Source organism: Arachis hypogaea, chromosome 14, assembly GCF_003086295.3.
Source record: "Arachis hypogaea cultivar Tifrunner chromosome 14, arahy.Tifrunner.gnm2.J5K5, whole genome shotgun sequence".
In the NCBI taxonomy this organism is placed as follows: Eukaryota; Viridiplantae; Streptophyta; class Magnoliopsida; order Fabales; family Fabaceae; genus Arachis; species Arachis hypogaea.
In genome coordinates, this window is record NC_092049.1 from 24,942,702 (window position 1) to 25,014,790 (window position 72,089).

At 36.3% G+C, this 72,089-nt stretch overlaps 3 protein-coding genes and 1 pseudogene across 56 annotated transcripts; 2 read left to right on the forward strand and 2 right to left on the reverse strand.

Moving 5' to 3' along the window:
* Positions 1-14,680: 14,680 nt before the first annotated feature.
* LOC112741845 (protein MID1-COMPLEMENTING ACTIVITY 1) lies at positions 14,681-20,808 on the forward strand. Of its 5 annotated transcripts, none has more exons than XM_025790980.3 (10): positions 14,681-15,023; positions 15,278-15,437; positions 15,891-16,181; positions 16,284-16,724; positions 17,777-18,186; positions 18,413-18,510; positions 18,909-18,980; positions 19,484-19,590; positions 19,779-19,872; positions 20,520-20,808. In XM_025790980.3, exons 4-10 carry the CDS (start codon positions 16,314-16,316, stop codon positions 20,570-20,572), a joined length of 1,245 nt encoding a protein of 414 aa, XP_025646765.1. In that variant the 5' UTR covers positions 14,681-15,023; positions 15,278-15,437; positions 15,891-16,181; positions 16,284-16,313; the 3' UTR covers positions 20,573-20,808. The 5 variants fall into 5 exon arrangements, with proteins under 5 accessions (XP_025646765.1, XP_072070046.1, XP_072070045.1 ...); XM_072213945.1 differs by having other exon boundaries at positions 16,038-16,181; XM_072213944.1 differs by having other exon boundaries at positions 15,278-16,181.
* A 24,427-nt stretch (positions 20,809-45,235) lies between these two features.
* On the reverse strand, positions 45,236-51,237 carry LOC112741847 (probable methyltransferase PMT2). 50 transcript variants are annotated; one of them, XM_072213984.1, is made up of 14 exons: positions 50,909-51,180; positions 50,753-50,795; positions 50,448-50,577; positions 49,872-49,974; positions 49,523-49,681; positions 49,036-49,085; positions 48,484-48,618; positions 48,269-48,335; positions 48,060-48,192; positions 47,256-47,621; positions 46,979-47,178; positions 46,528-46,822; positions 45,750-46,080; positions 45,236-45,546 (listed from the first exon to the last, which is right to left on the reverse strand). In XM_072213984.1, exons 11-13 carry the CDS (start codon positions 47,142-47,144, stop codon positions 45,774-45,776), a joined length of 768 nt encoding a protein of 255 aa, XP_072070085.1. In that variant the 5' UTR covers positions 47,145-47,178; positions 47,256-47,621; positions 48,060-48,192; positions 48,269-48,335; positions 48,484-48,618; positions 49,036-49,085; positions 49,523-49,681; positions 49,872-49,974; positions 50,448-50,577; positions 50,753-50,795; positions 50,909-51,180; the 3' UTR covers positions 45,236-45,546; positions 45,750-45,773. The 50 variants fall into 50 exon arrangements, 48 of the variants coding, with proteins under 48 accessions (XP_072070085.1, XP_072070051.1, XP_072070059.1 ...); XM_072213950.1 differs by lacking the exon at positions 50,753-50,795 and having other exon boundaries at positions 47,256-47,625; positions 50,448-50,574; positions 50,909-51,218; XM_072213958.1 differs by lacking the exon at positions 50,753-50,795 and having other exon boundaries at positions 47,256-47,625; positions 48,537-48,618; positions 50,448-50,574; positions 50,909-51,211.
* A 10,602-nt stretch (positions 51,238-61,839) lies between these two features.
* LOC140178545 (uncharacterized) lies at positions 61,840-62,796 on the reverse strand. The gene is made up of 3 exons (XM_072215722.1): positions 62,788-62,796; positions 62,154-62,643; positions 61,840-61,976 (listed from the first exon to the last, which is right to left on the reverse strand). The coding sequence occupies exons 1-3, from the start codon at positions 62,794-62,796 to the stop codon at positions 61,840-61,842; spliced, it is 636 nt and encodes a 211-aa protein (XP_072071823.1).
* Positions 62,797-64,254: 1,458 nt separating this feature from the next.
* On the forward strand, positions 64,255-70,189 carry LOC112740332 (SKP1-like protein 1B; annotated as a pseudogene).
* Positions 70,190-72,089: the final 1,900 nt, after the last annotated feature.

The window sequence follows — 72,089 nt, forward strand, 5'->3', positions numbered from 1 at the left end:
GAAATTGTTGAGATGAGACTCTGGCCATTCATTTGGAGGTTGGCATGGACTATTTGACTATTCAATCGCCATTGACGAACATGCTTCTACTCTCTCGTCACTCTCCCAACGTGTTCAAGTCACCACTCAGCCAAGAAATGTAATTCAGGTGGCCAAACCTCTCTAAAAACTGTGCCTAATTCGTTGAGAGAAAGAAGAGCAAAGTGGAGACGAGACGAAGAGAGCTTCAAAGAACATCATTGTTCTTTAATTAGTCGTTGCAAATAGGCTAATTCAGAAATTCTAACTACCTAAATGTCACTACTTTCCTTTTTCTATTTTTCTGTTAACAATGAAACAATAAAGTAACTAAATATTGTGGAATCAGGCAAAGTGATGCAGAGTTTGAAAAATCAAGACTAATCAAGGCTATCTTTTGAGAGACAGCTATAACCTATAAATTAATTAAGCATTCAAAGTCATAAGTATGAACCAACATGGTTCTCTTAGTTTTCATATCTTAAGAGATAAAGTAATGACAAACAAGCTATGCTAATAATCTTATATGCATCATCATTCTAAGTACAGTTCTAAAAGAGTTTTTTTAAATCCAGTTCAGAAGACGAAAACCAACCCTTCGTGAATGCTCTCCAATAAACAAAAGAGTACTACAAAATCTAATTCATAGTATCCGAATATAGATGCAGCAACATTCAGTCATCAAACTAAAAGAAATTACACCATTCAACTTTTAGATTTGCACTGCTTGTTTGATAAATGTGCATGCATTTTTTTGAAAGCAAAACTAATTGTGCAACAACTTGGCTTAATCTTTGAACTAAAAGCATTCTAAGTTTGGTACTTTGAGCTTGCATTATATTTTATTAATGTTTCTTACTTCATAACCAAATTCATTCCTATCAATTTTGACAAGATTTCATAGATAAAATTTCAAATCAAACAATAACATTCCTTTCATCAGAATCAGTAGCAGAGACATAAACCTTAGTACATTTTTCACGAAGTCAACATATGCACAAAGGTTATTAAATTAAAAGCACAGCTACAAGTAAATAATCATAGAAAAAATGTGAAGCACTTTGTTAGCTGCATCATGAAAATGAAATTAGAACAACAAAATTTATATTCTATGAAATCATGGGAGAAGAAAATTCTGGAAAAGACAGAACAGGAAAAACGGGAATGTAATGAAGAAATTAGAGAACTTTGTTGAGCGTAACGGGAACAACTTTGGAGCCGTCACGCACGCGATGGTCGACTGTGGAAACCTAGCGGAGCAAGGCTTCGGCGTCGTCTTTGTTGAAGCAGAAGAGCCCGAGGTTCTTGTTGGTGGAGGCTCCAACAACCAGCAAGAACTCCTCCGACGGGTTGTTGAGCGCGTACACAGGGAGGTCGTGGAAGAACAAAAAATCAACAGAAAAATCGTGGAGAAACTCGGTTCTTCTTCTTCTTTGCCAGAGACAAATAAGCACAGAGGGGAGACGAGTCGAACAGAGTTTCGTCTTCTTCTTGGATAGAGACGAGATGAACAGAGTTTGAGAGAAAGAAGAGTGGAGTGGAGACGAGAAGAACATCATAGAAGAGACGAAGAGAGCTTCTTCTTCTTCTTCTTCTTTGTCCAAAGAGAAAGAACAATGAACTCTAAACAAGATGATGAACGACGTTTTTTATTTTTTTTTATATATATGATTTTGTTTTTATTTTTAAATTGTTTTAAATTTAAAATTATAAAACTAAAGTTAATTGATTTGAATTTTGACTAAATTAAAAGGATTAGAGTAGTTTTTGTCCAACATAAAAAAAAATATTTAAGTCTTTTGTAAAATTAAATAAAAAATATTTTTTTATTTTTATTAAAATATAAAAATAATTTATTAAATTTATTAATATGATATATATTTTAAAAAATAATTATTGATGTAAAAGATAAATTCTATATATCTATTATTATTTGTTCACGTTTTTAACATATCAATACGTATGACTTTTATCATTGTACTTCAACAAACACCTTATATTAACTATCGCACATCAAATCCAGGCATTGAAAGAAATATTATAATAGCTTAACTAAATTTTCCCAATATTTTTTTTTCCAAAGCCATACGCTTATACTTTTTGAACTATTACAAATAGCAATAATGTTATATGTAATAAAAAAATAGTTATTAATTAATTATCATATTTAAATATTTAATATTTATAAAAATTTAATAATTTTATTTTAAAGAACTAATTATATTCTATAATATATTTAATTATTTTATTATATCAGATTTTAGAATTCTAACAACTATTTATTTTATTAAAAAATATAAAATAACATATTACTTAACTAATTTATATTCTAAGGACATATTTTAAAATTAAAACTTTTATTTAATATATTTAAAATGTAAAAAATTAATCTTTTAAATACATTTTAATAAAGTATTTTTTATAATACTTTTAAAATACATATTTATAAAATAACAAATACAAAATTTATCCATTTATTAAAAGCTAGCCGTGAGAGAAAAATGTGGTCGTATCCATTTTGATTTGGTTGTAGTCTAACACGTAATTTTGTTTTCACGTGGGTAGCATTATGAAAGCTGCTACTAACGCACACAGCTTGAAGTACCAGCTGGCTTTGCATCTTTTAGTAACAAAACATGACCAACGAGTCAATGAGAACCCCTTCAGCCTTCAGTATAGGGTGAGCACGGGTAATAGGTACTCAATTACCTGTTTGAATTCGAATCGAACTAATTAAATTAGTTTTGAAATTAACGGGTAATCAGGTCCAATCCGAATTAAATCGATTGTCTTTGTTAGTGATTGGTTTGGATATCAATTCTGAGAGTGCGAAACCCGAACCAAACCGTGAACCCGATCATATATTAATTAAATAAAAGAAATAGTGTTTAATTAAAAATTTTGTATTTTTATTAGACAAAGATTATTTACTATTAATATGTTTAGATTTTAATGAGTTTAGTTTTTAATGTATTTGGTGTTTAACATGTTTTGATTATTTCTATTGATGTTATTATTGAATTTTTAAGATAAAAATTTGGTTTTTTTTTTATGAATTTCAAAGTCACCAGGATACCCAATTATCCGAACCGAACCAATCCGTTTTTAATCGGTTTGGTTTGGTTCGGATACATATACAAAAAAAGGTAAATCCAAACCAAACCGAACCAATTACATTTTAATCGATTCAGTTTTAATTTTATCTTGAATCCGAACTAAACCGATCCGTGCTCACCCTACTTCAGTCTCCTCTAAGCTATAAAAACTTTTCTTGAAGGGTCAACCTGTCCGTGTCAGTTACTATCACGCAGTTACATCCTAACACAGCATTACGTATTTTACGGAAAAAAATTCACATACAGTTAATTTTATTTAAAATTAGTAATTAAAAATTATTAAATAATAAATTTAAGTTTAATTTTATAAAATTTTTACTTTTTAAAAATAATTTTTAAAAATTATAATATTTATATTTGATAAATTAAATTAAAAATAATTTTTAATAAACACAAATAAAAATAAATATATTTAATAAAATAATTTTTAAAATTTAAAAATATTATAATAAAAATTAATATAAAAACTAAATTTAGATATTAATTAATATATAAAGTTATATTAAATTTTTTAGTTTTGATAAACGTAAACCAATTTAAAATCTTTTTTCTTAGGTGCTTTTAAAAACACTATAACTTTTAAAAATTACAAACACAAATATATAAATTTTTTAATTTATTAAATTTGAAAAAAATTTATCAAATTATAATTAAATTTATCAAATTATTTTATAATTTTTAATTATTAAATTCACATCACTTAATTATAGGATTTTTTTCTGAAATAAATAAAAAATATTTTCAAAAAGAAATTATTTCAATATTAAATACCAGGGTACATTTTTTTTTGTTAATTTTAGGCTAAGTTTGCCGCATATTCTGACGAACTCCATAATATTAACAGACTTTGCTTCATCTTCGGCGAACTTCACCTTCATGACAACTATTGTCATTGTCTTCAGAGTACAAATGAGTACATAAAAATAAGTCGTATTTTTTTTGAAAAATAATTATTTTTTTAATTTATAATAAAAAAAATTCTTATTAAATATGGTTTATTTTTGTGTACCTATATATTTTTGGAGATGATGATATAATAGTTGTCATTATCGCCGATGCCGTTGAAGAAGACATACTTGTTATCTGTGTATTTTTGTGTATTTCTATGTACTTTTTGAGACAATAATAATGACTTAGAAATTTGAGTTTTATTCTAAGTCATATTTTATGAGTATTAAGATGAAATTCGCTAGGAAATAAGACAAACTCTATAAAATTATAAAAGTTGGACACAACTCATCCTAAATAAAAAACGCATTTCAAAAATTAAAGTTAAAATAACTTATTTTTAGAAATAATATTTTTTTTAATTTATTTCAGAAAAAAATCTCTTAGGTAGCGTTTATTTTTGGAGATAGGATACATAGACATGTACAACGAATGTTTAAAACGTGTTTGGAGGCAGAGATATGGATACGGAACATATTATCTCTAAGACACTATTTTATATTTTTGTGTCCACTCTTTTACGAAGGAAGGACAATGATGGACACAGAATTTAAAAAGGTGGACACATATTTTTTATCAAAATTTTTTTCCTTTCTATTCATAGATATTTTTATTATTCTACTATTATCTCTTCTTATTTTTCCTAATTTTAGTTTATTCTCTACATCGTAGTTCTTTTTTTTTTCTGCGTTCTTTTTTTGGTAAAATTTCTTATTTGACTGGATAATTAATTTATTCTTTTTTATCGTTCATTCTCTTCTTTATGGTATGTTGTATTAATAAAAACTTTATTCACTTTTTTACTTTATGTTACTTTATTTATTTTAATTTTGTTACTTTAATACTATTTTTATCTTATTGGTTCATAGACCAATTCTTCTTATAATTTTTTATACTTCTATCTATTCTTATTTCTTATTAAATTAATTTGTACTGTTACGGCCTGGCCCAAACTCACGCGGGTCAACCCGACCCGAGTTCTCGCCAGCCCAGTAATGCACCCTCCACCCGACCCGGACACGCGTCCCGTACGGCTTGCACACAGCCGTGGGACAACACCTTTGAGGGTATGGGCCTGCCCACTGGAAGGGCCCACTACTGACATATATATAAGGGGGAGACTGGCTCTCCCCCAAGGTACGTCACATTCTCACACCATTTCCTCTCCGCCTGCACATATTCTGACAAGGGCGTCGGAGTGTCTTTGCAGGTGGCACCCCTCCTCCCCATATGAAGTGCTCGGGACCTCGCACGCCCGGGACCAGGAAACCACGACCCAGCGAGCCTCTCCATCATCCCAAGCGTTGACCTCAAGGTCCCAACCCGAACCGTCCGGTACCCGACCTGCCGAACATTGGCGCCGTCTGTGGGGATACGTTCATGGATTTCGTGCTGGTCCAGACTGGGACAGGTTCCGAGGTAACGCCTCCCATACTCGGGGGAGGCGCCGTCGCGACGGAATCCCGGCAACAGCAACGGTCGCCCCCGAGGGATGCGACACAGACTCACGAGAGACGCCCCTTCGGGGGGACGGGTGATAACCACGCCAGGATAATGCAAGAACTACGCCATAGAATGCAGGACTTAGAGCGCCGGCTAGCAGAAAGAGAGCGCGACCAACGCTCCCCAGAACGGAGCCCCACCCGTTCCCGTTCGAGGAGCCGTTCGAGGCGCACACCGAGCCCCCAGTACGAGTCGGAGAGCACTGGGGGGCGAGTACGCCCCAGAAGGAGAAGTCGCGACCCCATCATCTACGCCCGACACGAAAGGCGGCGCGCGTCGAACAGGGGCGACGAGGAAGCCCACCGCGAGAACAATGAGTTGAGAAGAACTACTCGAGGACCCGTCATAATAGGAGCGACCCCTTTCCACCGCTCTGTACTCGAGGTCCAACTACCAAAACACTTCGACAAACCGACAGACATGAAATATGACGGAACGCAAGACCCCCTGGAACACTTGACGGCCTTTGAGGCCAGGATGAACCTAGAAGGGGTGGGAGATGAGGTCAGATGCCGCGCCTTCCCAGTCACCTTAGCGGGCCCAGCAATACGGTGGTTTAACAACCTCCCGCAAGGCTCGGTGACCCAATTTTCCGACATCAGCCACGCCTTCTTGGCTCAGTTCACAACCAGGATTGTCAAAGCCAAACACCCAATTAATCTGCTGGGGGTAACACAGAGACCCGGAGAGCCGACCAGGAAGTACCTGGACCGTTTTAATGACGAGTGCTTGGAAATTGACGGTCTGACGGACTCAGTGGCAAGTTTGTGTCTAACGAACGGACTCTCGAATGAGGACTTCAGGAAACACCTCACCACAAAGCCCGTCTGGACAATGCAAGAGATCCAGTGCGTGGCCAAAGAATACATTAATGACGAGGAAGTCAGCCGGGTTGTGGCTGCCAATAAACGGCAGCCCGCCTACAACCAACCCCGGTACTTCGAAGCCAGAGAAAGACCAAAGGAACACGCCAGGGACGGCGGTCCGAGTAAACCACCCAAACCGTTCTCCCGAGTTGGGAAGTTCACCAACTATACCCCCCTCACGGCATCGATCACTGAAGTTTACCAACAGATAGCAGAAAAGGGGATACTGTCGAAGCCCCGACCACTGAAGGACAGGACGGGAGGAAACAAGAACCTCTACTGCGAATATCACAAGGGTTACGGGCACAAGACCCAAGACTGCTTTGACCTAAAGGATGCCCTCGAGCAAGCTATCAGGGACGGCAAACTCGCCGACTTCTCCCACCTTATAAGGGAACCAAGGAGACGCAACCGGGACAACGACAACGAAGACAGATCCCGACCAACAAGACGGCGACAAGAACCAGAAGGTGACGACCACGGTCTCACGGTGGTAAACGTGGTGACGGCCAGGAATACCGCCCCGAGGTCGAAATCGGCGCAGAAGAAAGATGCCAAGGTCCTAGCGGTCTCCACCTCACCTGTCAGAAGTTTTAAGGGTCTCCCACCTATCTCCTTCGGCCCGGAGGACCAATGGTTTGACGAGGTGCCGAAAAGTCCGCCCATGGTCATCACGGCTAGGGTCGGAACTGGCCTCGTCAAACGAATCCTGGTAGACACGGGGGCAGACTCAAACATCATGTTCCGAAACATTTTCGATGCCCTGGGATTGAGAGATTCCGACCTGACGACCCACCAACACGGTGTGGTAGGGTTAGGAGACCACTTCATCAAGCCAGACGGAATCATCACACTCCCGACCTCTGTGGGACAAGGGCAAAGACGGAGGACAATCATGGCAGACTTTGTAATATTACGAGATTCGACGGCTTATAACATCATCCTGGGGAGAAATACCATTAACGACTTGGGGGCAGCTATCAGTACGAAACTACTGGTGATGAAGTTCATCACCGATGACGGATCCGTGGGATCCCTCCGGGGCGACTTGGAAACGGCGGTCGCTTGCGACCACGCCAGCCTTTCTCTCAGGAAAAAATCCAAGGAAGCGTCAGGGGTTTTCCTGGCCGACCTGGACGCCAGGGTAGACGACAAACCCAGACCAGAGCCAGAAGGAGACTTGGAAAAGTTCAGAGTCGGCGAGGAGGACGATAAATTCACATTCATAAACAGAAACCTCCCACACGAGATAAAGGAGCCTTTGATGGAGATGATCAGGGCTAATGCCGACCTCTTTGCCTGGACACCTGCCGACATGCCAGGGATAGACCCCCAGCTCATGTCGCATCACCTGGCCGTAAAGGCAGGAGCCAAACCAGTGGCCCAGAGAAGGAGGAAAATGTCGCAGGAAAGGGCGGACGAGGTAGCCAAGCAAACGGCCAGCCTCTTAGAAGCGGGATTCATCCGGGAACTGGACTACTCGACTTGGCTGTCGAATGTGGTTCTGGTTAAAAAACACAACGGGAGGTGGAGAATGTGCGTAGACTACTCTGACCTCAACAAGGCTTGTCCCAAGGACTGCTACCCCCTACCTAATATTGATGCACTCGTCGACGCAGCGGCAGGGTACAGATATCTGAGCTTCATGGACGCCTACTCAGGGTACAATCAGATACCGATGCACCGACCCGACGAGGAAAAAACGGCGTTCATAACGCCAGGGGGCATCTATTGTTACAAGGTAATGCCATTTGGTCTAAAAAATGCAGGAGCCACATACCAAAGGTTGATGAATAAGATATTCAGCAAACTCCTGGGCAAAACAGTAGAAGTCTAGGTAGATGACATACTCGCAAAGACCGCACGACCTGACGATCTCCTGAGCGACCTTAACGACGTTTTCTCGTCCCTACGACAACACGACATGAGGCTTAATCCGCTCAAATGCGCGTTCGCCATGGAGGCCGGAAAGTTCCTGGGCTTCATGATCACTCAAAGAGGAGTGGAAGCCAATCCCGAAAAATGCCAAGCGGTCCTTCAAATGAAGAGTCCGGGTTGCATCAAAGACGTCTAGAGACTTGCTGGGAGATTGACAGCTTTGTCCCGTTTCCTCGGAGCATCGGCAGCAAGGGCCCTACCTTTCTTCAATCTAATGAGAAAGGGAATGACGTTCGAATGGACCCCAGCGTGCGAAGAGGCATTCAACCACTTCAAGCGAATCTTGGCGGCACCACCAGTCCTCGAGAAACCCAGAGCCGGAGAACCACTCTACCTCTACCTATCAGTAACCGAGGAAGCGCTTGCCGCGGTCCTCGTTACAGAAGAAGCAAAGACACAACAGCCCGTCTACTTCGTGAGCAGAGCACTCCAGGGACCAGAGCTGAGGTATAGCAAACTGGAAAGACTGGCGCTGGCGCTCCTAGTGTCCTCCCGAAGGTTAAGACAATACTTCCAGAGTCACCGTATAGTTGTGAGGACAGATCAGGCGATTCGGCAAATACTGCAAAAACCTGATTTGGCTGGTAGGATGATGACCTGGGCCATCGAGCTCTCACAATATGACCTACAAGCCTCGACACGCAATCAAGGCCCAGGCAATGGCAGACTTCTTGGTGGAGGTAACGGGCGACCCTCCCGAGGAAACGGGCACACGGTGGAGGCTTCATGTGGACGGAGCCTCCAACCAAACGTCCGGAGGAGCAGGGGTCATCTTGGAAAGCCCAGCAGGGGTCATCTATGAGCAATCGACCAAGTTCGAGTTCCCAGTGTCGAACAACCAAGCAGAATATGAGGCTCTCCTAGGCGGACTAATGCTGGCTTGGGAAGTCGGGGCGACGAGGGTCAAAGTATGCAGCGACTCCCAAGTCGTCACCTCGCAGATAAACGGAAGCTACCAAGCCCGGGACCCCCTCCTCCAAAAGTACCTGGAAAAGGTCAAGCAAATGACAAGCCAGTTCCAGGAGGTCATCATCCAGCACGTTCCAAGAGAAAAGAACACACGAGCAGACCTTTTGTCGAAGCTTGCGAGCACAAAGCCAGGATCGGGTAACCGGTCGCTCATCCAGGACATGGTGAAGGAACCAACGGTCGCCCTCCACCTGACGGAGTCGAGCCCCTCATGGCTGGATCCCATTACCAACTTCCTGGAACTCGGCAAGTTGCCTGAAGATGAGAAAGCAGCCAAAGCTTTAAGAAGGGAGGCGGCCAGATATGCAATCATACAGGGACAACTATTCAAAAAGGGACTCAGCCAGCCCCTATTGAAGTGTTTGCACCCCGACCAAACGGACTACGTGCTTAGAGAAGTCTACGAAGGGTGTTGCGGACATCACATCGGGGGCAAAGCCCTAGCAAGGAAGCTCATCCGAGCAGGATACTACTGGCCAACAATGATGAAGGACTCAAAGGAATTTGTCAGAAAATGCACGAAGTGTCAACAAAACGCCAACTTCCACAAGGCACCGGCCTCCGAGCTAAGCTCGCTAACGACTACACGTCCTTTTGCACAATGGGGAGTCGACCTCTTGGGACCCTTCCCGGTCGGCCCAGGACAAGTCAAATACCTCATTGTAGCCATTGACTACTATACCAAATGGGTAGAGGCTGAACCGCTAGCCACGATATCGTCCTCCAACTGCCGGAAGTTCATGTGGAGGCAGGTGATAACCCGTTTCGGCATCCCGGAGGTCGTTATCTCGGACAATGGGACCCAGTTCACCGACAAGAAGTTCATGGAATTCCTCTCTGGCCTGGGGATAAAGCAAAAGTTCTCCTCAATAGAACACCCCCAAACAAACGGGCAGGTAGAGGCCGCAAACAAAGTCATCCTTCTTGGTCTAAAGAAGCGCCTAGACAGTAAGAAGGGAAACTGGGCTGACGAACTCCCCTCCGTCTTATGGTCCTACCAGACAACCGAGCAAAGCGCCACGGGGGAAACCCCCTTTCGCCTAACATACGGGGTCGACGCGGTGATACCAGTTGAAATCGGCGAACCAAGCCCCCGATTACTACTCGCGGGCATGAGCGAAGTGGTCGAGAAAGACCTGATCGAGGAAACAAGGGAGATAGCTCACCTAACAGAAACGGCGCTGAAACAAAGAATAGCCCTGCGTTACAACGCAAAAGTCCTCAAACGAGACTTCGAAGAAAGGGACCTTGTCCTGCGACGCAACGACATCGGCGTCCCGACCCCAGGGGAAGGCAAGCTGGCGGTAAATTGGGAAGGTCCCTACAGGGTAAGGGAGGTACTCGGCATGACGGCAAGGAAATACCCAGAACATGGAACGCAGGTAACCTAAAGAGGTTCTACTCCTGACCCACCGGCTCACCGACCAGGGAGCCTAGCCAAATAGTTAATATTTGCCCTGTCCACATGATTAATTCATCTTGTTTACTTACTTTGTCAAATGCTTGCCCAACTAACGAGTAATTTTCACTTGTTCAAATTTTTTACTTGTTAAAACTTTCTTACTTCATATCTGTTTCTCATGACCAAAACCTAAAACGGCACCCCGGGATTGATCACCCCGGGATTGATCACCCCGGGAGCCAGACGGCTCATAGGCCTCAACCAATTCGACGATTACGCGACCAAATCGGTCCGAACTGCTACCAAATGCGAAAACGGCGAGACGGGCACAAGAAATAAGCCCGCCCAGAATAAACGGTAACACGATAACGGCAACACGACAAAATAACAAAACAAGCAAAAATCATAGCAATCAAACGACGATAACTTATAAAGCGTCAAAATATGGAACGGACAAGTAAATTGTTCAGGGCAAACAAAACGACAAAATATCAACAGGTTGTTCAGCAAATGCATTACAAAATATCCTAAGTTACAAGACTTCACTTCTTCGGCATATCAACAATTTTCCCGTCCTGGATAGTCTTGAAAACACCAATTGACGACGTCTCGAAATCAGGAGCAGCAATCCTCAGCTGAGCCTTCAGGGCATCTTCGGTCATCAAGATGGCATTCTTCCCTTGCTCCTTGGCCACCTTAAGCTTCTTCTTAAGCTCAGCGGCCTCTGCTTTAGCAGCCTTCGCCTCCGAGACGGCCTGTTCCCGTTCCTTTTCCAAGGCGACAACCCGACCCTGAGCGGCGTTCAGTTGACCCTCCAGTGTCATCTCACGCTCAAGAAGCCGGGCCACGGTCTCATCGGACGCCTTCAACCTCTCCGCAACAAACGACGACTTCTCCTCAGCAGCGCTAAGCTTTCCCCCCATCTCAGACAGCTGACCCTGGAGGAGTTCAACTTGAGCCTTGAAGTCATTGTTAGCTTTAGCAGAGGACTCAAGCTTTCTCCGAAGCGCCTCCATACCGGATAACTCGAATTCGGCCTTCCGAGCTATCACGGCCCCACGAAGCAAGGTGCGATACATCCACCTCGCCTGCCCGGACAGTTCGGTTTCATGAAAATGCTCTTCTGTCCCGGGTATCAGTTGGGAGTCAATGAATTTGGTAGCATTAAAGTTCCTCTCCATTATGGTGAGGGCCCCTTCCGGGCTAGAAGACATCTTTCGCTTCTTAGGAGTGTGGATAAGCTCCACGTCGCTATCCGGATGAGGGGTGAGAGTCGCCTGCCCGTCAGCAGGCCCCTCCTCATGGGTAGGGGAAGCCTGACCCCCTACGCCCTGCTTTCCCGACGTTTCGGTATCCCGGGTAGGGGAAGCCTGGCCCTCCTTCTCCCCTGAAGGACCCTCCGACTTGCCGACGTCCTTCTCTTCGGCATTCTCATCATCACTTACCTCAAAAAAGGTTTTCATCAGATTCTCAAGACCGGTCACGGTGGCAGACATTTCCACTGCGACAAACAACAAGAACGTTAGTCGTCAAACCGGAAGTAAGAAGAACAACGACAAAGAAACATAGGCAAACAAGAAAACAACTCACGAATATAGCTCCTGGCGGCTTCCCGTTCACCCATAAGAAGGTGGGGGTTCACGGGATTCTTTTCAAAGATAGCAAGAAGAACGTTCGCTATCTGCTTATCTACAGCCGACAACCTTTTGTACGACACTTTCACAAAAGGATTCGACCCCGCGCCAAAGCTCCAGTAAGTCTGGATAAGGCGCTCCCCCTCTAACGACAACCAGAAGGGGTGGCGGCCCTTGACGGGACGAACCTTGAAATACTTATCCTTAAAACCATGGTAGGAATCCTCAAAAAGGCTAAAAATCTTCCTACCCTGGGCAGCACGGAAAGAAAGAAACCCTTTTCTCGCCTTCCCCTGTTTGGAAGGGTTGGTAAGGTTGAAATAAAAGAGAAAAACGTCCACCGACGCCGGTAGCTCTAAGTACTCGCAGACCATCTCGAAGCAGCGGATCGAAGCCCAGCTGTTCGGATGAAGTTGAGACGGAGGGACGGATATCCGGTTCAGCAGCGCCATTTGAAACTCGGAGAACGGTATCCGAACACCAACTTGCGTGAACATGGACTTATAAAACCAGATCCAATCGGGGACGCGGGAGGAATGGAAATTGAGCTCGTAAATACGCTCATGAGGAGCAGGGACAATGGCCTCGTAGTTGGCCTCCTCGTCAGTACCCCCACACAAGTAGCCGGCTTGCCGGAACTCCGTCAATTCCCCCAAGTCCATCTGGTTGGGTGAACTCCTTATATCGTCAGTCACCCAAGCATACGGGTCGTAAGCCGCAGCAGATCCGGAAGACCGGGAGACAACGCGAGGCATACCTACAGCGGGGTACCACTCCGTTAGTCTATGAGGTCGGGAGCCCGAAAAAACTCAGAAACTACACCTTTTCAACTCAATCATGACCAGATACGGCTAAAAACCACGCCTACCTCACAAACCACCCAAAAAAGCCTATCCTGGAATGGTACCCCTTCCCTAACTCACCTATCCCAGCACTGAAAAAACCTCTCAACAAAAATAAACCAGCCATGCAACAAATGCAAACAGCAATCACACAACAGCGAAACATAACACAGATACCAGAAGAAAGAAACCAGAAGATTACCTGGAACGATGAAGAAAATCTGGACTGGAAGTTGAAGCAAGAAGAAGTTCGCGCAGGAAGCTTTGGATGTTAGGGAGAGAAGAAGTTGGAAATGATAAGAGTGGGAGGTGGATAGGGAGAAAACTGTTTAAAAACCACCCCCAAAAGCGCGAAAGGAAGCAAGGGCAAAATGGTCTTTGCGCACGGGTTTTTTCAAATCATTATGAGCATTAAATGCCCAGTGCGGAGAACGAAACGGCAAACAGATGCCACAGCAGATCAAGAGACACGCGCACAAGAGACGCGTCCCTCCCACGATCAGCCGACCCAACGACAACGCACGAGTGTAAACATCACGCGCCACCGATGGCCCCTACGGCCACCGCTGACGCGTCGGGGGCACTGTTACGGCCTGGCCCAAACTCACGCGGGTCAACCCGACCCGAGTTCTCGCCAGCCCAGTAATGCACCCTCCACCCGACCCGGACACGCGTCCCGTACGGCTTGCACACAGCCGTGGGACAACACCTTTGAGGGTATGGGCCTGCCCACTGGAAGGGCCCACTACTGACATATATATAAGGGGGAGACTGGCTCTCCCCCCAAGGTACGTCACATTCTCACACCATTTCCTCTCCGCCTGCACATATTCTGACAAGGGCGTCGGAGTGTCTTTGCAGGTGGCACCCCTCCTCCCCATATGAAGTGCTCGGGACCTCGCACGCCCGGGACCAGGAAACCACGACCCAGCGAGTCTCTCCATCATCCCAAGCGTTGACCTCAAGGTCCCAACCCGAACCGTCCGGTACCCGACCTGCCGAACATGTACTTAAAATAAAAAATTTGGAATTACATAGTTGTTTTAATCATTTTGTATAATATCTTAATTTTATCCATATCTATCCAAACATAATACAAGACAATATATTAATGTCTTGTTCATCGTATCTAAACACAATACAAAAAAAATAATTTTTATTATCTCCATTCTATTATCTCTTGTCTCCAAAAACAAACGGAGAACTACACTTATTTGAAAAAGTATACGGAACTAAAAGGTGATCAGCCAAAAAGTAAACAAAATCGTTTAATTATAATCATTTTTTGAATAATATATTTAAAAACTGCTCCTGAGATCACGGAGTACAAACCAAAACCTAATTTTTCATGGAGCCCAAACACATTTTAGCTGATTTTTGGCTGATATTCTTTTGGTTCCTGATTGTTCTCCACTTATTTTCATTTCACCTATTTTTGCCTCTTACATCAGTCCGTGAAGCGTACATGGTGGCACCCTCGTAATTACGCGACTAAACGGAGGGCACCCTGGTACTTTGAGTTCTGCACCAAGCACTCCCCGTCTCCCCCGTGCTCTGCACAAAACAGAAGACAAACGACACCGAACCGAGAGATAAGAGCGAGAAAGAGCGTGTGCGAGAGAAAGAGAGAGAGACAGAGAGACAAACAGTATTTCAGAGGAGCAAGTCCTCCTTCTCGCAAAGCAATGTCTGCCCTTAACTGAATTCAATGTTCTACTTCTTCCGTGTTTATGACGCTCCTTTTCCCATTTCACGTAACGTAACCACTTCTTAGAAGCAAGCAAAAGGTAAACTAAATTAAATAATGGAATGAATAAATAAATATAGTTATAATTTTTGTCTGGAGCTGGTGATTGATTATTTTGCAATGTTTATTCAGGCATGCTAGCTAGTATGTCTTTGAAGTTATGAGTTGCTATTTTTTTCTTCTTCTCATGTAGTTTTATATTAATTATTATTATTATTATTTAAAAAAAAAAAAGAAAAAGAATGTTTGCTATGTTTTGCAGTGCCCTTGTCTCTGATTATTCAAATCTTGTAGGCCAATGCTGTCTCTGAGAAACATTTTCCAGAAGGAGTCTTGATCCGGCACACAAAGTCCTCCACTGTTCAAGCATTTTCTTACTTCTTCACATAATCATTTTCAACCATCAAAGGCTTAGGGAACTCAATGTTATTATATGCTTAACCACTAAACAGAGGTAAAAAAAAAAAAACAAATGCATGAACACTATTCATGTCTTGTAATTTCTAATTAAAAAAAAAAAAGCGATTATGGAAATTAGAGATTTGAGCTGAGGCTTACTGTGAATGTAATATGCAGCTGAATTAGTTAATGAAAAATAAGTTAAAGTGAATAATTAGAGGATGACAAATTGGACAATTCAGTTAGAAAACTAGCTTAGTAGTCTCTGTATATAAGCTTCACAAGGTCCATAAAATTTTAAAGAAGCTTCTAGTTCTTTTACTCAATGCATGAATAAGAAAACTCTCCCTCCTCTGTTTCATATAGTTTTTCTCTGTTAGTTTCAACATGGTACAGTGAGCCATTGCCATTGCAATGCAGCTACACCTTCCTTCTCTTCTTCTCCGATTGGTTCTCCTCTCTCTTTCTTACCTAATCTTTCTTCTCTTCTCTTCAACTCACACGATAGAGCTGATGAGAACGTTACCGTTTGTGCATATTCTCAAAGCATGAAATGGTAAGTTCCGATCACGAGTTCTAGAGAAGAAGACTACTCAGCATTGATTCATCTTCTACAATGAAATAGTAGCTCAAGAATTTGATGGATTCAAATCAGGTGACTCCAAACCCTTCTCTTCATGGCCTAGATCTACAAACATTGGCCAATCTTGTAGTCCAGAATGCAATTCAAGCGGCACGCACTCGAAGCCCCATGAATCCAATTACAGACCCTACCAGTCCCTTCTTTCTCCATCCTGGGGTAGTTCTTGTACTCAATGCATGAATAAGAAAACTCTCCCTCCTCTTTTTCATATCGGTTTCTCTCTATGTTAGTTTCAACACTTACATATCTGTAATTTAGGGTTGATTTGATTTTCGAGGGAGCAAAGCAATGGCGTCTACTTGGGATCATATGGGAGAAATTGCCAATGTGGCTCAGTTAACTGGTCTAGATGCAGTGCGTTTGATTGGGTTGATTGTGAAAGCGGCGAGCACGGCGAGGATGCATAAGAAAAACTGCAGGCAATTTGCACAGCATCTCAAGTTGATTGGGAACTTGTTAGAGCAGCTGAAGATCTCGGAGCTGAAGAGGTACCCTGACACAAGGGAGCCATTGGAGCAGCTTGAGGATGCTCTCAGAAGGTCATATATATTGGTGAATAGTTGTCAGGACAGGAGCTACCTCTACTTGCTGGCTATGGGATGGAACATTGTTTATCAGTTCAGGAAGGCACAGAACGAGATTGACAGATACTTGCGGCTCGTTCCGCTCATCACTCTTGTTGACAATGCTCGAGTCAAGGTAGCTATTTTTGCTTTTCACAATGCTATGTCTTGTTCTGAATTGGAATTTTGTGTTTTGGTCATAAAAAGAAAATAAGAGGAAAGAGTTTTCGGTATTATTTATTCTGTCTGGTTTTCATAAACATATTTGCTTATAAGCTATAACATTCCTGGTTTCTAGTAACAGTAGGGAGGAATTTGAGGGTCACCTAAGCTATTGGTAGTGGGGGTATAATTCAGTTAATCCTTAGGTGAAAAAATAATAGACTGGGAATGCAACTTTTGACTGATTTTCAACATTTGTTATAGTTTTTCTCTCAGCTTCAACATTGAGCAATGTTTTAGTTTGAAGCTGTCAAGTTTTTATATGGAGATTGCTTCATTCAAGTGATGCCTAACTCTTGGTGGTATGGAATAACTTTTTGGCAGGAATTAGATTGTCCTAGACTATTCTGTTTATTGATTGGTTGCCTTTTTTCTTCTTTCTTTTTTTCATTTGGTGTGTGGGTGGGTGCGGGAGGAAACAGTTGCATGTGGTTGAATCTGATACACTAGATAATAGAATTCCGAAAGATGGGCTGTATAGTTAACTAGTTTAAATAGCATTTCGCTTAATGCACCTTTTGAAACTCAAAGCATTTTGATTCATATTTCTTGGCAATCATAAGAAAATTTCCCAATGCTTTGTGCTAAGTATTTTATGCTGAGGATAGGACGACCCAAACATACATTAGTTGAAATGATGTGTTTTAGATTTAGATAGAGTTGGTATTACTTTTACCAAAGATTTCCATTCAACTAGTAGCTGTATGCAAAAGGCAGTAGCCGAAGATGTAACTTTGAGCAATTATTCAAATCTTAGTTGCTTTTCCCCATGTTTTGAGTGTTGATACATGTGAGGGTTTTGCACAATCTGCATCATTTTGCTTTAGATTTTACTTTTTCCCTAACATTTATAAGGACAGTTATGTTTGCTTTATATTGTGACTTATCTTGTCGCATTTTCCTTAAAAATCATTTTGTCAAAAAAAAAAAAGGGTTAAAAATCTATTGATTCTCTGGAATATTCAGGAGAGACTTGAAGTTATTGAAAAGGATCAACGTGAGTACACACTGGATGTTGAGGATGAAAAGGTGCAGACAGTTATTTTAAAACCAGATCCTGACAAAGATGATGCTGCAATGCTGAAGAAAACACTTTCTTGTTCATATCCCAACTGTTCATTCACTGAAGCACTTAAAAAAGAAAATGAAAAGCTTAGACTAGAGCTACAACGTTCACAAGCAAATCTTGATATGAATCAATGTCAAGTCATTCAATGGTTGTTAGATGTCACAGAAATTGCAGCTCATACTCTTCCAGAGAAGACTGACATGGTTCATAAGAAGGAGGAATACAATTATAATGATGTAGATAATGACAACGACCATTCATCTAGTGAGAAATACCAAGTTAAAAGTGACCAACTTTCCACATCAAGGTCATTATTCCTCTTCCTTAACTTTAATATGTATTTCGAGATAATTAGTTGACCAACAATGACAATATTTTGTGAATCTTGAGTGAACTCATGCACTTCTGACATCCAGGAAGACCTAAATTTTTCCCTTAGTTTTACTTTTTTTGACTACTCTAAAGTTCCTGCTTCTTCAATCCTGTTTTTTCATAATTCTTCTAATGATGCTTATGTGCCCAAACTGAAACAGATCAGCAGTTTCCCAAAAGGATCTGCTGTCAAATGGAGGTTCATATCAGCATCACTGGCATATTGATTTACTTGGCTGTTGTTCTGAACCTTCTCTTTGTAAGTTCTCTCCTGCTTGATTTTCATTAGTTTTACTTTTTGATGTTGCCAAACCCTTGATTTGATGAAAAAAAGACAATTAAATCGAATTAGAAAGAAAATTATTTGATAAAGTTGGCTATATACTGTTGCTAAAAGTCTGTTTTTCCCTGAACCTTGAACGAGACTACTACTACAGGAAAGTTTGTTAATTGTGGAAGCTTCCTTTCTCTTTTCTTCTTACTTTGCATGTTGATATGCTTGAATAATTTCCAATAGGTAGTCTCACCAAGTATAACATCTCTTTCTTTCGACAGTGTGCTTTTTAATGAAAAGAACAGGGTTATAGGAGGACTCTCCGATTTTGCTAGACCTTTCTTCTCAAGTAATGAATATTAAATATGGCAGTTGATCTGCAGGTATGAAGACATTTTTCTATCCTTGTGGAACATTTTCAAAGATTGCCACTGTTGCAAAAGGCAGGCCCATATGTAAGTTAGTCATAATCTATTCCAGTATTGCTAGCACTAAATGTGATGAATCTACATCCATGTGCTATTTCTTTTCAAATGGTTCTTGCTGTTTCTTTTTATATGTTTCTTTCCAACAAGTCTAGAGTTTAAGTTTGTCAAGTTTATATCAATCTTAAAGTTATATATTTGGCTTCAATTTTAATTTTGTACCTAGTATCTTTCCCTGGTTATCAATACTTTTGTGAGAAGCAATTGTGATGCAATCTGAATTCATCAATTGAACTGAACATTTAGAGAGAGAAAAGAAGAGGGGGGGGGGGGGGGGGGAATAGCTGCACTTTCTCATACTGTGAAGAATACTCTTATGTCATTCAGACCTTTTCTGTTTGAGATTAATGCTACATTTTTTAATCCAGAATTCAAATACTTCTCACTGTATGCACTTCTTCAATCCAGTTAATTTGAAATACTCAAAAGATTATCGAGGTCCAGCTACTTTAATCTTAGTTGTGTTTTTCCAGCTTCTGGAGATGCATGTAGTGAATTGATGGCATATTCGTTGGTTTTGTCTTGCTGTTGTTATACCTGCTGTGTAAGGAGGAAGCTTCGGAAGATGTTGAACATCACCGTAATGCTTGCTAACTCTCTTCTCTTATTTATGTTTGTATTTAGATGTTGTTAGCTTCATTGAAGATGCATAAAGTGTATTTGCTAAGGTGCTAGCAATACAATGGAATTCAGGAATTAGTATTAACTTGTGTACATTTTTTGGTCTCTATAAAATGTTTAAGTACTAATATTTAAATTTTATTTCAGGGAGGCTTTATTGATGATTTTCTATCTCATTTGATGTGTTGCTGCTGTGCCCTTGTGCAAGAATGGAGAGAAGTGGAGATCCGCGGAGTTAGTGGTATGTCCTACTCATTCTTCTGCTTCTTGTGCATAAGCAATTTTAGTCCTTAATTTCTACAAGTGTTTTGGTCTTGTCTCTTCATTTTCTCAGAAAAACCTCTTGAATTGGAGTGAAGGTTCACTTTAGTCTTCGACTTTGTAGTCCTAAGTAATTTTAGTCCCCTGCAGATCCAAATCAGCATTTTGGTGGGTCATTTTAGTCTAGTCATGAGATGAGATTCGCTAACATGTGAGGTTAAGTTACACATGTCATGACAAACATGTGCTGGTAGTGCCACATAGCCATAACACATTGCATTTACCAGGATCAAGTTCTTCTAAAGTGAAGTTGGTAAAGTAAGAAAGTGAGTTTAATTATCCTTGAATCAAGGTAGTGGAGCTCATGATAAAAGTTATAAATTCAATGGTGATTAATATCACATGACATGTTATCACTTCAATCCTTCACACTTAGATTTTTTTTTCCCATTTACTGTGACACATTAGCATATCCATAATGGTGGACTTAAATGACAAATAGAATATAATCCAAAGTCATAATTGAATTGTATCCAGCTTGGTTTTCTTGGTCTACTTGTTTTCGTTATAAATATGAATTTGCATTCCATCAAAGCCATTTTATGTTTAATGTTGAATCACTTGCAGATCGTGAGAAGACCAAAACAAGCCCTCCACCTTCCCAGTACATGGAATCTTAGAACAAATGAGATTGTCTTTTGGTTATTTAGGGATCCAAGAGTCTTTGAACCACATATTAAATAGAGGCAAATGGCTATTGGGACTCATAGCAAGACAGAAACTATGTATTTCCTTTTTCTTTTTTACTTTTTCCTCAATGCCTCTGGCCTCATTTACCCATGTGTAAAGCTTACAGATTTAGCCACTGATGTATTGGTTTCCTTGTTTAATATAATTTGATTTTAGTTTACTAAAATCATGGTATGTTTGTCGGCTAATTTTTTTGGATATGACACTTAGGTGCGTGTAACTCAGCGTTATGGACGTTAGGGGTGTTATACACTGTTGTGACAGCGGTTAACTGACGGAGAAGAAATTGGACAGTTCGATTTCTTTGAGAGAGAGGAACACATATCGAACCGTCCGAATTGTGATGGGCAAACATTTTTTTCCTAGGAAATTGGACCCACCGATTTCGTGCATGTAGGACGAATTTTTTTTTGTGCAAGGAAATTGGACCCACCGATTTTCTAGCCTGTAGGACAATTTTTTTTTGGACAAGAAAATCGGATTCACCGACTTCATGCATACAAATTTTTTTGGTGCGATGTAACCCTAATCAGATTGTTCGATTTAGGTCCTCCAAAAATTTGAAAAGGTCAAAAAGGCGATCGGATGGTTTGATTTCAATGTTTATATATACCAACTCCCTCACTGAGCTCTTCCTCTTCTTCTTCAGTGTTTCAAAAAATTAATACCAAAGTTGAGAGTGTGCAATGTGAGTATATTATCATGGATGATAGAGTTATGTTAAAAGTATGTTATCATGGACACACTTTTATTACAAACATCTGAAGGAGTAAAATATGTGTAAAAATCTATTAGATATTATTCCATTCACACTGTCATTCGAAGAATTAAAATGTGTGATTTGTGAGAAGATGGATTCTCAAATATCTAGGAGAGTGTCGTGTATTTTGTACAGATATTCTATATCTGTATCTGGTGGGTTCATTCAATTTCAAACGAAATACGTGACCAATGAAGCGAGCATGTAAGAAATGTTTTCAGTGTATCTTGAAAGTCGGTCCCGAATATCGTTCATCGAACTGTATATTGAGTTCGAGCAATCTGCATCGGACCGAGACATTGAATTGGAAGATTACAATAGTGATAGCAAGAAAGAGTTTGAAAGTAACTATGAGGTTGTTGATCCGGGTGTAGACGAAAATCAAGCTGACGACACTACGGCGGCAAATGTGGAGGTGTGGCAAATGTACTAATAAACTAGCATCAGTTTCAGGAGCCGACTTTTATGCGATCGTTGGACTTAGAGGCCATGCATACACCAAAATTTTCTCAGTATATAAATGCAGCTATGTAATAATTTTAAATTATGATTTATACATAGAATTTGATGTTTGAGACAAATATTTAAGAATTATGTAAATAGATAAAATATAGCATATAATTACTACCTTCTAATTTTTATTTATCAAGTAAATATGTATGTTGAGGAATTCATTATTTCGCATTCTTGTATGGTTATTAATTTATTAAATAGCATTTGCTGACTTAATTTAATAATGTATTAATTTTTGAATGATTTATTTTTGATTTACGGATCATAGATAGATTCTATTATTAAGACACATATTTAAGAATTATTTATCAAAATATAAATTTTGTGGCGTGATTGCAATTAGGGGTGGCAAGCGGGGAAGCCCGCCCCGCCCCGCCAGAAGCCCACCCTTTGGCGGGCTGGCCCGCCCCGTCCCGTCTAGTGAGGCGGTTGACGTCAGGTATTTTCACCAGTAAAGAGATTCATAGAAACAGTTGCGTTGTAGATATAGTCTCTAAACCGACAAAAATTCCTTCGCACAAACGTGTTGGGTGTCACAAGTAACAAACCCCTTTAAAAATTGTTAACCGAGTATTCAAACCTCGGGTCGTCTTCTCAAGGAACTGCGAGGAAGTATGTTCTTATTATTGGCTATAAAAGTTGTAATCGGGGTTTAGAAGATGAGAAACAAGTAATTTAAATGACAAGTAAAATAATTGGCAATTAAAATAAATAAATACTGTAAAGCAGACTTTTGGCAAGGTAGGAGAAATTAGAGGTCCAACTTAGTTATCTCTCTCAACTACAATGAAGGTTAAATCTATATTCCACTTGGTCAGCCTTTACTAGGGCAAAGAAAAGTTAAGGGACTAATTAAATTGACCTTTGAATCCTATTTATTTCCTAAGAAAAGGTTGAGATTACTTAAGTTCAGCTCAATTAGCGAGATAACGATTATCAGTTATGTTGAGTTTAATAACTGTTGAGTTACTGAATTCTTAACCAGGACCAAAAGGAGAAAAAGTAGAATTGCTGGAATAATAAAAATATCCTTAGATGGGAAGCAATGGTAACTTAAATCAAAGAGAACAATCATAAACTGAAAATACCTCAATTATTATTAATTCAAATATCAATCTATAACATGGAAGAGATTCATAAATTCATTGATCAATTCAAGTGCTGGAATAAATAAAAGTAAAAGGAAGCTAAAACAAAGGAATGTAAAACCTGGATTGAGAGTCACTCTTAAAGTAAGAAGAAATCCTAAATCCTAAGAGAGAGAGGAGAAGATCTCCCTCTCAACTAAACCTAATTCATTGAAAACTAAAATTATGCGAGCTCCCCTGAGTGGATGCATTCCCTCACTTCATAACCTCTGATCTATGCTTTCTGAACTTGGATTTGGGCCAAAAAGGGCTTTAGAACTCGCTGGGGCGTGTTCTGTAATTTTTTGGTGTGTGGCCTCTGTCACGCATCCGCGTGGGTCACGCGGTCGCGTCATTTGGAGCTTATCCTTGCCACGCGGTCGCGTCAGTCATGCGGCCGCGTCGCTGCATCTTCGCTTCTGGCACGCGATCGCGTCGTCCATTGCGATCGCGTGAATACCAGTTTCCTTAAAGCTCCGTTTTGCTTTCTCCTTCCATTTTTGTATGTTTCCTTTTCCATCCTCTAAGTCATTCTGCCTTAGAAAATCTGAAACTACTCAACACACTAATCACGGCATCGAACAGAAATACAGGTAATTAAAATAATTAATTTTTAAAGCTTAGGAAACATGTTTTTCACATACATCACATAATAAGGAAGGAAAAGTAAAACCATGCAATTAATATGAATAAGTGGGTGAAGGATTGAATAAATCACTCAAATTAAGCACAAAATACATCATAAAATATGGATTTATCAACCTCCCCACACTTAAACAATAGCATGTCCTCATGCTAAATCCAAGGTAATAAGTAAGGTTAAAGTGATGGAATGTCATGCGATGCAATCTAATCTAAATGAATGCAACTACATGCAAAATATTTTTACCTACTTAGTTAAAAGTAAACAAATCTTTCAAGAAGAAATATGATCTGGATTTCACTAATTCAAATCATGAAAATGAAGTACAAATAGACTTGCAAGAAGAAAATAGCTCATGAAAGCAGGGAACAAGGAATTGAGCATCGAACCCTCACTGGTAGTGTATACACTCTAATCACTCAAGTGTTTTAGGTTCGATTCTCTCAATTCTCTACTAACCTTGCTTTCTAAGGCTTGCTCTTCATCTAACAATCAACATAAATTTAATGCATAAATACACAAATCAAGAGGTCTTTTAAGGGTTGTAATGGGGTTAGGGTCAAGGTAGGATTGTATTTGGCCAAGTGGACTAAAATTTGAATCCTTAATTAACTTAAACTTTTCCCACCTAACTTAAACAATCCATATAACCATAATATAATATCTAACCATCCATTAACCATGTTTTCTACATATTCATGCATTCTAATTTCAAGTGCAGTACATATGCATTGCTTTCACCACTCACTTTGGGGCATTTTGTCCCCTTTTTCTTATTTGCTCTTTTTTTTTCTTTTTTTCTTTTTCTCTTTTTCTTCTTTTTATCTTTTTTTATATTATATTTTTATTTTCTTTTATTTTTTTCTCAATGCATATGATTAATTTATTGGATGCATGAATATGTCCTAAACATTTCTTTCACATTTTTAGAAAATTCTAACATACTCAATTCCCAAACCAAATGGTTCCAAACCCAATTTTTCCACACTTAAATCATAAGCACTCTCACTAGTCTAAGCTAACCAAGGATTCAAATTAAGGACATTATTGTTTTTCGCTTAGAGTTAATGATGTGCTAAATAAAAGGAACAAAGGGGTAAAATAGGCTCAAAATTGGTTTGCAAGGGATAATGAAAGGTAAGGCCATATGGGTATGTAAGCTCAGTGAAACAAAGGCCTCAATCATATAAGTGTATGCATACATCAAATTATAGAAATATAGAATTAAGCAAGACAAAGATCACAATTTTAGAGAGAAAAAATACACACTAAAACAAAATTTTGGTTGATAAAATGCAACCAATTCAAATAGGCTCAAAATCTCACAGGTTTTGTGTGTTCGAGCTCTAAACCATGTTCCAGTATAATATTTCTTCAAACAAGTGTAACATTAAGTTTTATTCAAATTAGTGAAATGCTCTAAAAGGTTTCTTGAAAAAGAACATATTACTTCAACCAAGTGGTAAAATATGCACAAAAATCAAACAAATATGCAATCAATCATGCAAATGCAACAATGAACAAGAAAAGTAAACCATTGGTGTTGAGATAGAAGAGTAACTAACCCATGGAGATCGGTATCGACCTCCCCACACTTAAAGATTGCACCGTCCTCGGTGCATGCTGGGATGTACAAGTGGACGGGCTGTTCCAACTGATGCTTTTCTTCAAGGATTGTGCAGATGGACTTGTTTGTCTCCCCTTTTTAGAAGTTTCTCCTTTTTGCCGTCTTTGGTGGCCAGCCTGAAAGAAGAGGAAAGGAAGAACAATAACCCATAAATAAAGATAAGAAACAATTAAAACATGGGTTGGTTAATGCCAAATAATGAAGGTCTCAATTACATGGTAGCTACAACATGCAAGTGAGAAAACAATAGAAGCACATGGCATAAACAATGAGGGAGAGTGTGGGTAAGGAGAGATAATATAAATTCATATCAATGTAAGAGTAATACAGGTATAAGAGATTGGCATTGATATAAATAATATTACCTATTCAAAATAAAACAAGTCACTAAGCACCCAAAATAATTCAAGAGAAGATGCAACAGTTAAATAAGAAAATTTTTTAACACCAATAGAAAAATAAAAAAAATTCAGAAAAGAAAATAAAAATATGCAAAAATGCAATGAATGAAAATATGTAAATAAATTAAATAAAATAGAATGGAGGTGAAAGAAAATAAGAAAGGAAGAAGAAAGGAATAAGAAAAGATAAGAAGAATAAGGATTCGGAGAAGAAAAGATAAGAAAATTGGCACTAATCTGGATAGGTTGTGCGACGCCGGCGACACGGTCGCGTGGGTGATGTGGTCGCGTGGTGCGCAATAAGGTTAGGCGATGCGGACGCGTGGGGCACGCGATCGCGTGACTCGATTTGTGCTAGTGGCGCGAGTGCAGCCTCGCGGTCGCACAACTCTCTGTTCAAAACTCTTTTTGCCAAAAATCTGGGTGACGCGGTCGCGTGGGTGACGCGATCGCGTGAATGACCTTATCTTCAATATGACGCGGACGCGTGGGGCACGCGTTCGCGTGGGGCACGCGTTCGCGTGGGAGGCTTGGGCTTCCAGCACGAGTCCAGCCCAACTCCAGCACAACTTTCGGCCAAGCACCTTTTTTACGTCGATTTTCAGGGCACGCGGCCGCGTGGGTGACGCGGTCGCGTGGGAGGCCCAAGATCCCATGTGACGCGGACGCGTCGGCGACGCGGTCGCGTGGGTCAATTTGTGCTACTGGCACGCCTCCAGCCACGCTCCAGCGTGACTCTCTGTTCGTTTTTATTTTCTCCCCTCTCCTTGCGACGCGGACGCGTCGCTGATGCGGTCGCATCACGTGGCTTCTCTTTTATATATATATATATATATATATATATATATATATATATATATGTATATGCATGAAAAATGCAGAATGCAATGATTAACATGAATGCTATGCATGATTCCAGGTTTAATTTTAAAATGGAAAAGGAAAAATGAAAGCAATTAACAAGAAATAAATTGAAAAAGAAGCGACCATACCATGGTGGGTTGTCTCCCACCTAGCACTTTTAGTTAAAGTCCTTAAGTTGGACATTGGAAGAGCTTCCTGTTATGGTGGCTTGTGTTTAAATTCATCCAAAAATCTCTACCAGTGCTTGGAATGCCAATAGCCTCCGGGGTCCCAAACCAAGCATGCAAAGCTTCTGAGCAGCTCCAAACAGATTTTCAGGCTCCCGGGATGGCGAATGTCAGGATAGAGTCCAGGATTCCAAGCCTTGCTTTTAAATCCGCCTCCGTCTTGATCTACATGTTTCCATTCGGGCGGGTTAAAAAGTAGAATCTCACCAGGGTGACCAAACGTTCTCTGTGATCCATGTAATTGAGCATGATACCAATCTGTGTACTTCGAGGTGAAGCGTGGAACCTTATTGAACCTTGTGCACCAGCTCTGAGTACGAGCCATTTCCCTCTTACTCTTAATGCCGCAGAGAGCTCTAAGCTGGCCATCTGTTTCAAGCGAACCATATTCAAGTGAATAAGTAAAGTTATAAGTTAAGGATTGTACCCACTTGAAGCTTGTATTAGGTGGTAATGGCCTTGGGGTAGGTGCTTTTGGTGGTTCTGCAAGTTCCATTTCCTTGTGCTCTTCTGTGAATTCCTCCACTTCTTTGCAAAGATCTTCAATTGTATCCGTATCCTGGTCAAAGTCTTTTGTTTCTTCCTCATCACTTGAGTCATAGATTGGAGGTTGAGAGAAATCTACCTCCGCATCATCTTCATATTCACTTGGGAAAGATTCTTCGATCTCAGAGAATTCACTTGCGGATGCAAGTTCATCGCTAAGAGAGCTAGACTTGTGACTATCATCATCAAGGGAATTTGCTTCTTGGATTATTCCGTCTGATTCTTCATAAACGACTTGCCTTGGAGATTGTACAGTATCCTCCTTAGCCTCAACTGTAGCATCCTGGACAGAGTTTTCCTCAATTCTGGATTCCCATGGAGGTTCAGCATCTCCTAGATCTTCAACCAACTCTTCTTCTTGAACAAAGACTGCTTCTTCTAATTGTTCTAGTACAAATTCATGCTCTGTCTTGTCCATTGGAGTTTCTGGTAGCTCCTTCATGCTACGCTCTTCATTGGGCTGTCCACATGGAGCTGTGGCTGATCCTTGTGTATTTAAGCGCTCAGAAGCCCATTGAATTATCACTTGCTCCAGTTGTTGAATGGTCGTGTGAAATTTAATTACTGTTTCCCTTAGGCGATCCTCTGCTTCTCGGGTTGCTGGACTTGGACATGATACAAAGGAAAGTGGTGGTGATTGGAAACGATTGGATTGGTATTGGGGTAAGGAAGGATCATATGGTGGCGAATGGTGAAGAGAGGCTTGTGAGTGTGGTGGTTCGAGGTTATGTTGAAAGGATGGTTTATATGCACGGGGTGGGGCTTGTTGGTAGTTACAAGGTTGTCCACCATGTCTTTCAGCTGGGTATGCACTGTAGAATGGTCTTTGTCCAGGATATCTCGGAGGGTGTTGCTGCCAAAAGGGTTGATTAGATCCTCTTGGTTCCATCCATCCTTGATTGGTCTGACCTTGATGCACATTCCTGTTGTAACTTCTATTTCCTTTAACAATATTAGAACCAAACTCAAAGCGAGAGGGGTGAGAGTTCATAGTAGCAAATAAAGATAAAAAGGAAAAACAACAATAAATAAACAAGCAAAAGAAAAATATTTACAATAACCAATAATAAGGCACACGTTAGCAGTTTCCCGGCAACGGCGCCATTTTGACGTCAGGTATTTTCACCAGTAAAGAGATTCATAGAAATAGTTGCGTTGTAGATATAGTCTCTAAACCGACAAAAATCCCTTCGCACAAACGTGTTGGGTGTCACAAGTAACAGACCCCTTTAAAAATTGTTAACCGAGTATTCAAACCTCGGGTCGTCTTCTCAAGGAACTGCGAGGAAGTATGTTTTTATTATTGGCTATAAAAGTTATAATCGGGGTTTAGAAGATGAAAAACAAGTAATTTAAATGACAAGTAAAATAATTGGCAATTAAAATAAATAAATACTGTAAAGTAGACTTTTGGCAAGGTAGGAGAAATTAGAGGTCCAACTTAGTTATCTCTCTCAACTACAATGAAGGTTAAATCTATATTCCACTTGGTCAGCCTTTACTAGGGCAAAGGAAAGTCAAGGGACTAATTAAATTGACCTTTGAATCTTATTTATTTCCTAAGAAAAGGTTGGGATTACTTAAGTTCAGCTCAATTAGCGAGATAACGATTATCAGTTATGTTGAGTTTAATAACTGTTGAGTTACTGAATTCTTAACCAGGACCAAAAGGGGAAAAGTAGAATTGCTGGAATAATAAAAATATCCTTATATGGGAAGCAATGGTAACTTAAATCAAAGAGAACAATCATAAACTGAAAATACCTCAATTATTATTAATTCAAATATCAATCTATAACATGGAAGAGATTCATAAATTCACTGATCAATTCAAGTTCTGGAATAAATAAAAGTAAAAGGAAGATAAAACAAAGGAATGTAAAACCTGGATTGAGAGTCACTCTTAAAGTAAGAAGAAATCCTAAATCCTAAGAGAGAGAGGAGAAGATCTCCCTCTCAACTAAACCTAATTCATTGAAAACTAAAATTATGCGAGCTCCCCTGAGTGGATGCATTCCCTCACTTCATAACCTCTGGTCTATGCTTTCTGGAGTTGGATTTAGGCCAAAAAGGGCTTTAGAACTCGCTGGGGCGTGTTCTGTAATTTTCTAGTGCGTGGCCTCTGTCACGCGTCCGCGTGGGTCACGCGGTCGCGTCATTTGGAGCTTATCCTTGCCACGCGGTCGCGTCAGTCATGCGACCGCGTCATGTGCGTTCTGCTTAAGTCGCGCGATCGCGTCAGTCATGCGGCCGCGTCGCTGCATCTTCGCTTCTGGCACGCGATCGCGTCGTCCATGCGATCGCGTGAACACTAGTTTCCTTAAAGCTCCGTTTTGCTTTCTCCTTCCATTTTTGTATGTTTCCTTTTCCATCCTCTAAGTCATTCTACCTTAGAAAATTTGAAACTACTCAACACACTAATTACGACATCGAAAGGAAATAAAGGTAATTAAAATAATTAATTTTTAAAGCTTAGGAAACATGTTTTTCACATACATCACATAATAAGGAAGGGAAAGTAAAACCATGCAATTAATATGAATAAGTGGGTGAAGGATTGAATAAATCAAGCACAAAATACATCATAAAATATGGGTTTATCAGCGGTCCAAGAATCCCAGCCCCCCCGCCTAACAGCGGGCTAGCGGGCCGGCGGGCTAAGCCTGCCAAATATCCCCTTTTTTTTTACTTTTAACTATTAAATAATATATATAAAGGTATAAAAAAATCTCTTCTATTTTTTTACTTTTAATTATTATAATTTCTAAAAGTATAAACAAATTATAATTTTTATATTCACAAACATTAAAGTCTTTGTAATTATAAATATCTAATAAACATAATTATAAACCAAGTTTTCATCCAAAAATAATTATAAATATTATTCCCAAAGCAAAATAAACACAATCTAAAACATAATTATAAATATTGTCTCTAAAACAAAATAAACATAATCCAAAACACTCAATTTTCATCTTCATTCTCTTGTAAGTTGGGTTGGGAAAAGTTGGATTTTGGCAAAAAAAAATTGTAAAAATACCCCTTGCAAAAAAAAAATACAAAGCCCGGCGGGGAAGTCCGCCCCGCCTCGCCAAAGCCCGCGGTTTAAGCGGTGCGGGTTAGGCGGGCTTTTGCTATTTGGCGGTCCCAATTTTCCAGCCAGCCCACCTTTTTTGGCGGGTTACACGGGCCGGCCCGGCGGGTTTAGACCCGTTTGCCACCCCTAATTACAATAGAGCTTCATGTTATGACGAATGGTGAATTCACCGTGGGAATGGAATTTAGTTCTAGGAAGGCAGTGATTAAGGCGATGAAAGATTATATCATCCGTAGGGGTGTAGATTATCGGGTGCATGAGTCAGAACCAACGGCATTCTATACTAAATGTACCCAATACGGCGCAAGTTGTGATTGGCTAATCAGGTTTAGCAAAATGTCCAGGAAGTACTGTTGGGAGATAAGGAGGTACAATGGTAGTCACACCTGTACTAGGGCCACCATTTCTCAAGATCATTTGAAACTGGATTCCAACACCATTGCAGAAACAATAAAGCCATTAGAAGAAGTTGACCTATTTATAAAGGCGAAATCAGTGATTGTGAAAGTATAGTTGAAGTTTAACTTACCATAAATTATCACAAAGCATGGTTAGCAAAGCAGAAAACTGTGGAGTCAATTTTTGGAGGTTTGGAAGCTTCGTACGAAGCTTTGCCCATATGGTTTGAGGCCATGTGTCACAAGAAGCCATCAGCAGTCGTTCATTTTGAAACAATGCATGCGTATCAGGGGGATGACTTGGTTCCTAATATCCGTGTACTATACCAAGTCTTCTGGAGTTATTACCCTTGTATTAGAGCATTCAAATATTGCAAACTAGTAGTGTAGGTAGACATGACTTATTTGTATGAAAAATATAAGGGTTGTTTGTTTGTTACAGTTTCATAGGATGGCAATAACATTGTGCCTATTGTATTTGCAATAGTAGAGGGAGAGACATCTGAGACTTGTCACTTTTTTCTTAGTAACTTGCGACAACATGTGGTGACACGTGATGGTGTGGGCCTTATCTCTGATCGGCACAAAACCATCAGGTCAGCTATTGCTCGTAGTAACGGATCCAAGCCCAGGTAAACAACAGTGTCAGTGGACCATCAATCTCCTTGTAGTCAACACGAGATGTCCTACAAAATGTTCTATACAGGTGTGTTAGGCATGCCAATCTCTAACTAAATTGTATGATCCCAACGAAGTTATGGAGCAATGGTAGAAACTTTCAGTGCACCGCTGCCCCAGACTTGTCTCCAAACATAATTGTCCCAAATAATAACATTATGTGGCACTTGACGTCCCTCTGAATGTGAATATCATTAGCCAACACTAAACGATCTTTCAGCCCTCGAAACCACGTCAACTTTATGAAACTTCCTCTACAGCCTGTCTTCCTAGGTGCAACACCAAACTGATCCAAGCATTCGGCCTCTAAGGTCTCATAACTACTGAGAGTCGGTCCTGTAACTGGCAGACCATTCGTCGGATGATCAAGAATTATTGCCACATCCTCCAACGTCACAACACACTCACGAACCGGAAAATGAAATGTGTGAGTCTCAGGGCGCCATCTCTCAATCAGAGTATTAATCAATGCCGACTGATATTGGACAACTCCAATTTAAAAAACGTGATAAAAATCGATCTCCCGTAAATGTCTCTCCACAATTTGATTGTACGGATCCGGTGACATTAAGTGGTTACATTCCAACATTCGTGAACCCTACAAAACGTAGTCATATATCACATTAAACAAAACAAAGGTAACCATATTTAATTAACAAATTAAATTTAACAAAATCAAATTCCCATTATCTCATCACATACATAACCAGTAAAAATTAATCATATTAACAACTATATTATTAAGTACTCAAAATATACTAAATTTATTTTACAAAAAATTCACATTTATATTTATTAGATACTTATAATTATCAATAAACCTTACGAATCTTAAATATAAATCTAATTATTATTAGATACATTAAAACTATATTTTTTAATGTCTAAAATTTATTTATTTTATAAAAATAATTCTTATTCACTTTTTTCTATTTATATAACCAGAATAGTTTTAAAAAGTATTAAACACCTCAATTAAATTATTATTATACATATATATTTTACATCACCAAATTTACCAATAATCATAAATAATTTGTTAAATTCATATTTAAAATTTAGTATTACTAACATAATTCATTATCTAAATTATACTAAATTTATTCGATTTTCATTCTTCATGGTACTATACCAATAATAATATACCTTAATTATCACTTCCAATAATTATTCTATCTAACTAATTTTAAAATTTCTACTTCCAATATAATAAACAAACATTTTTAACTAATTATTCTAATCTAATCTAACAGCACACAACAACAAATCATTAATCCTTAATTAATTCACTTCCAACAAATATTATATTTAAACAATTTTAAAGTTTTCACTTCTAACATAATAAACAAACATTTTCAAGTAACTTAACTATACTATTTTAATCTAACAAAACACAACAAATTATTAATCCTTAATTAAATATCTAAATAATATACTCATAATAATAATTAATTCAATAATTTTTTAAATATCTTCTAAATTTATTTTATTTTATTGATTATTTCTAACAATTAATAACCTAATTATTTTATCATACCTATAATCTTAATAATTATTACTACAATATTTTTCTACTAATTTCTAACATTATCAATATTATTTTTATTAAATCGAAATATTTGATAATAAAAACTTACATAATTAAGATAATCAAGATAATTAGTAATGTAAAGCTTCGGACAATTGACGTCTTTTTTTTCGTTTTCTTGACATTGTTGAACGAAGGTTGATGATGGTGGTGGTCCAATTTTTGCTTCCTGGACCGATGCTGCTTCAACAATGGGAGAAGAAGAAAGAAGATGGGATTGGAGATGAGTGAGGCATGGGTAAAAGGAAAAGTGAAAGGGATGGTCCGATTTGTTTGGCATAGAAATACAAGCAGGAGCTGGAGAGTGGTGCATGTTTGACGCGTGGCATGCAGTGCGCAAATCAGACGGTCCCATTTATGTATCTGCGATGTCTGCTGAAATTGGACTGTTCGATTTTTCTCTCCCAATCGAACCGTTCAATTTATTATTCAGCACCGTTACATTTTGGTAATATATCTTGCACTCCAATAAACACGTCATACGCTACAACTATCCCAATATCAAAATTAAAAAATTCTATATTTGTCGCTATATATTTTGGGACTTTAAACTCCTTTTTTGTTGGATCTTTAGAGCAACTCCAATGCTAAGAAATAGAGTTCCTCTTCTGACATATGGGGACTCAATTACCATTGGAGCGAAAAAGAAAATAGGGCTCTTCACGGGGATCAAGGTTGAGAGTCCCTCTAAGCAGGGACTTGCAACAACCAATAAAATCATGCCATGTGGTAAGTTAATAAAAAAATAAAAAATATATTAAATATATATATTAAATACTTATATATCTATTTAATTAATTATTTATATAAATTATTTAATAATTAGTTATATTAAATTATAATTAATATAAATAATTATGTTAAATCAATATCAAATATTATTTATATTGTTATATTAAATCATAATTAATTAAATTTATTTTACATAAAAAATAAATTTAATTTTTATATATTATAAAATAATTTTTAGTTGGATTATTTATTTTTATTTATAAAATTTAAAATACTAATCAAATTTAAGTTATTTATTTTAATATTTTATAATATTGAATTATTTTGAATTTATAAATTTAAATAATATTATTATAAAAAATAATAATTATATTAATTTTAATTATTTAATTAATTAATTAGGTGAGACCACAATAGGGATTAAAGTTAGTTCCTTCTAATGGAGAAGAAAGAGATTCTTTGAGTTTCTATTTATTGGTTATAACACAAAATTTAATGTGGAGTCACTTTTTATGACAGGTGAACCATAAATAGAGATTGAAATGAATTCGCTACCGAAGATGGTCTTAGCTTTCACGAATACATTAGTCATAATTTTGGAATGGAATCAAAAAGATAATATTGTTCCAAAAAAAAAGAAACCTCCTAGTCCTAACTGTTCGGTACTTGTACCGTCAGTATACTAGGCTAGATTATATTAGATTGAATTAGAGTAGATTAGAACTAATTCAGATAAGTGATTTAGTTGAATTGGATGGAATCAAATTTGAACAACCCTTAAAAACGTATATTTTTTCAAGAAAATGTTAGGATTTTGTTAATAATTCAAGGAAAAAAGAAGTCTTATTTTAATTTTAACCACATATAATAAGATTTGAAAATCCCTTAAAAGAGATATATTTTTCAAGAAAATGTGTTAGGATTTTGTTAGTCTTATTTAATTTTAATTTTATATAATAGTGCCTAGGATAATAATATTGTCATTCTTTTTTTTTTGTGGCATTCTCTATTTAATTTTTTGTATTGTATATTTGCATAAATTTATAAAAGAATAATTATCAAGATAAAAGTAATAATATTTATTCTCTAATTTATAAAAATGACAGAAATTATTTTTAATATGGAAATAGAGATAGTATTTTTATTGAATATTAATATTTAAAGTGTGCCATAGTATTGTGAAAATTATTCAACGAGTCTTCCACGTGTTTTAACACGCCCTCACGTGTTGGCTAAGATGTTGCCACGTGTTCAATACGCCCTCGCGTATTGGCCAGAATGTTGCCACGTGTTTATTAAAAATAAAAAAATTTCAATTAAATATAAAATTCAACCATTTCAAATTTTATACATATTAATAAAATAGAAAATAAAAAACTAAGTTCAAATTAAAATTAAAAATAATAAAATCTTAAAGAAATCTAACATAAATTTACAAATAGTATGATAATCAACTAACTTAGTGGTTATTTCAAGTTTTTATAAGAGAAAAATTGTGGGTTCAACACTCATTTTCTTTACTACATACATAACTTTATATATATATATATATACCTGAACCCATATCTTACTTTTCCCGCAGGTAAATCTGCACTGCACTCTACCCTACTCGCAGTGGGTCGGATAGACAACCCTATCCGAATGGGTTAGATACCCCGCGGTAGGGTATAGATTGTCAGCCCTACCTATAAAATACACATTTTTATAATTACATCAAATAATCCAATTTCTAATAAAAACACTAAAAAATTTTTCATAAAAAAAATCAGCCTAAAAATGACCTTTTTTTAAAAAAATTCTTTAGAGACCCTAAATTTCATGGTGTTGAAATTTTAGCCACTGCTTTCAAAATATCCTTGATAATTAGATTGGGTACAGGAAAAAAATACAAAGAAGATAACCAAATATTTTATATTTGACGGCTTTCTAATTTTTTTCCTCGTCATTTATGCTGCCTATAATTATTATGGTCAGTGGTTAGGGGAATGGATCCTCGCAATTATTAAAAAAAATTGAAAGTGTAAAGTGTGATCTCTAACCTTTTATTATTTTCTCTCATATTTATTTTTAGTCTTACTTACAAAATTAATGGTGAGAGATCATACTTTATTCTCTCAATTATTAAAAAAAATTGAGAAGATCCATTCTCGTGTTAGTACTAATTACCATACCAAAGTAAGAGAAATCAACGTAACTGATGAAAATATATAGAAAAAATTAAAGGGAAAAAAGTTGAAACCTGAATTTAATTTTGATTTATGTTTAAATTAATTAATTTCAACTGAAAATAAAACCAGAATTTATCTCCAAAAATAAAAATATGCGAAAGAAACAGAAAGTAGTTGGATATCCAAGTTTTATTTAAAAAAAAAAAACTAAAAAATTGACACGTAGGAGAGTGTTAGAATATAATTAGAATCAATTAGATTAATTAGCATTATTTAGCATTTCTAAATATTTATTATATGATATTATGTCTTTATTATTTCGATTCTTTTAGCACATATAAATACCATTTTATATTATATCATTCTATACAACTTGAATACATACAAACTTTTTTTCTATTGCTCTCTCTTATCCTTTCTAACATGATATCAGAGTCATGGTATCCTCCTTGAGGAGGATAAGTTAATTTTCTTCTGGTGAAATCACCGTATTTTTTATACTTTTCTTTCGTAACATCTTTTTTTTCATTCTCTTTTGTCAATGTTTTGATGTTTTTCCTATCTCATCGATGAGCTTATCCACTACTTACTTATTCTCATGGAGAAATCATATATTTTTCGTCACTTTCCGATAGTTTTCCATCTCTTCGCACTTTGTCACTTTTCAGCACTTTTTTGGCAATTCGCCATCTTTTCAGCAGTTTTTCGGCAATTGGCCACTCTTACGGTAGTTCCGTTTGCGCTTCCTTGTCGCAATTTCGTCTGCACTTCCTTCTGGCAATTTCGTCTGCGCTTCCTTACGGCAGCTCCGTTTGTGCTTCCTTGCGACAACTCCGTCCGCGCTTTCCTTATGGCAGTTCTGTCTGCGCTTTTCTTGCGGCAGTTCCATTTGCACTTTCTTGTAGCAGTTCTGTCTGCGCTTCCTTCCGGCAGTTTTGTCTGCGTTTTTTGCAACAGTTTCGCCTGTGCTTCTTTGCGGTAGTTCCGTCTGGGATTCCTTGCGGCAGTTCTGTCTTTTCTTCCTTGTGTCAGTTCTGTTTGAGCTTTTCTTGCGGCAATTTCGTCTGTACTTCCTTCCAGTAGTTCCTTTTGCGCTTCTTTTGGACAGTTCCGTCTGCGCTTCCTTTCAACAGTAGCTCCATCTGTGCTTCCTTTCGGCATTTCTGTGTGTGCTTCCTTTCGGTAGTTCCATCTGCGCTTCCTTCAGGCAGTTCCTTTGGAACCCGTTCTATCAGTTTATGCATTTTTTATTTCGTTGTTTTAAATAAGTTTCAAACTCAAGTTGTTGCTTGAGTTTGAGAAAGGATGTTAGAGTATAATTAGGATCAATTAGACCGATTAGCATTATTTAGCATATATGAATATTTATTATAGCAGTCCAGCTACACATCCAAGTCTTTTTGGCAACTAATTCCAACCAAGTTAACCCAAACTCAACCAAAACTTCTTTCATTACACCAGCGTGTAAACACGCACTTCACTAACACAAACTCTTCGCGTTCCTTCTTTCTCTTCGCGTTATTCCTTATTCTTCTTCGCATTCCTCCTTCTTCGTCTTCGCGTTGTTCCTTCTTCTTCGCATTCCTTCCTTCTTCTTCTTCGAGTGTTGTTGCTGCATTTTTTTCCTCCTTTTAATTGAGGTTCATTTGGATCCAGAAATGAATTCCATATGTTTTTGTTGATGATTGAGTCTTTTTTATTGCTTGTTCAAAACTGAACTAATTTCGGTTCATTTGTGAGTTAATTGAGGTTCACCTGATGCTGCTGATAAGTATTGACCAAATTTTTTATTCCTTAAGTAATTTCGGTTCATTTCTTTGAATGGAATGAAGTGGAATCTAATGCAATTGAATAAAGTGATAATGAATAATTTCATTCTTCTTTGCTAAAGAATTTGGTCAATACTTATCAGTAACATCAGGCGAACCTCAATTAGCATACAAATAAACCAAAATTAGTTCAGATTTGAACAAATGGTTAAAAAGACTCAATCATTAACAAAACAAATCGAATTCATTTTTGAATCCAAATGAACCTCAATTAAACTAAGAAATGAACCGAATTACTTAAAAAATAAAAAATTTGGTCAATACTTATCAGCAACATCAAGTGAACCTCAATTAACACACAAATGAACCGAAATTATTTAATGATGGTATCAGAAAAAATCAGAACGAATAAAGATGTTAGCAAAATGTTAGTGTTATTGGTGATGACGATAACAAAAATGGAAAAGAAGATGAGGAGGAGAAGAAGGAAAAGAAAATAGAGAAAGAAAAGAAAAAGGAGAAAGAGAAGGAGGTGTATGATTTAAAAAGTTGTTATAATAATTTGGTTAAACTTGGTTAAATATTTTATTTAGATGTAGAACTTTATTATTATTTTAACATATTATGTCTTTATTATTTCGATTCTCTTAATACCTATAAATACATTTTTATATTATATCATTGGAAGCGGTTCTGGTATGCCGGTGTACAGAAGCAAGCAGAACGTGATATTCCATTTATTTAAACCATATAGATATAATGGTCAAGATCTTGGTAGAAAATTTTGAGTATACAAAAAGATTAGGAGCTCACAGTGGACTTGCAACGAATTTAGTAGTTAAGAAGTATATACACGCTGAAAATGTTACCTCTGTCCCTGTGCAATGAAAAGTAGCTGTTTGAACGAATAATCTTTTAAGCCAAGTTATTTTGTTGGGTTAGCTATTTTTTATATGCATTGAAGGAAAATTTTTTGAGTGATCATGGAATATATAAAAAGAATTTTATTTATGGTAATTAAATAGGAATATCACTTATCACTTTATCAGTGTTTATATAATGTTGTAATTGGCAAATTTTGTCATAATATAAATAAATAAAAATAAGCAATATTTTAAAAGTAAAATATGACAATTTTATTAATAAAAAATAATTATTTATCTTTTTATAAGAAGAAAAATCACACGATCAATCCAAATTTGATTTTAATATGGATTAGACTTTAGCCGTATGATTTTATTTTATTTTTGTTGTTTCTAAAATATATATATTTAAATAATATATATTAGTAGTAATTTTTTTATAATGTCATATATGAATTTTTCTATTATATGTTTGCATAATTTGTAAAAATCAAGAGTAATATTATTAAAATAGAAGTGATAATACCTTTTTAATTTAATTTAATAATTTAACACGTAAAAATTTATTAAAAATAGTTTAATAATTATCCGTTAAGATAAAATATCATCAATCATAATTATTTAAAAATTATTTTTTAAGTTATATGTATCAATTTTTTTGGTCCCTCCCGTCTTCTCTCCTTTTTTATTATTATTTTAGTCTTAATATTTAGTTTAAATTTTAATTTGACTTCTAATATTTTAAATATTTTATTTTAATTTAAAAAATTTTAAATAAATTTAATATTATTTCACTATTAAATTTGATACAAATAATAAATAAAGTGAGTGACGTTGATGTTAATAATATTATTAATTAGATCATATATACTTATTTCTGCGATTAGAAAAGCATGACCAAAATTTTTTTGTAATATTTTTTTTTTTACAAAATCTCTTAAATCCTAGCAATCAATCATTAGTGTTCTAAAATCAACTAAATTGTAAATACAGAACTTGTCACATATAGAAGTACACTTTAAAACTTTTTTTGTTTATTTGTACAATTATTATATTTAAAAAATAGATAAGTATGCTTTTTTCTTAATATTTTTATTTAGTCACAAATTATTCTAATATTATTTTTGTGTTAAATTTGTATTTAGCTGTTTAATTATGTTTCAAACTTTTTGTTACATTTTTAGAAATTGAGATTATTAATAATATGGACAGATTAACTGTTTAATTATGCTAATGTGTTACCAAAATACAGTTTGTTATCACTACAAGAAACATCACTTTTAGCAGCTATTTATTTTACTTTTAGCGGCAATAAAAATAGCCGCTAATACATTTACCGGCAATTAGATATTAGCCGTCTTATGCTTTGCCGCTAAAAGGTTTTAGTGGCAATTATAACATTTGCCGGTAAAGACTTTTTTAATGGCCGCAAAAAGTATATAATTTTTAGTGGCCATTTTTTTGGCAATTTATATGGCCACCAAAAGCGCTACAAGAAACAATGTAAATATCGACGCCAAAAATCGACGGCCAAATTTTCCGTCGATATTTTTCGACGGCTTGTCGTCGATAAAATGAAAAAGAGATTATTAAAAATAAAATATTAAAATCGACGACAATGTCGTCTATTATTTTGACAACTTTCTAACATTCTGATACTATCGTCACATCACCGACAAAATAGATGTTGAAAAATTTTTTTTTTTAAAATCGACGGACTGATTGTCTATTTTAATAATTAAAATATCGACAGCCTTCGTTGTCGATAAATTTAAACGATAGAGATCTCTTTCCTAAAGTAAATGGACGATATGGATTTATTATATAAAACAGACGGTTAGAATGTTGATTTTTATTTTAACTAAAATCGACGAAACAGTCGTCGCTTTTTATCAACAAAAAATCCCTCGCGCGATTGCTTCCCGCGTCCCTCATCTCACTTATTTCCCCAAAATTTAACACCAACCTTCCCCAAAATGTGTTCAGAGGCTTCTTCTTCTCCTCCAACTCCAACGTCTGAGAGTAGAGACCATAGACGGAGTCATGGTCACGGAGAGAGGCAGAGAACAAAGCTTCTTCTTCTCCGACGCCTGAGAAAAACCGTCGTCCTCCGCCGAGCCCGCCGCCGCGCCATCCTCTTCATGTAGGTTCTCTCTCTCTCTCTCTCTCTCTCTCTCTCTCTCTATGATTTGTGAATCTGCATGGAAGTTCTTCTTCTACAGACTCTATCACTAGAACATGCCATCGTCGCAGCTTCTTGTAAGTTCCTCTCTATCTCTCTTTGGTTATTATATTTATTTTTGCAATTTTTATATCTACTATTTTCATGATGAAATTCCGAATTTGCGTTTGTTAAACCTAATTAGCATAATCAATTCATCACATTACTTCAACTTAACTAGTTCGACACATTAGTTTTACAATGTGATTAAATAAAACAAAATTTAAAAGAAAGAAAGAAAAATCAGTTGCTTGCTTAGTATTAGGAAAAGGTAGAGTTCTAACTTCAGATTCAGTTACAGATTTCAAGTAAGTAAAGAAAGTACTGTGTATTATTTAATTAATCTTCATGAATATTGCTCATAATATTAATTGCTCTGTTTATTTCAATTTACTTATTGAAATTTCATCTTTTCTGCTAGTCGCTATGGTTTGGTAGGATTCCTATTTGATTTGACATTTGTTTTGGTAAATTTATACTCTGGATTTACTAATTTGTTGTTTATTTTGCTTTTGTACTGTGAAATCTAGCTTGGCATGGGGAATTCCAGAGTGTATTTTCGAATTTTTATTTTCTGGTTTCCTTTTAGAAAATTTCATCCGTTTTCAATAACCTTGTGTAGAATCTTTCATTGAATTTTTTCGTTCCATGCATTTTGTGTAACAGTGTAGAATTCTGCAGGATTACTGATGGAGCATCTGGTGGCATACTTCTGCTTTGATCTTGGCATCAGAGATTTCTTATCAGTGCCTGCAAAGAACATTATGCAGGTAAAAGTTTAAATTCTGCTTCCTTGTTTTCAATTATCTTAGATACTCAATTAACTAATGGATTTAGCAGTATTGGTATAACCTTCAGAATCCCACCAGACTTGTTACGGGCATGGCCCAAGGCACCTCTAGTCTTTTAAGCAACACAGTGTATGCCATCAGTGATGCGGCTTCCCAATTCAGTAAAGCTGCACGCAAGGTATTTCTTGCTTTGCCGCAATGATAATTCAATTTACATTTCATGCTATAGCATCCAATAAGAACATTGTGTTGCATGTTGTCCAAAGAGAAACCTTCAGCGGATGGATATGTTAACAAAAGCTATAGTTTTCCTTCCAGGGAACAGGACACTAAATTTTTTCCAGCTCACCTTCCTACTTCTAACGAGCCCTGCTTGATTACTTCTGCTCCCACTTGACTTGATGGGTGCCATTAACATGATTATCATCTACATTGAAATTTACTTATGTAGTTTAGTTGGATTTTTCTTGTGGAATTGAGAAACTTGTTAATAGACTCGGGTGTTCTTGTCATTGAGAAATTTTGAGGTATTTAGCTGAGGGTGAGGGTCTATTTGCTATGGTATCTGATGAGCATATTACTATATTATTCTAAAGTTTTCCCTTTTTATTTATTTGGGGATTTTTCATCTTTCTAAACATTTGCAAGATTCAGAAACTCCATATAAACAGCAAATTTTATATTCATCTGTGCTGTAACTTGCTAGAGGTATTCTGCTAAGTTTATCTACCATAGTGAGGGAAATATGATTGAGGAAGTTTTAAGCTTTTCAGAGGACTCGAAAAGAGTTGAACTTTAGTGCTTGTTAGCATATGGGGGTTATAACCTTTTCAGCTGAGTTATCTACTTATTCTATTGAATTTGGTTACATAGTTTTTGTTTGACTATTATTTTATATATAAGACACAGCAAAATCAGTGTTTGAGAGTATATGTTTGTTTATGCTAGCTTTTATGATTCTCTAAGCAGTATCAATTTTAAAGTGTATTAAGCTAGGATGCTAACTTTCAACACAATTCCCTTATCATAAACTAGGTTAAATACCATAACATTCAACACAATATACATAAGAAAGCATTAATAACACAAAATAATTTGCACTTTGTCAGCAGGGGAATTCAGATCATGATCATTATTAAAGCTATATCACTGAAACAGTGCTTCACAAATAACTGAGAAGTTTCTCAATTCACAAATCTACTTGATAACTTGGGCTTTGATGTTTAGAGTAGTAAACTTTACCTGATTATTTTGGGGTGCAACATCAATTTCTGTTATCCAAACTGGTGAACGAGTGGCAACAAGTGTATCAATGGAAGCTTTCATGTATGGCAAATTAGGAGGAAAATTAGGAAAATGTACTAATTAGGAACTTGGGAATTTGGTCTAAGACATGTTCCAATAACTCCTCCCCTGTTCTTTTTATATTATGTCTGCTAGAGAAGGAACTTGGGAATTTGGTCTAAGACACGTTAATACCAGCAATGATTCTTTAAAGAGGCCAACTATCATGTCAATTTCGCTTGAACGGTGCCCAAAACGTTGTTCCTCCCATGGCGAATGTAAATTCTCTTTCGATGCTAGCGGATTGACATCATACAGGTTTATTTAAGCCCTTCTCAATCTGTTTTTTCTTTAAATTGCTAAACTGAAACTATAAAATTCCTTGTAATGACTGAGACATTGTATCTTATGCATTTGTTCTCCAACTTACTAAGTAATTTACCGTTCTACTTGTTTATTTTCTTGACTCAACTTCTGTTCTTGTGATCGAAACCATGGAGGCTTTGACTGTAGCACTAAATTGTAACTCTTCAAGGTGCTTGCTTGTATCAAGGTTCAACTATTTGCATTTTCCTTTCCTTTCATTGTAATGTTATTTTTTATCTGATTTCATGGCTACCGTTTCTGTAGGACATGTTCGACAATCAATTTTTCCCATTGTATCGAATGCTGCAGCCATACTTCCTGCCTATTGGGCCCTTAGGAAGAAGGTCAACTCTTTCTTTTCTCCTTCTAGTTTAGATTAACACACAGCTCATAAATAAAAAAATATTAAAGGTTTGACGACTTTGTTCAGTTAGCATTGCTAAAGGACATCATCAAATCTTTTTGTTCAGTTACATGTTGAGGACAAAGCACTCCTTTTATTTGTGTTAACACGGTGATTTTCTTTTAATTTAAGGATGATTTAAATAAGCAACAAAACAGTTTATTCATTATTATATGGACTTCTGTGTGTTACAAAATCAATAACTTGTTTATGCAGGCATTGGCAAAATGGGTTTTATTCACCTCCAGTGGAATTTCAACTGGACTATATCATGCATGTGATGTTGGCACCTGGTGTGCATTAAGTTATAATGTCCTACAGGTTAGCACTAATGGATTTGAACTAATCCTTGATGGACTAACTTTCACTTTACTCATGTCAGTTCATGGACTTTTGGCTCTCTTTCATGGCTGTGATTAGCACTTTGTCAAGTTTAGTGGATTGAATAGCATTGAATATTTTGTATTATTAGTGGATTTTAATTTAAATTAATATAAGTTTAAGTTTAGTTATTTATTTTAGCTTGAATCTTTATGTTAGAGGATTATTTATTATTTTGATAAGTTTGTAAATTCATTATCTAGTATTTAGTATAAATTTTATTTTTATATTTAAAAATTTATTTGTCTTGTTATCTAATATTCTGTATAAATTTTATTTTTATATTTAAAAATTTATTTGCATTAATTGTTTACTATTTTTAAATAGAAAAAATAATTGAAAAAATATAGCTATTAAAATCGACGACAATGTTGTCGCTTTTTAAATTTAAAATAGACAAAGAGTGTGTTGGTATCTAAATAATTAAATCGACAATCAATGTGTCGATTTTATTGAATCAAATATCGACAAAAGCGTTGTCGATTTTATATAATAATATCGACGCCAATGTTGTCGATTTTATTAAGCGGATAAAATTCACTAACTCATATTATAGACGGAAATATTGTCGATTTTATTGAATCAAATATTGACAGAAACGTCGTCGATTTTATATAATAATATCGACGGCAACGTTGTCGATTTTAATAAGAAGATAAAATTCTCACACTCATACTACAGACGCAAATATTGTCGATTTTATTAAATTATTATCGACGGCTGGGCAAGTCGTCGATTTTATTAGAATTTTAAAAAATCGACAGGCTTAATAGCGACCATCTCCGTCGTCTATTTTGCCGTCGCTTTTTAATATTATCGACGGCCTAGCCGTCGATTTGGCCGTCGATTTTAATGACGTTTCTTGTAGTGAGCAATTCTAATATTGCAATATTATTCACTTTTAATGGCTATTACTATTGCCGCCAAAACCCATTTTACCGGCAATATATATGGCCACTAAAAATAATTCTAAAATTGTAATATTATTCACTTTTAGTTGCCATTACTATTGCCGCTAAAATTTTAAGATTTTTTTTAATTATACTCACTCTTTTAGAAATAACCACCTATCATTTTTCTAAAATTTCAAATCATTTTTATCATTAATTATTATTATTATACATAATATAAATATACTAAAATTAATTACTACAAAATAAAATATTTCATTAAATTCAATTAAATATTTATACACAAAATTCTTTTGAAAAGTAATAAAGCATAATACAAATTTAAACAACACAAATACTATAAATCTATGTTACATCAATGATTAGCACATAGTTAATGATCAAAAGAAAACAAATAGAGCCTAGCACAGCCTAGCACAGATGCAATACAATAATACAGCAGAGAGAATGAAGCAAAGTTCCCAATTGCTCAATTATATGAGACCATTTATATATGAATTGCTCCGCTACAATTTGGCTCTTCAATTTTGAACCAGCTCTCTTTGCCTAATCAATTGAAAACCAGCTTTAACAGAAAGATTATAAAAAGGATAATAAAAATCACTGACTTTCTTTTTACTTAGTTTCTACTTCAATTCTGTCTAAGCAAAAAATCAGTAAGGTATTCAACTAGGAACATTTAAATAACAAGTATTCAACCAGTCACCATGATAACACAAAAGCACCAAAAGGCAACAATTAAAACTCACAGGTGGTAGGAGCTGCTCATTTAATCACCTCCATTGGTGACTGGATATGGTACAAGTCTTATGCCTTTGCACCCATGTCAGATTAACAACAAGGTCTTGTATTGTAGGTGCAATTTTCTTATAAGCAGTATCCAGGAGGCTATTAATTTTCTTATAAGCATTTACATGTCTTTTCCACTTATTGTTATCCTCCACGAATGTCTCAACACTAACTCCAGGAACTGCACCATTAGCAATTCTAGGAGGGGTTGCAAATAGCCTCTCGGGAAATGGCTTGAGTTCACCAGAAACTTTAGGCGTGCGGGTAACACAGGCCTCCATTTTCTTATACCTGTAGACATAACGACATGATACCTCATAATTTTCGAAGGATCAAAACCAAACAGAGACTTGAAATCATATCAAAGAATGATTTTGACAATAGTATTATGGACTGACTATTGAAAGGGTTCATATGACATAAAACAATGATAAATTGGAAAGATGACAAGGAAAATAAGCAGTCACAGATACTTTCATCTGCTTCTTATTGCCAGTTTCAATCCAAGGTCACTATGGTTAAGAGAACATCCTCGTAACCATCAAGATACTTTGGAAACTGAAAAAGCATTTTTTAGAATTATACATGAAAATATCACTATTATTCTCCCAAATATCTTTAGCTCAATGCATAATGCAAATGTCTACATCCTTGCACATGGCTTATAGAAAGAAACAATGGGAAGAATAATAATGCATTGCTAAAATATACAAATTGTTTAAACAGGAAAATTCTTACCAGACATCATTAACATTGGTTGTTTCACAAAAGTTCATGCCAGATTCTTCTTGTCTGCTACGGCATGATTCGGTGTCCATAGTTTTTTGCCAAATGGCAATTTCAGCCTCCTCTGACTTCTTCTCCCAGCAAAGAAGCTTAGCAACCTCTTCAATCTTTCTTTGCTCTTCCTCGAGTTCCTCCTTAGGTCTCTGCCAGTTTCTATAACTTGCCTTCCAGTTTATTGGAGGTCCCAAAAGCACCCAATAACCACCAGGTCTTAGAGCTCGGTCTACTTCAATCGTATAAATTCCATCTGCAAATGAATCATGCAAAATTACGATTGTTATCATAAATAGGGTATAAAAAAACCAGATCAAACAGAATAAGAAGTTAAGAACCCAAAAATTATTGTCCTGCCTAAGTTACAGCAAATATTTCAGAGTAATCTTTCTGAATGCAAAATTCTCACCATTTGCTCCCCAAGGAATTAAGCAACGAGAACAATGAGCCATGTCGAAGGCCGCAGAAGGATAAGGCGTTTTTATGGTTCCAAGAACACCAATGACAGCAGGTACACCTCTTTCAAGAGCAAACTGTACTTGTGCTTCATGAGAGTCCCTTGGCGCAAATGACATTGCAATAACATTTTATGGTATTGCATGTCACCTCCTGGAAAAGGCATGTAAATGCTTATAAGAAAATTGCTAATGATGACTTTTACTATTTTATTTGAGCAGTTGCTATACCTGTTGAAACAAGACCAATCCTGCACCAATGGTAAGGGCTTTCAAGCATTTTTCCTCTGAACATTTCTCCAAAAGTAACCTCTTTTTCTTCACCCACATAAGCAAGCTCAGCCAGAATTTCATCCACTTGCCGATGAGCTGAGTCCTCAACAGCTTGACCTCGAAGACGGCGCAGACAATGAATTGCAGTGCTTTTCAAATTCTCTCCATCACCTTTTCCCTGTATAGCACATAAAAGTAGCCATCTAGAAGAAGCTGGGAGCCAACACATTCCAATTCCCATTATTACTGCCAAAGGACTACTAACTCCATACATATAGCGCCACCCAGCTACCGTGTCTACCAGAAGGCTACCGATTCCATAACCTGCCTGCACAAATGATATTTGACCATTTTCTATATTACCAACTAAGTATAGAAAGGTTTTTGATAGATTATTATTACTCAGGAAGCCATAATAGTAGGAGTATTGAAAGTTCTACAACTTACCACCATCCCAAGTACTATAAAGAACTCTATCCTAAAGCAAGTATTGAAGCTAAGTTCTAAGCAATGTGTCTCATAGATATAGTTCCTCCGAGATTATATTCTTCCAACGAATTCAGTAAATTATATTCTCTACCCATTTGGTCATACACCCTTCTAAGGCATTAGGTGCTGGTGCAGGCCCAAAGATCATTTACTTTTGTAAATGACAATAGTAAATCCTACACCTCAAATTGCCTAGATGGTTTTTCTACCCTGATAAAGCAGAAATTAATAGATATAAACTTACATGTATCAGTTTGGTAAAAAAGAACATACCAATCCAATTCCTATACCATAAACAAATCTCCCTATCACCAATATAGGAAGATTTGGAGCTAGTGCTGTTACGAGTGCTCTGACAAGATATAACAATGCCGCTGAAACCAGCTCCTTTCTTCTACGGCTCTACCTAAAATTGAAGTTTGTCATAAAATTTCCCAGAAAAGGAAATATATAAAATGATAACCAGTTAGAGGGATAATTACCTAGGAAGTCAGCAACATTGAAGGCCAAAACAGAACCAATTAAGGCACCATATAATGATCCACTAGTCTGCAAAAGACATCAAAATCAAATACCTAATGTTATGTTCAAGATAAATAATAATAAAAATGTACCAAAAACAAGGATCAAATTATAATTATAATAGAAACAAACTGTAGCCATAACCTAAGAAAGAACAAATTTAATTCAAACTTACAACAAGACCAACAAGAACAAATTATAATTATAATAGAAACAAACTGTAGCCACCGATCAAAAGAAGGTGCAGTGTTAGGCTCTTCTTTAGCTTTGTTAGCCATGAAGGACCATGAAGGAGAACAAATTCAGCAACCTGCTGCAAGCCCATTTGAAACAACAAGTTTCAAGTGAATTAAATTGAATTCATTTCAAAATAAATAAATTAGGTAATTAAAGATTATAATATTATATCCTAATGTCAGGAATATATGAAAAATTAAGAAACACATAATTCAATTATATTGTTAATTTTGGTGCCCTGAAAAGAAAGATCAACCCAATTAGAAGTAACAAACATGTATTAAAAAGATGAGATGAATCAAACGGCAAGCTAATTTACAATTTTACATTAAAAAATATCCCAAAGCATTTTGTGTTTAGCAGTTTATTACTCATATTCAGCTTAAAAGATTCAACACAAGAAGAATAATTAATAGTTGAGAATAGTATGTAAATCTCTATCATCAACAACATTATTAGGCTCACCATCTTGGAAAAGAAATTTTGTTACCTTATATCAATAGCCTCAAGTAACACACTAAGATAATTAGAACCTAACACCTGAAATAAGAATCTTGTTAGTTCAAGATATCTGAAAATGGAATAATATGATGAAATATAATAAAGATCCATACTTGAACTTTTGCTACTGTACAAACATCTAGGAATAAGCTGAAATATTCAAATTCTATAGAGCAACTAATCTAGAAGCAGGAAGAATCATTGCCTACGTCAAAGCAAACCATATATAAGTCATTCACAAATAGTGAAGCACGGGAAAATATTCAAATCATATACTACAAGTTCTAGTTTAACTTGTATTGTCCATCCACCTCAAATTCTATAGAGCATTCGCTACAAGTAGTATATGTTTTCCTAATTGGATCTGTGAGTGTCTACCAAAAAATTAGAAATATAACATATGAAATACTAATAGAACTTTTAAAATTAATAGAAGTAAAAGAATAGATAAAAGGTGATAAGGAAAATCAAGATACCTCATATGGTGCCTTCCTAGTACTAACAGCATCATTTTCATTGAAAATGGGGATAACTCTTAAATCCAATAGTGAGTGCACAGTGTCTGAAAGTTGTTTTTTGAAACCTGCATCCCTAAAGAAGCCATTCACAAGAAGTTGGGATGAAGTCACATCAAGCTGCACCAAGCAAATCATAATATATCAGCATCAATAATCAATAACTAAGGAGGAAATTATATTATATGAGATTAATCAAAGAAACACTAGTTAATACATTCTTGAATATGCATAAGGATATACCAAAGAGTGATGGTTATAGATATAAAGATATTAGGAATCTATATTATAGGTTCAAATGCTTAAGCACCTGGAGGAACATGGTATCATAGAGAGAAATAAGACTACTCTGCTCAATGGCTGCACATGCTTTTCCATCGAATTCACCTTGTGGCTTTTCAAGATCTGAAAAACTGCATAATAATTAATTCAATCGGTTATTTTAGGGTTAAGATTTTCTTGCTTGCTCTCTTAAAATCAACCTCATCTAAATATAAAATCCCTTAAAACTCATTGAGGTACCCTAACTAAACAATTAGAAGCATGCTCAGATTGTGCTAATAAAGAAACTTGAGTAATTTATTGAAACTCAATCTTGCTGGTGCGTTTTCTTCACTGTTATCAATCACTAATGATATGAAAATGAGACCTATAGAAATCATACATCAAGCTATAAGTTAAAATTGTGAAGAGGTTTAAGTTGGTGAAGTAAAAAAAGCTTAGTGTATATCTATCTTCAAAATTCAGGGGAGCGAAGCACAAATTGGTCCAAATTTCAAACAATTCACCAAACACAATCCTCATTGTCCAAATTCACGCAGCAACATATATATAAGGGAGACACAAAATTAAATGTAAGAACAATTAATTCATAATTCTAGCATACCTTGAATTGTTCTTGGTGCTCATGTACAGTGATCTGTCACTCAGAAAAGAGATCAAAGGAAATGACCGGAAGATGTGGCAGGCTTTGATGAGCTTGGTGTGCTCATCACTGATGGCGGATACCACGACTGCTATGAATTCGAAGGAAGTTTGGAAAATCGCAGGGGAAAGTGATAAAGTAAAAAAAAAAAAAAAACAAAGTACTGGAATCAGAAACTGATAAAGCATTGTTGAATCATTGAGAGAAGAAAACCCTAAAATTTTGATAACAAATTTCTAAATCACTGAATTACGGGTTTAACCTACAATAAGCGCATGCGATAGGGAACTAAGAAAAGCAGAATCCAATCTGGAAGAACAATTAACTCAGATAAAATCACAAATTGATAAGATATGAAAAAAGATTGTAGTAGAACACAAATTAAGAGCACAAGAACATAATTAAGAGGGAGATTAAGGAACCTGTATCTTATGACTAGAGAGCGATTTAGATTTCAATCGAAATCAGCACAAACTTGTTCGAGAAAAAGATTCAAATCGTGATTAAGACTGAGATGAAAAATGAGAAGAGATTCGAGCGATGAAGAAGATGGAATGATGGAGATGTGAGAGCAAGATCCTGAAAAAAGAACGAGATCAGTGCATGGTTCTCAAAGTCCATAGAGAATGAGGCACTAAGAGAGTAGTTTGAGTGAGGGTAAACAATCAGGCACTGAGAGAGGGAGATGTTTCACAGTTCCAGGGGCAGTTGCTTTTGTTAGTTTTTAAATTTTACTATTTCTTTTAGTGGCAATAGTTTAAATGGCCATTAGAAGTTATAGTATTAATGACAAATGTACAATTGTCACTAAAAATTTATCACTAAAAACCTTTTTTTTTTGTAGTGTATGTTTTAGGGTATTAATATCTAGAAATATAATTAAAATAATTATTAAAGAAAATATATTTTAAACTTTAAAGATACTATTAAAACTAAACCAAATATGATACAAATATCAAAGATAAAAGTATACGTATTATTAAGTACATTTGTTATTAAATTGTATTAGTAATATTTAAAAGAAACGTGTATAAAATACGAAAGTTGTGTTTTTCTATTGAAGTTGGTCAATAAATAAAAAATTAGTAATAAAAATGATGTTAAATTGTGTTTTATGGATGGCTTGGGTTTAGATTTCTTTATCCATATGTGCGTGACTATTGTTGGTTTCTATGGAAGAAATATGAAATTAATAATTGAATGTAAATTTTCAAAAATATATGTAAAAATATTTGAATAGATTTGTGTGAATAATTCTTTGGCACAAGCCAAATTATTATTGATTTCAGCAGCTTTACTCCACTAAATGACATATTTCAGCACAAAGTCAATAACAAAAAGAAAGTGTACTTGCTTATTACTCAATGTTAAACATCCATGAATGACGGATAATGCTATTATGTTGAAAGAGAAAATTTTTAGCAGATGCTGAAATTAGGTGACACAGTAGAGAATTTTACGTATGTGTCTATTACTTTTAAGATTCTAACAAATTTTGCAGTGTGTCTGATAAACTCATATTTTATGATATATTTTGTGCTTAGTTTGAGTGATTTATTTAATTCTTCACCCATTTATTCATATTAATTACATGGTTTTACTTTTCTTTCCTTATTATGTGATGTATGTGAAAAACATGTTTCCTATGCTTTAAAATTAATTATTTTAATTACCTTTACTTCCATTCGATGCCGTGATTAGTATATTGAGTAGTTTTAGATCTTCTAAGGCATGAATGACTTAAAGGATGGAAAGGAAACATACAAAAATGGAAGGAAAGCATAAAACGAAGTTTTTGGAGAAACTGGCATCCACGCGATCGCATGGGCGACGCGGCCGCATGCTAGCGCGAAAAGGGCATCGACGCGGCCGCATGATTAACGCGACCGCGCGCCTTAAGCAGAACACATATGACGCGATCGCATGACTGACGCGACCGCGTGACAAGGAAAACTCCGAATGACGCGACCGCGTGACCCACGCGGACGCGTGACAGAGGCCACGCACCAGAAATTGCAGAAAACGCTCCTAGCGAATTCTGAAGCCCTTTTTGGCCCAAATCCAAGTCCAGAAGGCATAGACCAGAGGTTATGAAGCGGGGGAATGCATCCATTCAAGGAGAGTCTCCACTTTAGTTAGTTTTCATGATTTAGATTTAGTTTTGAGAGAGAGGTTCTCTCCTCTCTCTTCTCTCTTTAGGATTAGGATTTAGAATTAAGATTTTATTCGCTTTCAGGATTATCTCTTTATCAGGTTCAATATTCCCTTTTATTTACTTTTGCAATTTAATTTATGAATTCTTCCATGTTACAGATTACTCTTTTGAATTAATGTTATTTGAGGTATTTCAATTTAATATTGCTTTCCTTTATTTAAATTATTGTTATTCCCATCTGAAGACATTTTTATTCCAATAGATTTACTTTTCTCCTTTTGGTCTTGGTTAAGAAATTAGTAACTCAGGAGTTATCAAACTCAAACATGATTAATAATTGTTATCTTTGTTAATTAAATTGAACTTCAATAATCCCAATCTTTTCTTAGGAAATAAATAGGATTCGAAGATCAAACCAATTAATCCCTTGACCTTCCTTTATCTTAGTAAAGGTTAACAAAGTGGAATTAAGATTCCGTTTTCATCATCATTGATAAGGATAGCTAGGATAGGACCTCTAATTTCTCATACCTTGCCAAAAGCTTATTTACAGTTATCTATTTATTTTACTTGCCATTTAAATTGCTTGTTCTTCATTTACTTTAATTGCTAATTAAACCATTCGCTCCTCATTCTCAAAACCCCAATTTACAATCTCCATAACCAATAATAAGAACATACTTCCCTGCAGTTCCTTGAGAAGATGACCCGAGGTTTAAATACTTCGGTTATTAATTTTTAAGGGGTTTGTTACTTGTGACAACCAAAACGTTTGTAAGAAAGGTTGATTACTTGGTTTAGTAACTATACTTACAACGAGTATTTATTATAACTTCTAAACCATCAATCTTCCGCTCTTTCAGTGTCCAAAAATTGATAGAAGAGAACAATTAATTAGATGTCATTTGATTTTATTAATAATGATGATTAGATTGCTAGACTTTTTTTGGGAGTCTAAAAAACATTTGGTATGTAATATATTGTGAGTCCAAAAAAGATTGGGTGTTGTGATAAAAAAAATCATCAGCCCGATAAAATTTTTTTTGGTGACTGAACATAACACAAAGAAAAAAGACCTAAGAAAAAGAGTAGTACTCCTCTCTAATAATAATGTCTAAATTATTAGGAGGCAGTAACCATTCTAGATACACCTGCTTGTTTAAAACAGCAATCTTAGCCATTAAATCAGCCGCTCTATTTGCTTTTTGGTGGATGAGCACTAAAGTAGCAGTCCAATTGCGCTGGAGCATCTCTTTGATTTTGTCAAGCAGATCAGAGTCATTCCTAATCATGCTGGTTGTGCCTCGCGAAACAAGAAGAAACGCATCAAGATTATCAGTTTCACATATGACATCTTTGCACTCGCAATCTCAAGGCATAACAAGCCCTCTCCAAATAGCATGAATCTCACAACAGAGAACACTAGAAAGAGGTATACTGGCAGAACAACCTTTTATCCAAATTTCCATGTTGTCTCTAATAATACATCCAAAGCCAGCTAATTGCTCATTTTCAAAAACGCTTGCATCGCAGTTCACTTTACAGACATTCATTGGAGGTGGTTCCCAATTATATTTCAAAGAAGAAGGAATAATATGTTTTTGGTTGATAACAACATTAGAGAAATCTCGAGCAGCATGTTTAACTAAGTGAACAATTTTCTCCTTACTCCATGGATCATCTTGGTGGAAGATGTCATTGTTCCTATCCCTCCAAATCCACCAAAAGGCCGCTGCAAAGAGAAACTCATTTTTGTTGAGGTTAGAACGAATCCAAGACACAAAATCCAAATTAGAGTCCTCAGCGGTCATTCCCAAATTTAAGCTAATCTAAATCTGACGAGCTTTTTGGCAAGTCCTAAAGCAGTGGTTAATATCCTCTAGAGCAAGATAACATCTCTGACAAAAATCAGAAGTAGAAATACCTCTTTGAAACCGGTAACTAGCTGTGGGAACTCCGTTGTTGAGGCAAAGCCAGAGCAGACACTTTATCTTCTCCGGTATTCTCAAGCGCCAAAGCCAAAGCCAATTTTCATTATCATTCTAGCCAAATTTCTTCTTCAATAGCCATTCATACACGCTTTTAGTCGAATAGGTGAGAGTATTTGAGTTTGTCCAAAACCAACCTGTTTTATCTCCTGCCCGATAAAATGATAATGATAATAATAGTCACAGTAGTTATAAATAATTTATTGGTACCCAAAAAAGAAATCAAGTCCCAACTCTCAAATGAAGTGTAGGAGGTGTTGGTGGTAGTGGCATATACGTTCCTATACTTATTCTTATTATTGGGTTTGATAGAAATCATTCACAACTATCTCAAAATGTAAGAGCCTACTATCCTACAAATAACAATAATAATGCATCTTCATTATTTATACAATATTTAAGGTTAATTGCATGTTATACAAGTTAAATATTTTAGATTATGTATGTAACCTTTAGATTTTAAAAAATATGTGAAATTATTTTTTTAAATGTGAAAATAGCTAGACCCTTTAATTAGTTTTCTAAAATTTTTATTTTAATTAAAATAGGTGGGTAAATTATGCATAGATTTTTTTTCTAATCTTTTTTAAATATGCCACTTTAACAAATGATATAAAAAGACACATATATATAGCTAGGTTCACAAACATCACTACATCATGTATGTTAGTTGTTGTTTGTTTTAGGTATGAATAATATATGAATAATATATAAAAATATACTTTATGAAATTAGATTACTCATAATTTATTTAGTATTGTTTTATTTAGTACTATTTTAGATTATAAATGTTACTTTGATATAACTCTATTGTTAATTATAGTTAGTTTTTTATTTATTTTGTCCTTTTTAGTAGGATGAATAATTTATATTTTAAAAAAATTACAATGATAAACATAATATACAACTATCACAATTACAAATTTTAATAGAGGTAAACAAATAATAAAAAAAGTGTGTACACAGCAAAAGTAAAGTACAACAAAAAATAGAAGACAAGAATTCAATTCATTTGGGACTTGATTTCTTTTTTTTTATCATTATTCATTCTATCGGGCTTTACAATATTTTTATCACAACACCCAATCTTTCTTAGACTCGCAATACATTACATACCAAACATTTTTTGGACTTTCAAAAAAAAGCCCAACAACTTAATTATCATCATTAACAAAATCAAATGACATCTAATTAACTGTCTTCTTCTATTAATTATTGGGCACACTGCAGGACTTGTCAGGAACTTTAGAGACAATAGACACACGCATAAGCTTCTCCACTGCGCCACCTAATTTCAACAATTGCTGACAATTTTCTCCTTCAGCGCACCATAGCATTACCCCTTTACTTTTAGAGCAATTATAATGTACAGACCCCGAGTGTGTAAAGATTTACTGATTTTCTATTGGAAGAACATAGCGGCAACACGTGTCCATGAGCCATGCGTGTGGGTGCAGCGTGGAATTGAGTGGAGAAAGGGGGTGTGCCCACCACGGAGCCGAGCCTCCTATGCTTTTGGTTTTAAATGAAGGACTTATGACTCAAATGGAACAATAATATATATATATATATATATAAGATGAAAAAATTTTTAATTTAATATAATAAATGTGATTTAAGCAAGATTTAATATGTGGTTTGACATTGTTGTATTAATGATAGATGTATGACACAGTTTATGTTGCTAAAAAATTATAACGAAAAACTTTTTTGAAGGTAATATACTTTAGAGTTTAAGATCTTGAGTGTAGGATTTATATTTTGGGAACTAATGTATAGGTAATCGTAGGTAGGATTGGGGTTTTAGGATTTAGGGTTTAGGAACATAAATTAATTTAATATTTCCATGTATTATTTTTTGCTCTGCAGTCTAAATTTTTCGGTATTCGTCACTGGTTTGCGGTATAATTACTGAATACAAAACCTTTAGTCCAGTGTGCAGTGTTACGGTGACTTAATTTTTTCCTTCTAAGAATTAACGCTAATTAAACGAAGGCAAAAGAAAAAGTGAGCTTGGTTAGTGTGGATGTGGCTACGTGTCCAATGTGGAAATAGAATTGTTGACGTGTAGAATGTAAAATAAGAAAACAATCGGTCTTCATTGTATTCTGAGTGGAAGTTATGAAATAGTGGAAGTTATGAAAGTGTGGAAGAATTAAGGACGAAACAAAATGAACATGAGACTCATGATTAACGCAAACGGGTTGTAAATTCATTGTGGTGAACAGAAATTGTCACATTGAACCGTAACATTAAACCTCAAACAGGAGAGCCTAAACGCTGAACCCTAAACTTGAGCCCCAAAACATGGACCATGAGCCCTAAACCCCAAACAGGGTAAACCCAAAGAACAGAACCCGTATCCCTAATCCACGAAGAGGAATTCGTATATCCGTGAGAGACGAAACGCTATATACAAATTCCTAGGAGAGAAATCTTGAACTGTAAAAAGTCAGTTGATTTGCTTATTCCTTTTTGGGATAGTACACGGCGAGACAAATTCCGGAAGCTGAACCCCGAATGTCGAACCCAGAAACTCCGAACCGTGAAAACGGTGAACCATGGTATGGGAGCCCAAGAAACGAATTCCGTTAACACCATACCTGAAATCTTAAATTGCAATTGATTTCTTTATCCAGTTTGGTGAAAGAACATCGTGACCCTGTATGCTGGACCCTGAACCCTGAACCGTGTAGGATGAGATGTAAATCTGGAATCCGAATCTGTAAACCAGAATTCGTATTTCGAAGTTCGTTAATGTTAAACCGGGATCCGATAAACCGGTCAGTAAAAAATAAAAAACAATAATGTGTGTCACAACCTTAACAACATATCAGGATCTACTTATAACTCATAAACATCCACTTCATTATAACTTACATACATGGGCAATAATATATAAGTGCATAGTCAAGAACTATGTATTCATTAACCAACCTACCTCCCTAGTGGTACCCATTTCAATGGAGTTCTTCTTTTCTGTTTGGATCTTGCTTGCCTTTTATGTCTTTTCTTATTATCTATCAAACAAAAAATGAAAACTCATTCTAAGAATTCATCCCGTAAGAACACTTCCATCTACTTTTTTAGACAATGATATATATGTCAAACTGAAAAATAAAAAAGGCCATCTCGAACTGTATTAACAAAAATTTGACTTCAGAATTTTATCTTCAAGCCCTCTAGAAAATCTGTTTTGAGTTGATATTCACAAGAAATGCTATGAGATAGAGCTATTTGAAATATCAATACCCATTGATCATCAAGTTTAGAGTAATCCTCCTTAGAGTTTAGTTGAAGGCTATTTGTTACAATCCAATAATATAATCGGCACTTTATGTTACAAAATCTTCAAACAAGTATTCAAATTAAGCTTGCAAACATTATCTAATAAAACAGGCTAAAGTATACTAAGTGCATGAGCGACGTATTCACACAGAAGCAGATAGTTTTTCAACAAATTTTAAGAAAAAGGTATCCAAAAAGAGGTTGAGACTAGGACATAGCTTTGACTAATGTACTGAGGCTGACATTAGATTCTGTTGGAAGTTATATAGACGAATCAAATAACAAATTTCGACAAGTGTTTACAGACAGAGACATCCATGACTTACCGTGGTTCGGTCCTAACCTGGAATCTGCATCCAATTCTCACCAAGCAATTTGACGACAAATTTCTTTATTTCTTTTAACACAGATCAAACTCAAACACAAACTTCACACCAAACATTACAACTTACAGGAGTAAACTCAGAAATCCTTCAAGCCTTCACTCTGACCAACGGAACTAGAATTTATTTCTTTTTAAGGTCTGAAAATGTGCGTGCATACTTATCTAACATGAATGGCGAGGAACGGCGGGAAGGTGGCTACATACCTGGCTGTGAAGTCAAAGCACCACCACTCCAGGGCTGCGATGAAGTAGCGGATGATTAGCGACCTCGAGAGCACAAAGACCACCACCGACCACGCCTAAAAGATCCCAATCCCGCACGTAGGGGTGGCAAGCGGGGAAGCCCGCCCCGCCCCGCCCTGCCCCGCCAGAAGCCCGCCCTTTGGCGGGCTGGCCCGTCCCGCCCCGCCTAGTGAGGTGGTCCCAAAATCCCAGCCCGCCCCGCCTAACAGCGGGCTGGCGGGCCGGCGGGCTAAGCCTGCCAAATATCCCCCTTTTTTACTTTTAACTATTAAATAATATATATAAAGGTATAAAAAAATCTCTTCTATTTTTTACTTTTAATTATTATAATTTCTAAAAGTATAAACAAATTATAATTTTTATATTCACAAACATTAAAGTCTTTGTAATTATAAATATCTAATAAACATAATTATAAACTAAGTTTTCATCCAAAAATAATTATAAATATTGTTCCCAAAGCAAAATAAACACAATCCAAAACATAATTATAAATATTGTCTCTAAAACAAAATAAACATAATCTAAAACACTCAATTTTCATCTTCATTCTCTTGTAAGTTGGGTTGGGAGAAGTTGGATTTTGGCAAAAAAAAATTGTAAAAATACCCTTGCAAAAAAAAAAACTAAGCCCGGCGGGGAAGCCCGCCCCGCCCCGCCAAAGCCCGCGGTTTAAGCGGTGCGGGTTAGGCGGACTTTTGCTATTTGGCGGTCCCAATTTTTCAGCCAGCCCGCCTTTTTTGGCGGGTTACGCGGGCCGGCCCGGCGGGTTTAGGCCCGTTTGCCACCCCTACCTGCGCGCGACGAACGGTGGCCGTGCGATGCCCAGTGGCGGCGGTGCAGCAGTGTGAACCTAGGGTTTGGTTCGATGTGAGGTGAAGAGTGGGACGAAGACCCAACTTCACAGCCTCTACTCCAATTTTTTTCCTCCCGTACTCAGCAAGGCCCAATTCAATAAGCTTCCACCAACAGCGTCCCAGCACACTCAAACCCCATTGAATTTCATGCCACCAACTCGACTAAATCGACCCTCCTATCAGCACCATCAACCTCCTGACAACCTGCACGTGTATGCATCCTATATAGAAAGAAAGTACATCTACACCCTATATAGAAAAAAAAAAGTATATCTGTATATCTGTATGAAGTTGTATATGTACAATAGAGCAGCCCTTACTTTTAAACCAATATACAACCAAGTTCGAGTTAATATTCAAATTCGTCCCTGAAAGATACCTCGATCTCTATATTAGTCCCCGAAAGATAAAGTTAATCAAAAGAGTCCTTGAAAGATACCCAAGTTAATCACGTTTGTCCTTCCGTCAACTCCCTTGATGAGCTGGCTAACGTCTGATGACGTGTCACGTTAGCTGCCTCCGTGGAAGAGGCCAACATGTCATTAGCTATTGCTAACAAGGTAAGTATGGGAAAATAGTTCAAATTATTCCCTCAGTGTTTGAAACCTAATCTTAATTTTGACAATAAATACGTCACGTTCAACAATCAGAGGGGCATATACCTGGGTAAGTGTTGAAATTGGCTGGTTTGAGGCAACGATGGAGGCAGCAAATGGAGGCCGTGGCGGTGGTGTCTCGTTCCGTCGAACGGCAGTAACGGTTCTAGCGCTTCAATGCGAACCAGGAGGAAAACCTATGAGGAATTATGTTTCTGTGGGTTGAAGGCTGCGATAAGAAAATCTGGGACAGCAGAGAACCCAGATAGACTATTCCGTGCATGTCCAAGGTACTGGGTGAGTGTTGTGTAAGAAGTTAAAGGTTTTCCATGTTGTTTTATGTTTTGGGGTTTTATTCAAATTTTTGTTTTCTGATTTTTGAATTTGCAGAAGGGCAGTCACTGCAATTACTTTAAGTGGGTTGACGATGATGATTATGAAGTGGTGGGCAAAGGTGGAACAAAGAAAGATTATGGGGCTAAGCTACAGGTTGAAAGTGACTATGATGAATGGAGGTTGAAGGTGGCATGGAGACTGGGCAGCTTGGAAGCTGAAGTAAAAGCATTGAAAATGTTAATAGTTTTCCTGTTTGTGGTAGTAGTCGTTAATGTGATCGTTTGTTGTTTGTTATCTAGTTCCAAGTAAAACAAATTCTGTTGATATGTCATGCTGTAATGAGATGAATCCATTGAATGAGAATAGATGTTGCATTTGGTTTTTTAAGATTAAGACAACACAATCCAATTCAAATGTTCCAAACCAATTCGAATGGTTATTACAGTAAGATGTACTAAGGAATGAACATAATCAGTAGTCAAAGTACTCTTAAACATTGAGTTGCCATAGAAGGCTAGATGTCACATTGTCTTAAGGACCAAAATAAAAAGGTTTTACATGAGGATACAAACCACAGTAAAGTCATAAGGTTTTACATGAGGATACAAACCTAAAAAGTATGCTAGACCAAAATAAAAGGGCAGAACAACTTTCAATTACATAGATAACCAAAATGTTGATAATGGAACTTCAATTGCCCTGTGCCAAAAAACATAAAGTATCCTTACACAAAAACAAATTCAACCAGAATACAGATCAACACCAATCAAAGTCATTTATCAGTCTTTCTTGGGGGCTTGAAGCCTGGAGTAGGAACAAATGTCATAAAGTTGGCCAGCTTTTTAGCAATGGCTGAACTAGTCCCCTTGATTGTCTCAGCAGAGATAGCGACTGGTGCGGCTACAGTAGGTTTAGGAGAGGACTGAAGTCTGGCTTTTCCTTTAATGACCTTTAACTTGGGTGGCCTAGCTGTGACTTGTTCCTACATAATTTAATGGTAGATGTAGATTTAGATTTATATTATAAAAGAAATGACATATGTTTAAAAGAAATCACAAATGTTTAAAAGAAATCACATATGGCAGATTACCTGTTGTGTTTCTTGGGTTGGTGGTATGCTTTCAGATTGGCTAATGTCAATTACTATTGGAGGCTGTGTTGGTGATGGAGCTATATCTGCTGGAGCTGGATTATGTTTAGCTGGGACAGTGCTTACTTCAGGGTCAGCCCCATCTGCAGCAGGGGCAACCACAGCTAGTTGCAGCTGCAGCTGCCTGGCATGCTCCTCAGCTTCCGTAGCTTTCTTCTGTGCACAGCTTCGCTTGTTGTGTCCTATCTCACTACAATACATGCATCTGATAGGGTTATACTTCCTCTTCATCTTTGTCTTTGACCCAGTAGGTTGTTCCTCTTTGTCCCTTCTCATTTTCTTCGTTGGTCTTCTAGGCTTGGCCTTAAATGGTGGTGGGACGGGATCTGGGTGTGGAGTTTTTTTCCCACAGATCCTATCCTTTCACTGGATTGACATTGAAGCAATAAGTCTTCCTGTACGCTTCCATCTTCAACCAGTCATGACAATAGTCTTCAGCGCGTTTGTCATTCTTATCCTGTATGGCCGATATTGAATGCTTACACGGCATCCCTTACAAAGACAAATCAATCATTATTTGAAGATCGTGCATGAAAGTAGATGACAATAAGTAACTGTTGAATTTGTTACCTGTGAGTTGCCAAAAGCGACAGCTGCATGTGTGCTTTCCCAGGTCAACCACCATATTGGTCGGCCAGCCATGAACTTCATAGAGTTATTTTTCATCACCGGACCATTGAGGAGCCCAGTGGCTAGACAACGTTGTCATGGCTTCAAGTCTACTCTGCTGAACAGGGGGGAGAATCCCTTGATAGTTCTGTAGCTTCTTCTGATTGTCAACAATACTCTTCATGATGATTCTTCTAACTTCCTCAGCTAATGTGAGAATGGGCTTGCCCCTGTCATGCTTGATTTTCGCATTGAAAGACTCGCAAGCATTGTTGCAGATGTTATCCACCTTTGGCAGTTCACTAAAGTGCACCTTTGTCCATGCATCCTTAGGCCATTTGTCGAGATATTCCCAGGCTTTTTGATTGATTAGCTTCACTCTATTCATGTTTCGATTGAACTCAACTGTTGTCCTCGACCGAGCACATTCCCAAACCAAATCTTTCAGTGCAGTGCTTGACCATTGTTTTGAGAAATTGCGCCATAAATGCCAAACGTAGAATCGATGGTGTACCCTAGAAAACACTTCCTGAACAGCTAGTATTAAACCCTGCAAGTAAACAAAGACACAAAAAGATGTTGAATCAAATTCGTCCCTCAGATAACTTCATTAAATCAAATTCGTCCTTCAGTGTTATTCATTAAATCAAAAGAGTCCTACTAGTTTCATGTCGTGAGTCAATAACATTTTCACCTTCTGCATGTCTGAAATGAAGCACTATTTGTTCTCCCTGTAGTCTCCCAGGTCGTTGTGCAGTAACTCAAGGAACCACTTCCAGTTGTCTTTGTTTTTGACACTGACAATGGCATAAGCAATCACAAATATGTGAATGTTAGCATCCTGTCAACAAGCTGTTAAAATTTGACCCCCATGTAGTGTCTTCAGAAACGCTCCATCAAGACCAATTAAGGGTCTGCAACCTGCCTTAAACCTCCTCTTGCAGTCATCAAGACAAACATAGAAACGATCAAACAGGGGAGGACTCTCAGGCATGGGGATAACAGATACTTGAATTGTGGAGCCGGGGTTACTAGTCAGCAACTCATTGGCCCACACCAACCCATATTGAGCTATCTCATCACCCTCCACTATTTTTCTAGCAGCTTTCAAAGCTCTTGTAATGCATGTGCTATTGAGATAGACGTTGCACTTTCTAACAAACCAGTCATAAACCTTTCGATGCTTCATGGTAGGGTGTTTTCTAAGCTTAGGTACTAGTTTACTCAGGGTTCTAGTTTGGGTTGCAGCACTGTTTTTCCTCCTTCTTGGACAAGTGTGACTATCTACTAGACATACAGAACGCCACCCCTAAGTCATCAGGCCACAAACTGACTAAAAAAAATGAAAAAAACTTTAATGCTTACCTCTAACCGTCACAATTGCTTCTTCTATAATCAATGTTGCTAACAGAGCCGACGACCTCTGTTCTCAGTAGCAACACCTACTCTGCTTTGATCGTCAACCAACAATGACAAACGTGGATGGCGACATTCGAATGCAAGGTGAAGGGGTTAGGGCATGGCTTGAGGGAGACGAAACATTTTGGAGCCAAACATGGAGATAGTTTTTATGGAATGGGGTGAGAGTCTGCAACGTTTTGAATCTACTCTACCCATAAAATGACGCCGAATCATGACTATCAGGGCATTCACTCAAAACCGCATCGTTTTCCTTCTCTGCCAGCGTGGCAGTTAACGTCACACATCAGCAGATGTTAGCCAAGTCATCAAGCGAATTGATGGAAGGACGAACCTGATTCAGTCGTGTATCTTTCAAGGACTCTTTTGATTAACTTTATCTTTCGGGGACTAATATGGAGATAGAGGTATCTTTCAGGGACGAATTTGAGTATTAACTCAACCAAGTTCAGTTCCATAGATTAATTACGTCAATACATTTGTACAATAATAAACACTTTAGTCATTTCATGATTCACTATAAGACAAAAGTACTCTTAACAACATGATCATTTTCCTTTCCTATATCATTTCATACATGTTGAATACACGCGAACATTTTCTCTCCCTCTCTCTCTCTCACCCTTTGTAACACAGCATGATGCATTGGATAACCCAAACGTCACAAGATAGATGCTTCTAGTTCCGCTCTATAAAACCAAAGCCCAGCCCCATCCCTTGATTTTCATCGAGAATCAGAGATAAGGGGCCGAAAACAAAAATGAAAAGCTACGGTTAGGGATTTTACCTTTTCACAGCGAAAGGGAACGAGAAAGAGAAAAAAGGATCAATCTCTGATATCATTTGAATCATGTCGTCGATGAGGAAGATCACCCTCAAGAGCTCGGACGGTGAGGCGTTCGAGGTGGACGAGGCGGTGGCGCTGGAATCGCAGACGATCAAGCACATGATCGAGGACAATTGCGCTGACAGCGGCATCCCTCTTCCCAACGTCACAAGCAAGATCCTTGCGAAGGTCATCGAGTACTGCAAAAAGCACGTCGAGGCTGCAAACGCCGAAGAGAGGCCCAACGAGGAAGACCTCAAGACCTGGGACGCAGATTTCGTCAAGGTTGACCAAGCCACCCTCTTCGATCTCATCCTGGTCTGTTCTATTTCTATTTCTTTATCTTTTTCGTTGTTTAATTTTTTGCTATGCTGATTTCTTGGTTTTTTTTTCCGTTTTCTCCATTTCTGGACTTGTATCTATTTGTGGTTATGCAATTATTATGGTTATTTACAGCCTATTTGGAATGCATCTGATTTGAAATCATAGATGAATTGAATTCTATTCCTTGCTTTGGAATAGAAAAAAAACATGAAGTTGAATTCCGGTGAGAATTCCAATTCTCATTTTACCCCCATTTACAAATCAGACCTACTTTGGTCCGATTTCAAAATCAATTCTCACCTAAATCTCACTTAAACTGTGCAATATTAAAAATACCCCTGTCTAAATTATAATATTCCATAATCCCTTCACTTTCTTAAACCCTATTTTGCTTATTTGTTGGAGGATTGAAGCTGCACACCGTGAAGCCCTGTTCGTGTTCGTCAGGGTTGTTCGCTACTTTCACCATTCTCTGACAAGGTGCAAGCTCTTTGTTGCAGTGCCGTGAAGCCTTCCTCTTCGAGCAACGCAAACTCTTCACTCTGTCAATTGCTAGGAGCTGGAATTAGAGGTAGGGGAATGTTGATTACTTTGGCAAAAATTTGTTACCTATACTCTAGATTTGTGTATTTGTTTAATGTGCACAATCTGTTTGATGAAATGTCTAATTTGATTTCTAGTTCCATAAATTGTCATGATTTTTTGGCTTGTTGTTGCTGATGGTCATAATCTTCGATCTTTGTTTTTATTTTGAGCACGCGATTCCAATCTATTTGATGACTGATCACTTCTTCATGCTCATACCCACAACAACTTATGATTTTATTTTTATCCCGCGGTTCTCATGTATAATTGGTTTTGTTACTACTGTTTGGTGATTGTTATAGTGTGGTATATTGTTTTATGTAAATCACAGGCTATTTCATTATAGATTATTTTGTTGCTCCCATGTTAAAAGAACCGTTCTCGATGAAAGATATTTTGACACATGGATTACAAATTTGGATGGAATGGCTATTTTGTTTTGAGCCTTTTACTATTAATTAATTTTCAAGGCTTTTGTATGGGTTTGTGATTGTGATGTCATCCCTTTCATGCGATGGTTCTTTTAGGTATAAGAGGAAACTAAGTTTCTTTCTTTAAACATGTATCATTTTCCTATCCAATGCAATGTCATTCCGTTTCTTTATTATCATCAACATACCGTTTCTTTATTACTTTGATATTATGTAGGTATCTAATATGATAGAATCTGAAATAAATGCAATTTTAGCCATAGTCACTTTTGCGGGCTATTTGGCTTGTATGCGATATATGATTCGGCAAATTTCTTGTATTGAAAGATCAATCACCCAATCTCAACATCATAGTAGAGAACAAATACGTCGAGAATTGATTGCTCAATTAGAAACACATTATAACTCACGTTCTATAATACATATGAGTTATGATGCTTTCACTAGATTAGTTGCAATACTTCGTCAACGATGGCTTTTTAGAGATAACCAATATAGTATTGTTGAAGAGCAAGTGGCAAAGTTTTTACATATTTTAAGTGGTCATTCAAGTACTCGGGCAGAAGGTTTTTTCTTTCGTCGGTTTACTGAGACTATTAGTCGACATTTTCACCAAGTCCTTAGAGCTATAATAACCTTAGAGGATCAATTTTTAGTTCAAGTGAACGGCTCAACTGTCCCACCCGAAATATTCAATAGTGGAGGAAGATTTAATTTTATCCTTACTTCAAGGTATATTTTTGTATAAATGTAAACTTTTTAATAAATTTTTGTACTAACACATGGTCGTAACTATTAATTTATGTTGAAACTTTAGAATTCTATTGGTGCTTTGGATGGAACACATATCTGAGTTAAGGTTCCTAAAGAAGATGTGTCAAGGTATAGAGGAAGAAAAGGTTTTCCTACCATGAATGTATTGGCAGCTTGCACATTTGATTTGAAATTTACTTATGTCTTACCTGGGTGGGAGGGCTCCGCTTCAGATTCAAGAATTTTAGAAAATGCAATTATTAATGAAGATAATCTAAATGTTCCTCAAGGTATTTTGTCATTTTTCTAAATATAAATTTGTTGTTATTGTATGTTTTTAAAAAGCTTATAATATTTACATATGTATTTTACAATTTGTTTTAGGTAAATTTTACCTAGCTGATGCTGGTTATATGTTGAGGTCGGGGTTCATCACTCCATATCGAAGTACTCGATATTATTTAAGGGAATATTCTCGACATCCTCCTGAAAATCCAAAAGAGTTGTTTAACTTAAGACATTCTTCATTGCGCAATGCAATTGAAAGAGCTTTTGGTGTCTTGAAGAATAGATTTCCAATCCTGTCAGAGATGTCTAGATATAATGTAGACACAATCATCATAGCTTGTTGTATTTTGCATAATTTCTTAATGGATTTTGATCCTGATGAAGAAATTATTGCACAAGTTGATAGAGATCTAATGAATAATGTACCTGAAGATAGAGCAAGTCGTGAAAACATTGCTAGAGGGGAAGATGGACGAAGGGGAGAGATTTTGAGGGATACTATAGCCGCGGAAATGTGGAATGATTATATTCGTAGACAACATTAATTTCTTATTATTTTGTGTACGTGTGAACATTTGTTTATTCTGGTTGCTTTGAATTGAACATGAGTTTATGTATTAGTTAGATTTACATATATCATATACTCCTGTTATTTGTGAAATAAGTTAAGTACTTCAATTTTATGTAATGTATTTGTTTAATAAATTGTTATTTATTATTTTAATTTAGATTTATTGTGATAATTGTACTTCTACTTTTTTTACTTGTGATATAACAATAGGTTGTGATATGGATTCCGAAAAAGTTAGTGATGTTGAAGGAAAAAATGAGTGTGATACCTACTTTAAATGGACCATGGAAATGGATGGCTTAATGCTTGAAGTTCTTAAGGAGCAAAAGAATAAAGGTCAAAAGGAAGATAGAGCTTTTTCGGCTGAATCTTATAGAAAGGTGGTGGAGGAAATTAATGAGAAATTTTCTGTGGGCATTAATAAGAGTAAAGTTCTAAATCGTTTGAAGACTCTCAAGAAACAAATGGTTTTAGCAAAAGAAATTAATCAAAAGAGCGGGGTAGGATGGAATGATACAACCAAAACATTTGAAGCTACACCTGATGTGTGAAAATCTTTATGCTCGGTATGTATATTTTCTTTTTATATATATATTTGTATATTTTAATATTAATATTATTTATTTTATTTGATATTTTGATATGAATTATTTTATTGATTTTTGTATAGGCAAATCCTAAGTTTAAAGCTATTAGAGGAAAACATCTTTATCACTTGAAAATTCTTAAAAAGATTTATGATAAAGATATAGCAAATGGAATGCGGGTTGAGACCGGTAAACAAAAAGTGAGAAGATGGGAAAAGGAAGATACACACGTTAATATTGATGACATTGATGAAATGCAAGCAAACAATGAGGTGCATTTGGAGAATTTTAATCCCTTTGATTATGAAAGTATGCCAGCAAGCCCAACCTCACAAGCTCCACCATCATCTATTCCATCGGTGTCTAATACCTCATCTGCTAAAGGTAAAAAAAAGAAAAGTGGCAATAATAGACGAGTATTCCCAAGATATGAAAGACATGACTATGGCAATGAAAGATATTGCAAATGCTATCATAAGTTCGCATCCTGAAGTTTGGAAGACATCTTATATGAGGGAAGCTTTAACTAAATTAGGTTTGCAGGGCCGCTCATTTTGTGAAGCTCTTGAATGGCTTGTTACTTATCCTACTCTTCTTGGAGTATTTTTTGGCTTACCGGAAGAGCTTCGTCTTGAATGGTTGAGGGAAAAAATGGATTTTGAGTTTTAGAAATTTGTGGCAATGTTTTTAGATTTAAACTAATGTTCCTTTTTTATGTTATAGTTAGTATGATGAAATCTCTACTATTTAGACTTTTATGTTATGTTTAGCATGATGAAAACTCAAAACTTTTATGAGGGTCATGTGAGGTTGATTTATTGATATGGATTATGAGTATTTTGTTTTAAATTAAACTTTATTATGTTTATGGCTTATGGGGTTATCTCATTTTTAATTTTATTGTTTTTTAACAAAAACATGATCATATCAAATGAGTGTCATAATCACACACAAATAAGATTATAGCAAAAAAATGAAAAAGTTATGAGATGTTGATTTTTTTTAAAAAAATAATTTAAATTTCTCATTTTAAAAAAAATTTTACCTATCATGATTTCATGGGTGAGATGGATCTAATTGGTGAGGTTGTTTTAGACCAATTTTACTTATAAGTGATTTATATAATTATATTATCTAATTTAATTGATAAATAAAATTATACTTAATATTTATTGAGGGGTAAAATGTCTTAGAAAAATAATGTAATTCATCAACAAGGCATTCCAAACAATGGAATTCAATTCTATCTCATTAAATGAGTTAGTTGTTCCAAACTATGGAATTGAATTCCATTTCTTTAGGAATTCATTTTTTGATAGAATTGAATTCTAATTCCATCATTTAAAGGTGTCCAAACAGGCTATTAGGGTTTCTGGTTTGCAATTGTGGAATTGTCTAGTTTTTTTTTGTTGTGTCGATGTTGCTTTACTTTATTTTCAAATTTTAATTTCTTGTTATGATTATCGATGATATATAGTGTTGAGCATTGTGAACCTTTCTCTGTGGTATGAGTTTCTTGAGATATTGAATGTTCTTTTTTTTTGTGGTCATGGTTGATTCTGATCTGAATAGGGTTCGTTATTTTTCTTATCTTGTAGGGTTAGAAGACATAGCTTGTGTCTATATTTAATTGTCTGTATAAGAGACTGTGATTTCAGTTGTTGATTTTTGCTTCAAAAGCTACAACTATGTTAAAAATTGCATTGATGTATAGGTACTATATATTGTTTTGAACACTGCTTTTCACACTACATGAATTTTTGTGCATAATAGCCACAAATTTTAGTGCATTAATTGTTGTTTCATCAATTCCTATATAGATATAGATATAAATATAGATAGATTCTTGTTAGTATTTGGTGGTTTGTATTCACAAACAGAATTGCTTATTGTTATTGCATTTTTCCCTGCTTCAATGTTTTGATTGGTTTTACTAAGTATGCATATGAGATATGTTTTTCGGTGTTTTAGTTTTTTGCAATTGCATTGTGTTGTAACTTGTAACATTTGTTCTTTTCAGGCTGCGAACTACTTGAACATCAAGAGCGTGCTGGACCTCACATGCCAGACCGTGGCAGACATGATCAAAGGGGAAGACTCCCGAGGAAATTCGTAAGACCTTCAACATCAAGAATGACTTCACTCCGGAGGAAGAGGAGGAAGTTCGTCGGGAAAACCAATGGGCATTTGAATGATTTGTTAAGCTTTTTAACATCGTCTTTCAACATAGATCTATGCCTATGCTTTTGTTTTGCTTGTCAAAGATCTGCCATGTGCATTGATCCTATGCTTATGGTTGTTTGCCTTCTATCTTTCTGACTATTTACGTTGAGGTTCACGGATCAGATGTATCTTCGTTAATGAACCTTAGGGCACGTTTTGAATGTAAGTAAATATTTAAATGGTGAATTCTGGTTGATTCTACTTATTGATAATCCAATCATTGCCAACATCTGGTTTCTAATTTTCAACACAAAGTGGTGACATATGTTTAATGTTCGTTTGCGCTGTTAAATAATCATCGAAGGTAGTCACAAAAAAAAATAATCATCGAAGGCTGTTTGTGTTAGTCATGCCAAATTGCCAATGTGGCAGCTGCATGGTTATAGGGATCGCCTACCAGTAATTTATGTGCTAGCTGCTAAAGGCGGCTCTGACTATGGATTTTGTTTAGGTACTTATATGCGTTACCGACGATTTTGTTACCCACTTCAACTATTCCTACTAATATAAACATTATTGCGTTTCTCTTTTTTTTTTCTTCCCATTTTTTTTTCTTTGCATGTTTATTTTCTATTGTTGTTCTTTTATTGCTATTTTTGTTGCTTTTTTTTTCTCTTCCTCTTTCTAATGATTTTATAGTGTTATGTACTTCTTTTATTTTTGTTAAGATGATAAAACAAGAAGAATCATAAGAAGGTAAAACAAGAAGAAGATGAATAAAAAAAGATGATGATAATGAACAAAGAGTAGAAGTTTATTTGTGTGTTGTCATCATTAAATAATTTCGGTGCATTCTGGATTTAAATAAGGGACACTTGGTCTATACTTGTTTTGAACTGCTTATATGTCGTCATTATTAATAAGTAATTTGATCACAATAACGAAAACGATGTTGATAATAATGATGACGAAAAAGGAGGAAAAAGAAGGAGGAGTTCGAAAAAATTCAAATGAAAAAAGAAAGAGGAGGAGGAGGAGGATGAGCTGAAGGTTGTGGTGATGACAATAATAAAAAAGAAAGATGAAAAAAAAGTAGAAAGAAAAAAAAAGTAGCAGAGGTAGGAGAAGGAAAAGGAAGGAGCGCATGATGTGAAAAACGATTATAACAATTTGGTTAGATTTGATTAATTATTTTGCTTGATTGTAGAGCTTAATTCAAAGAATATTTTAACTATTAAAATCTAATTTTATGATATTAAATAAGTCGATTAAATTATTAATTTTTATTAGTAGATTGAACTTAAATTATGTTGAGGATTCATTCGTATTTTAATGTACTCCCCGGGTTTTATAAAAAGCTCGATCTTAATCACTTATGGTGACTGGAGCTATTAGCGCCGTCTAAGTATTTCAAATAAGTTTGATTTCTCTGTTCCTCTACTTTGTTGGTTGTTCTTTCGTGGTGTTTGGGCACCGCTGTATTCTTATTATACATTTGCAGCATCTTTGGAAGAACAACCGAGTGGCAACTGGCAAGTGATTGTAGAAGTATTATATGTAATAAAAGGGATCCGAATGCTATTGACTATTGAGCTATGAAGCACGGCGTGTCGGACACATTTCAGATATGATACTTATTGAAACTCGTTTGACACCCGTGTCTGCTATGTCCAACCGTGTCTTAATAAAAAATAAAAATTTTTTCTTCGAACACACTTGGACACACTTAAATATCATCACGTGTCAGTGTGTCCAGTCTTATTCTTAACATATATTCTTAAAATAAATTTAGATATAGTATATACTATTATTTATTAAAATAAAAAAATATTTTAAATATTTGATATAATTAAAATAAGACATTAAAAATAATTAAAAAATTTAATTTATATTTAATATCAATAAAATATCAAAAAATCATTACGATTTATTTAAATAATACTTTATATTTTATATATATGCGTGTCCCTGTAAGATTTTAAAATTTGCATGTCGGCGTGTCCAGTGTCGTGTCGTGTCCCGTGTCCGTGTCAATGCCCATGCATCATT

Coding starts and splice junctions, on each gene's coding strand:
- LOC112741845 (XM_072213944.1), top strand. CDS start 16,314: ATGGCGTCTACTTGGGATCATATGGGAGAAATTGCCAATGTGGCTCAG. Junction 18,187..18,412: donor GACCAACTTTCCACATCAAG/GTCATTATTCCT, acceptor AAACTGAAACAG/ATCAGCAGTTTCCCAAAAGG. Junction 18,981..19,483: donor TGCAAAAGGCAGGCCCATAT/GTAAGTTAGTCA, acceptor GTGTTTTTCCAG/CTTCTGGAGATGCATGTAGT.
- LOC112741847 (XM_072213946.1), bottom strand. CDS start 47,144: ATGTCATTTGCGCCAAGGGACTCTCATGAAGCACAAGTACAGTTTGCT. Junction 46,823..46,978: donor AATTCCTTGGGGAGCAAATG/GTGAGAATTTTG, acceptor ATTCATTTGCAG/ATGGAATTTATACGATTGAA. Junction 46,081..46,527: donor ACCAATGTTAATGATGTCTG/GTAAGAATTTTC, acceptor TTATGTCTACAG/GTATAAGAAAATGGAGGCCT.
- LOC140178545 (XM_072215722.1), bottom strand. Junction 61,977..62,153: donor CTGGGCTCCTCAATGGTCCG/GTGATGAAAAAT, acceptor TGTCTTTGTAAG/GGATGCCGTGTAAGCATTCA.